The sequence below is a fragment of the Nicotiana tabacum genome, chromosome 3 (genome assembly GCF_000715075.1).
Source record: "Nicotiana tabacum cultivar K326 chromosome 3, ASM71507v2, whole genome shotgun sequence".
Lineage (NCBI taxonomy): Eukaryota > Viridiplantae > Streptophyta > Magnoliopsida > Solanales > Solanaceae > Nicotiana > Nicotiana tabacum.
In genome coordinates, this window is record NC_134082.1 from 42,122,293 (window position 1) to 42,194,381 (window position 72,089).

General features: G+C 39.2%; 3 protein-coding genes across 5 annotated transcripts; all 3 read right to left on the bottom strand.

Annotated features, from left to right (window-relative positions):
• Positions 1 to 18,690: 18,690 nt before the first annotated feature.
• On the bottom strand, positions 18,691 to 22,411 carry LOC107769408 (uncharacterized). 2 transcript variants are annotated; one of them, XM_016588615.2, is made up of 4 exons: positions 21,869 to 22,411; positions 20,386 to 21,384; positions 19,382 to 20,299; positions 18,691 to 19,298 (listed from the first exon to the last, which is right to left on the bottom strand). In XM_016588615.2, the coding sequence occupies exons 2-3, from the start codon at positions 20,683 to 20,685 to the stop codon at positions 19,571 to 19,573; spliced, it is 1,029 nt and encodes a 342-aa protein (XP_016444101.2). In that variant the 5' UTR covers positions 20,686 to 21,384; positions 21,869 to 22,411; the 3' UTR covers positions 18,691 to 19,298; positions 19,382 to 19,570. The 2 variants fall into 2 exon arrangements, with proteins under 2 accessions (XP_016444101.2, XP_016444100.2); XM_016588614.2 differs by having other exon boundaries at positions 20,386 to 22,411.
• Positions 22,412 to 24,386: 1,975 nt separating this feature from the next.
• On the bottom strand, positions 24,387 to 33,704 carry LOC107769407 (uncharacterized). The gene is made up of 5 exons (XM_016588612.2): positions 33,103 to 33,704; positions 31,094 to 31,224; positions 30,230 to 30,999; positions 27,704 to 27,816; positions 24,387 to 25,023 (listed from the first exon to the last, which is right to left on the bottom strand). Exons 1-5 carry the CDS (start codon positions 33,702 to 33,704, stop codon positions 24,717 to 24,719), a joined length of 1,923 nt encoding a protein of 640 aa, XP_016444098.2. The 3' UTR covers positions 24,387 to 24,716.
• Positions 33,705 to 33,937: 233 nt separating this feature from the next.
• On the bottom strand, positions 33,938 to 37,524 carry LOC142179421 (uncharacterized). 2 transcript variants are annotated; one of them, XM_075249363.1, is made up of 5 exons: positions 37,244 to 37,524; positions 37,016 to 37,151; positions 35,019 to 36,313; positions 34,407 to 34,587; positions 34,154 to 34,290 (listed from the first exon to the last, which is right to left on the bottom strand). In XM_075249363.1, the coding sequence occupies exons 1-5, from the start codon at positions 37,313 to 37,315 to the stop codon at positions 34,259 to 34,261; spliced, it is 1,716 nt and encodes a 571-aa protein (XP_075105464.1). In that variant the 5' UTR covers positions 37,316 to 37,524; the 3' UTR covers positions 34,154 to 34,258. The 2 variants fall into 2 exon arrangements, with proteins under 2 accessions (XP_075105463.1, XP_075105464.1); XM_075249362.1 differs by having other exon boundaries at positions 33,938 to 34,587.
• Positions 37,525 to 72,089: the final 34,565 nt, after the last annotated feature.

The following is a 72,089-nucleotide window of genomic DNA, read 5'->3' on the forward strand; positions in this document are numbered from 1 at the left end:
TGGAGGCCGATTCGAGGGGCAAAAGCATCGCGAGTTAGAGATTTGATCGGTTCGAGGTGAGTAATGATTGTAAATGATGTTCTGAGGGTTTGAAACCCCGGATTTGCGCATCGTGGTGCTATATTGAGGTGAGACACACGTTTGATGACGAGCGTGGGGTCGAGCACCATTGGGGATTGTGACTTGGTCCGTCCCGATTGATAATTTTACCGCGTATTTGACTGAAATCTATTTGCTAGCATCATTATTTGGGTTGAATGCCATATTTGGGCTTCGCGCCAACTATTTGAACCATTCGGGAATTTTTATTGATATTTCCTCATTGTTTTGACTTTATACTTGAACTCAGTCCTGTTATTTTCTACTGTTTTCATACTCAGCCAAGTTTACTCAGTTTTACTACTTAAATGATATTTTAAATGATGTTTGGGCTGAGAAACAATGTTTTACTATTGCTCGGGTGGCTTGTGAGGATTTTTGACTAAGTCAGGCCGAGGACCTATATTGTGAGGAAATATTTGATACTGATTATGAGGTCGAGGACCTCAGATATGTACGCCACGAGGTGGCTTGATTGATATGAGGCCGAGAGCCTAGTTTTGATGCCACGAGATGGCTTGTTATTGCGCTTGGGCCGTAAGGGACCCCTCCAGGAGTCTGCACACCCCCAGTGAGCGCGGGTACCCATTGTGATCTGAGATTTGAGCCCAAGGGGCTGGTACTATTCTGAGATTGAACCCGAGGGGCTGGTATTGTTCTAAGATGTTGCCCAAGGGGCGGATTTGTTGATATTGTGCCCGAGGGGCGAACCTTTATGTGTTTACTTTTCATAATTGGCTGCCAGTTACTTGTTTAATTGTTGAAAGAGGCTTTTCATGAAGTTAAATTTGAGTTAAAGGATTTTACCTATCTTTCACTGTTTTACTATTTTGAAATGGTTTTACTGCTTCATTATAGAATGTTTTGTGCCTTACATGATTTCTTGCTTTCAGTATTTATTTACATTTGTTACTCACTGAGTTGGAGTACTTACTTTACTCCCTGCACCCTGTATGCAGATTCAGGCGTAGCTGGTCCCGCTCCCGAGTGCTGATTATTTCCAGCTTCAGGCGGATCCAAGGAGTCTTTAGGTAGCTGTTGGCGTTCGCAGCCCGGAGCTCCTCCCTATCTCTTTTTCTTTATATTCTTAGTTCTGTACTAAACTCTGTAGTTACTTTGGGGTATTCTGTGTTAGATGCTCGTGACTTATGACGCCCCGGTATCGGGCTGTGTTTGGGTTGTATTCCGCATATTATGCTATCTTTTGCTTAGACTTTGGTTTATTTACTCATGCTTAGGCTGTTTATTACTAATTAATTGTTTAAAAAGTGAATTGGGTTTAATTGGCTGGCATTGTCTTCACGAGAGGCGCCATCACGGCCGGGTTCGGGTTTAGGATCGTGACAAGTTGGTATCAGAACCTAAGTTACATAGGTCTCACGAGTCATGAGCAAGTTTAGTCGAGTCTCGCGGATCGGTACGGAGACGTCTGTACTTATCCTTGAGAGGTTGCAGAACCTTTAGGAAAAACTTCATATTCTTGAAATTCTTATCGTGTGAATCTGTTGGTCCAAGTACTAAACTTCTGTTGTTCTATTCTCTCGCAGATGGTGAGGACATGCGCTACCGGTCAGGATGGACGACCACCAGTACCACCGGCTGTGGCCACTAGAGGCCGAGGACGTGGTCGTGGTCGTGGTTGTCGTGCCCCTTTTTTCTCGTGAAATCGGGTTTATGACATTTGGGAGACAACTCTTTCCCTTTCGGGAATTGGGTTTTGAAGTGAAGAGTCGCCACCTAATGATTAAAGTGCATTAAGACACTAGGAGGGGTTTGTTTTGAGTAACCAGAGATTGGGTAAGGGCTTGAAATTATCCCAAGGGGAAGGTGTTAGGTACCCCGCAGGATCCACTAGTGTGGTTCCCGGCCAAACTATTATTGTGACTTAAGTGCAAATAACACATAGGCAAATAAAAGCTTTAAATAAGAGGAGATTTTCATGTAATGGTTACAAATAAACAAAAGTAAGAAAAATGAACTAAAGGAGTTGATTTTCTTAAAAGAAATGGTTTAAAAAATGATTTAAAAGAAACAAAGAAAACAAAGGGAAGGGGGTCCTAGGTTTATTAATAATATGGATCACCCCACACAACATCCGGTAATCACTCCTCAATGAGGGGCTACACGTGATGTTATCGCGTGGTCATCATATCTATATCTACCTTTTCCCACCCCGTTAAGGTATTAAAGCGCGGAATGGTCTCGTTTACTTATTGCATGCTATCACCCGCCCCAATCCTATCAGCCCCGGAGGCACTTGGAACTACTAATCCTAAAGGGAGGATGTATCAGGATTATTTGTGGTTTCAAAAGGTAAAACACTAAGGCGACAAACAAAACACTTATAGCAAGTTTGGGGAAGCATATAAACAAATAAAAGGGCTTAAATAGACCTCCTTTAAACCAAAGAAAGCACATAATGTAGCATGACTTGCATGTACTGTTTAGGGTCTGATTAAAACTTAAAAGGTTGAGGCAGACTGATTTATTACATAGTTCAGATAAGAAGCCCGAATCAGGCCTGCCTGCTGGTTGTAGCATATAAAATCTGATTCAGTTTATAAACTCACCCTATGGTTTGCCTAAGTGTTAGACGAAGACCCTATGGGCATGATATCTATTGATTCCAGAAACAATGAAGTAAACATGAATACATACTAATTTAAGAAAAAATCGTCTGTTATTAAAGAAAGGCGAGTTTTAGCAAAATAGCATGCGTCACTGTTACTGGTTTTAGAATTATAAGCGAGTGAAGCGGTTCAGATTTGATTAAAGCTCCTATAGGCATGCTTTCTATGTGTTGTTGATTTTGGACACTTTTGTAAACATGGTAAAAAATGCAGAAATCCTATAGGCATGGCATTTAGATACTGAATTTCGTTTAAAGTCTATGAACATGATATCTAATTGCGGTTGATTATTTAAGACCTCGAAACATGTTTGCCTAATGAGGAATGCATATGCAAGATTCAGAAAGAACCTATAGGCAGGATATCAATATGATACGCAGAAAATTCAGAAATTCCTATAGGCGGGATATCTATATGATATGCAGAAATTCAGAAATAACCTATAGGCATGGTATCTATATGGGAATGCAAGATTCCTATAGACATGGTATCTATACATGAGAATGCAGAAATTCTTAGAGACATGGTATCTATATGAGAATGCAAGATTCCTATAGACATGGTGTTTATATGAGAATGCAGGAATTCATAAACTCCTATAGGCAGGTTATCTACCCCTTTTTGAATACATAGTTACCCTTCCCTTTTTACTAGCCATCCCTGAGAATCTTATTACAAAGTTATTACAGCCCAGAAAGAGTAAAGTAAAGAAAAAAATACAATCAGAAAAAGTACAACCAAGGAGAGCCTGATTCAGACTTCCTGTCTGAAGTATGAAGTAAACCAACTCCAAGAGATCTTATTTCAAAGCCTTTCTCCCATTTCGATGTGTCAGAGTTCCCTAAGAGTTTCATAAGAACTCCAGGCAGTGCTTACACCCAAATGTATCACCAGATTAAGCCATAGTGCAGTGTGGAAGTGTCAGCCCTCAAGTGTCCAAGTTCAGAGGGAACTCAAGGTCCTAGGGCAAGGCTCACAAGAGGGGGGCAGAACTTAGGAACTAAGAGGGAGTGCAAATGCGAAAGTAGCATTCTGAAAGGGGAAAGGGAAAAGGGGAATAACTTAAAATTAGTACACATAAGGGTGTAGGGGAATGGGGGAATTCGCAAGAGCAAAAGAAAAGCAGGCTGATGGGCACACCCAGCAATGAGAGATGCTGGCACACCCTCCAGCCTGTTTGCTTAGAGGTTAAGACCCCATTGGTTCAAACTTAATTCATGGGCAACAACTCACATTGCCATGCTTTAAGTCACAACTCTTAAACACATAGGGGTAATGGGGATAGGGAGCAAGGATTCACAACAGAAACAGTAAAGTAGACATGGATATAAATGTTGTAAATGAAAACATTATGATGATGCTGAAGCTTAAATTAGGACATACCAGTTTCAAAGAAACAAAATAGAGAAAATGCAGGAGTCTTGTAAAAGCCACAGTGCAGACAAGAAGAGAGAATACTATTATGTGTAAGTAAGAGTTCAGAAGGATTGTGAAAGTGTCTTATTGTTTGTGAAGAGGGTTGTGCCTTTTATATTGTAAAATCAGGTAGAAATAAGGTAAGAAAATAGTTGAGGAACTGATTGTCAATCAATTACACAAGACTCCCTTTAATTAAGGTATTCAGATTCAAAACGGGTAAAACCCATTTAAGGAAAGAAATTGAATAAACACTTTGTGCAAAGCATACAATTAGGGGCAAGTACATAAAAGGTTATTTAAGTACAAGGTTTTGAAATACACGGTTTGTGCAAATAAGGTAAACAAATAAATTAACAAGTAGTAAATCAAAAGGGTCTGAGATTTTGCATGAATGAACCGAGTCAGAAAAGATGAAGAAGGGTTTTAACTTAGGCCAAGTCACAGAGAAAACTAGCAAACAATGGAAAGAAATCAATCAAGCCATATTCAAAAGGAGGTTTGAACTAATTGCAAATTTGAAAACAATTTTAGAGGGAAACTCATCATATATAAGGAGCATATGAACATGTTAAGCATGAAAAATACTATGGTGTCATTGTAAAATCAGTAGAAGATCCAGTGCAGAAGAGTTTAGCAAGAGCTGGAATCATATGAAGAACAAATGTTTTGAAACTCATTTTAGAGATTCAAAATAGATTCAGAGGTCTCAGAAAGAACTGAAACCTCTACCATGTTCCTCTCAGCAACTGAAACTCGTGAGAAACATGATAGAAAAGTAACATATAGAGCATAACGGAAGAATTCAAAGAAAATAGAGTAGAAGAAGCTAACACGAAACATAATGGAAAAGACTGATAAGATCGGTAGCAGAAACATGCTGAGAAATTTTTTAGAAGAAACTTAAACAAAACTTAGTAGAAGGAAAATAGTAAAACACTTAAAAACACAGTAGAAAAATATAGCAGGAGAAACATATCAGAACATGGTAGAAGAAAGTACCAGAACATAGCAGAAAAGCATACGAGAACATAGTATAGGAAAACACAGTAGGAGATGCATACAATAACAGGATATAGAAAACACAGTAAAAGAAGCATACAAGAACAGGATATAGAAAACACAGTAGAAGAAGCATACAAGAACGTGGTAGAAGAAAAAATATAAGAACATAGTAGAGGCAGATGCACACAAAAGAAAAAAGAAAAAAAGTCAGAGAAACACTTTAACATTTTTTCAGAAAACCCTAGATAGGAAAAGAAATGATTCCGAAAGTAATTTTGAAAGAAAAGCTAGAGAAGTCGTTTGAAAACTTAGGGAAAGCATAGATACACAACAGATCTAAAAGAATCGGAGAAAACCTCGAAGGTTTAGGGCTTCAGAGGAACCCTAGAAATGAGAAAGGCTTTGAAAAGTCACCGATCTGAGTCGGAGAGGTCAGAATCAGGCTCAAACAACCATGGTACGCCGCAGCAAAGCCGGAGATGACCATGAAACTTCGAATCGGCAGAGGTCTAGATACGACCCTTCATGGTCAGGCCTTGAATCTTCAGAAATCAGGCGCGTGGGAGCCATAGGAGGCCGGTGTAGGGTTTCCATAGCTTTGGAAGCCATGGATTCCGGTGGCTTTCAGGGCGGAAGCGGTGGAAGGTGGCTAGGGTTTGAGAAGCTTCGAGAGAGTTTGAGAGAATGGGGGGATTCAGAGGTGGCTGGTAGGTGGAAATGATTAGGGTTGGGGGTGTTGGTGAATTAAAAAAGGTAAGGTTGAAATATGGTCGTTGATCATTTCGATCAACGGCCTAGAATTAAAGGGGGTCGGGCGGGTCATTCAAATGGGTTGTGGGTCGGGTAATTTCAGGAATTGGGCTGGGGTTTAATTGGGGTAGAATTTGGGCTACAATTGAAATAAAATCTGGCTAGATTTTAAATAGTCATTTTTCCCATTTATTTTATACAAAATAGCAAATTAAATTCTGGAAATAAATTGAAAGTACTAAAATAATTTATAACATATAATTATCAATTAAAAAATGTTGGACTTAATTTTTATAAATATAAATGCAATCAAATCATAAATGAGGCTAATATTGCAATTACATGCAGTTGAGCTTAAAAAATACTAAATAAATTTGTAAAAACATGCAAAAATTATTTGAGCTGTAGTTTAGCATAAATATGAGAATTCAACAAGTGAATCGCCAAAAATAATAATTTTGGACACTTATTGAATTTTTCTTGATAAAATAAGGCAATAAAATTGATTTTAAAAGCCTTTAAAATTAAGGAAAAATAACAAAAATATTTTTAAATACTTATATATGCATACATATGCTATTTTGAAAGTATTTTGCATATAAAAATATACAGAAAAAAATTGGGTATCAACAGTGGTAGGGCAAAACAGCTAGGGCAGCACGTGCAGATCCACCAGCCACCCCAGTTCAAGATCAGGTCCCAGTTATGGATGCTCCAGCAGCACCAGCTCAGGCACCAGCTATGCCCATTGTGATTCCGGGTCTTTAGGAGGCCTTGGCTCAGATCCTATCGGTTTTCACTGGCCTAGCTCAGGCGGTCTCAACCACTACAGTCGCAGCTACTTCTCAGGTCGGGGGAGGCAATCAGACTCCTGCTGCTTGCACACCTGAGAGGTCGTGCAAGGACTTCAGACACCAAGGGCGCATCCAACCCAGCCGGCTGTATCTGCTCACAACTATGTAGTTTCTGCCATGCCGGAGGACGAGCAGCGTAGGTTGGAGAGGTTTGGTAGACTTCAGCCTCCGTCATTCAGTGGTGCAGAGGGTGAGGATGCCCAAGATTTCTTGGATAAGTGTCAGAGGATGCTTCGTACAATAGGTATTTTGGAGACCAGCGAGGTCGCTTTCACTACTTATCAGTTTTAAGGAGCTGCTTTCACTTAGTGGGAGGATTTTGAGAGGCGTAGGCCTGTTGGTGCAGCACCCCTTACCTGGCAGCAGTTCTCTGTTCTCTTTCAAGAGAAGTATGTGCCGCAGTCTCACAGAGAGGAGTTGCGTAGGCAGTTTGAGTGGTTATGTCAGGGGGAGATGACCGTGTCGCAGTATGAGTTGAGGTTCTCCGAGTTAGCTCGCCATGCCATTTAGTTGGTTCCGACAGATAGAGAGAGGATTAGGAGGCTTGTTGATGGCCTCACTTATCAGCTCTATATTCTCATGACCAAGGAGAGGGTGACTGGTGCTACTTTCAAGGAGGTTGTGGATATCGCCCGTGAGATTGAGTCTGTTCATCGCTGGGAGAGAGAGGAGAGGGAGGCCAAGAGGCCTCGAGGATCTGGTAGCTATAGTGCTGCTCCTTCGAAAGGTCAGTTTCAGCACGGCAGAGGCCATCCATTTAAGCCTGCTCATCCAGCTCGCCCAGGTTATCATGGGGCATCATCGGGTCATGGTTCTCACAGTTCTCATCAGGGCCAGTCATCACTTAGTGCCCTTCCAGCTCAGAGTTCGTCCCGTGCTCCATCAGCTCATGGCTCTTCTATGCTGAGTGCATCTGCTAGTTACTCCGGTGCGAGGGGTTCCCTTCAGTCCCCTTCTCCAGCACCCTGAGAGTTGTTATGAGTGTGGTGAGATGGGTCATATGTAGAGGCAGTGCCCTCGTCGTCTTGCGAGTTCATCTCAGCAGAGGGGTCAGTCATTGGCCTCGGCGCCAGTCACTTCACCACCACCCGCCCATCCAGCTAGGGGTGGAGGTCAGTCAGCTAGGGGCCACCCCAGAGGGAGAGGTAGATTAGGTGGCGGTCAGGCCCGTTTCTATGCACTTCCAGGCAGACCCGATGCTATTGCTTCAGATGTTGTTATTACAGGTATTGTTTCAGTTTGCCACAGAGATGCCTCTGTATTATTTTATCCCGGTTCCACCTTTTCTTATGTGTCATCATACTTTGCTCGTTATTTGGGTATGCCCCATGAGTTTCTTACTTTACTTGTTCATGTATCTACCTCGGTGGGTGATACTGTTATTGTAGACCGTGTGTACCAGTCGTGTGTGGTGACTATTGGGGGTCTGGAGACCCGTGTGGATCTTCTATTATTGTGTACAGTGGATTTCGATGTCATTTTGGGCATGAATTGGCTATCTCCATATCATGCTATTCTGGACTGTCATGCTAAGACAGTCACATTGGCTATACCGGGTGTGCCACGAATTGAGTGGCGAGGTGTGACTGATTATGTTCTCGGTAGAGTGATATCATTCTTGAAATCCCAGCGTATGGTTGGGAAGGGTTGTCTTTCGTATCTAGCCTTTGTGAGGGATATCGGTGCTGAGACTCCTAGTATTAATTCTGTTCCAGTTGTGAGGGATTTTCCCGATGTGTTTCCTGTAGACCTATCGGACATGCCACCGGACAGGGATATTGATTTTGGTATTGACCTGGTGCCGGGCACTCAGCCCATTTCTATTTCGATGTATCGTATGGCACCAGCGGAGTTGAAAGAGTTAAAAGAGCAGCTTCATGAACTCCTCGATAAGGGGTTCATTCGGCCTAGTGTGTCACCTTGGGGTGCTCCGGTTCTATTTGTGAAGAAGAAGGATGGCACTATGAGGATGTGCATTGATTATAGGCAATTGAATAAGGTAACGATTAAGAACAAGTATCATTTGCCTTGCATTGAGGATTTATTCGACTAGCTTCAGAGAGCGAGAGTGTTCTCCAAGATTGATCTCCGTTCGGGTTATCACTAGTTGAATATCAAGGACTCGGATATTCTTATGACAGCTTTCAGGACCCGATATGGTCATTATGAGTTCTTGGTGATGTCTTTTGGGCTGACCAATGCCCCAACAGCGTTCATGCATTTGATGAACAGTGTGTTTTGGCCTTATCTTGACTCGTTTGTCATAGTCTTCATTGATGATATTCTGGTATATTCACGTAGTCATTAGGAGCATGCGGAGCATTTGAGAGTTATGTTGCAAAGATTGAGAGAGGATAAGCTTTATGCAAAATTCTTCAAGTGTGAGTTTTGGCTCAGTTCAGTGGCTTTCTTGGGGCACGTGATGTCCAGCGAGGGTATTTAGGTCGATTCGAAGAAGATAGAGGCGGTTCAGAGTTGGCCCAAACCGTCCTCAGCCACAGAGATTCGTAGCTTTCTTGGTTTGGCAGGATATTATCGTCAGTTTGTTCAGGGATTCTCATGTATCGCATCGCCCTTGACCAAGTTGACTCAGAAGGGTGCTTCATTTGTATGGTCGAACGAGTGTGAGGAGAGCTTTCAAGAAGCTTAAGACAGTTTTGACCACAGCTCCAGTGTTAGTTTTGCCATCAGCTTTGGGTTCATATATCGTGTGTTGTGATGCTTCGAGAGTTGGAATTGGTTGTGTATTGATGCAGGAGGGTAGAGTTATTGCTTATGATTATCGTCAGTTGAAGCCCCATGAGAAGAACTACCCCGTTCATGATTTGGAGTTCGCTGCCATAGTTCACGCGTTGAAGATTTGGACGCATTACTTGTATGGTGTGTCTTGTAAGGTTTTTACTAATCATCATCGCCTCCAGCACTTGTTCAAACAGAAGGATCTTAATTTGAGGAAACAGAGATGGTTGTAGTTGCTTAAGGATTATGATATCACTATATTGTACCCTCTGGGAAAGGCCAATGTGGTGACCGGTGCCTTGAGCCGAAAGGCGGTGAGTATGGGGAGTTTGGCATATATTCCAGTTGGGGAGAGATCTCTTGCAGTTGATGTTCAGTCCTTGGCCAATCGGTTCAAGAGGTTAGATATTTCGGAGCCTAGTCGGGTATTGGCTTGTGTGGTTTCTCAGTCTTCCTTATATGATCGCATCAGAGAGCGCTAGTATGATGATCCGCATTTGCTTGTCCTGAAAGACAAAGTTCAGCATGATGATGCCAGAGATGCGACCATTGGTGATGATGGGTTGTTGAGGATACAGGGCCGGATATGTGTCCCCAATGTGGATGGGCTTCGGGAGTTGATTCTGGAGGAGGCTCATAGCTCGCGGTATTCCATTTATCCGGGTACCGCAAAGATGTATCAGGATTTGAGGCAGCACTATTGGTGGAGGAGAATGAAGAAAGGCATTGTGGGATTTGTAGTTCGGTGTCTCAATTGTCAGCAGGTGAAATATGAGTATCAGAGACCGGGTGGCTTGCTACAACAGATAGATATTCCCGAGTGGAAGTGGGAGAGGATCACTATGGACTTTGTAGTTGGACTTCCACGGACTTTGAGGAAGTTTGATGCTATTTGGGTGATTGTGGATCGGCTGACCAAGTCCGCGCACTTCATTCCTGTGTGTAGTAGCTATTCTTCAGAGCGGTTGGTAGAGATCTATATTTGGGAGATTGTTCGTTTGTATGGTGTCCCAGTTTCCATCATTTTGGATAGGGGTACTCAGTTTACATCGCAGTTTTGGAGGTCTGTGCAGCGAGAGTTGGGTACTCAGGTTAAGTTGAGCACAGCTTTTTACCCTCAGATAGACGGGCAGTCCGAGCGCACTATTCAGATATTGGAGGACATGTTGCGTGCTTGTGTCATTGATTTCGGAGGGTCATGGGATCAGTTTCTACCACTTGCAGAGTTTGCTTATAACAATAGCTACCAGTCGAGTATTCAAATGGCTCCATATGAGTCTTTTTATGGGAGGCGGTGATCTCTAGTTGGTTGGTTCGAGCCCGGTGAGGCTAGGCTATTGAGGACTGATTTGGTGCAGGATGCTTTGGGGAAGGTGAAGGTGATTCAGGAGAAGCTTCATACAGTGAAGTCGAGGCAAAATAGTTATGTTGACAGGAAGGTTCGAGATGTGTCTTACATGGTTGGTGAGAAGGTTTTGTTGAAGGTTTCGCCCATGAAGGGTGTTATGAGATTTGGGAAGAAAGGGAAATTGAGTCCGCGGTTTATTGGACCTTGTGAGGTGCTTCAGAGGATTGGGGAGGTGGCTTATGAGCTTGCTTTGCCACCCAGTTTGTCAAGTGTGCATCTGATATTTCATGTTTCTATGCTCCGGAAGTATATTGGGGATCCGTCTCATGTTCTGGATTTCAGCACGGTTCAGTTGGATGATGATTTGACCTATGATGTGGAGCCAGTAGCTATTTTGGATCGTCAATTTTGGAAGTTGAGGTCGAAGGATATAGCTTCAGTGAAAGTGCAGTGGAGAGGTCGGCCCGTGGAGGAGGCTACCTGGGAGACCGAGCAGGAGATGCGGAGCAGATACCCTCACATGTTTGAGGCTTCAGGTATGTTTCTTGACTCGTTCGAGGACGAACGTTTGTTTAAGTTGGGAGGATGTGACGACCCGGCCAGTCGTCTCATGAGTCACCTCTCCATCTCCCCCATTTCTGCTTCTTTATGCTTTGTTTATTTGTGTTATGTGGTATCAGGTTAGTCGGATCGAATCCGGAATGATTTTGTAAGGCCCGTGAATTTCCTAATCAGAACCCCGAATCCCATGGTGCCAAGTTAGGAGCATGTGTTAGGGTTCACAAGCTCGCCGCAGTTCGGACCCCTTTGGATTGAACAGTGCATTAAAAAGTCAAAGAATAATATTTTCCAGAGAAGTACGATTTTGCAATCGAGAATGCGGTCGCATATCAAGTATGCGGACCGCATAGAGGGAATAATCACCGCAAAGTGAGTCAGTGTGTTAGACAAATTTAAGGATAAATATGCGGTCCATTATGCAATCGCATAACCGATATGCGAACCGCATAGTCGTCGCATAATTTCCTTGGGATTTTGTAAGGAGCAATTCTGCGGTGCATTATGCGACCGCAGAACGGGTATGCGGACAGCATTTCTGCCGCATACCCAGACAGAATATTTAGATTTTGGGAGCATTTTGGTGGTCCATTCTGCGGGCCGCATTTCCAATTTACGATCGCAGACCTGACTCGGGCTCCAATTTTCTAAATTTTTATAACCCGACCCCATTTTAATATATAGTCTTTGGGGCTTCATTTGGGGTCATTTTTCTACTGATTTTAGAGAGAGTTGAGAGCATTTTAGAGAGAGAAGGAGGAACCCAACATTCAATCATCCAATCTTGCATCAATTTTCAAGAATCAAAGAACTCAATCACAAGTTCTTTATCTAAGAGGTAAGATTCTATCCATTAGACTTTAATTTCGAGTTTGGGGTATAAGATGGGGTATTGAGGTATGATTCTTGGGTGTAATACTATTATGTATACATGCATGTACAAACTAGGTTTGTGGAAAGATTGTTGAACATAAATAAGTAAAGATTGGGTTGGGAAATGAAGAAAACCTTGTAAAAGAGATTTGAAATCAAGATGCACAACTTGTATTTGATAAAATGCTCAAATGAGCTGAAACCATGAATACCTTCCTAATTTGTATTCAATTTTGTTATGTCTCAAAGTAGATTGGGGTTGCTAGAATTTCCGGAACGTCGTAGTAACTTAAGGAAAGCTTAAACAAGGTATGTATGGCTAAAAACCCCTCCTCTTAGAAATTGATCTCCCATGGTGCCCGTGTAAGTGTTGTAAGTTCGAAACGTGACTGATGCAATGCTTGTTATGTTAAGTGAATTGATGTTGTGAAAATGTATGTGGTAAGTACTTCTTTATGTGTTTAATGTGCTATTCTTGTAAATGGAAGATGTGTGGAAAACATGATTTATGTGCTAAATGCCTAACTGTCATGCCAAGGTTACTTTGGAACTAACATGCCAAACTTGATGAATTTACTTTTATGCTTATGACTTAAATTGCTTTTGTATATGCCTATGACTTTAAGTGTCAAGGTGAATGTTGGAAATGGGAATAATGTGAAACGTGAGTTATGAAACGTGGAAATTGTGGCCCCAAGCGCGGGTAAACTAATACATGTGTAGCCGAAGATTGGTATGAGATGAATAACGGAAAATGGTAACGTCTCGGGGAGACGGCTTAGCCGATCGGGCCGTGATCGGACGCCATAATATATATATATACACACACATGGTGGTAATGTATTGATGATTGAAACTGGAAAGTGTGAATGAAATAATGATAACGTCTTGGGGAGATGGCTTAGCCGATCGGGCCGTGATCGGACTCCGCTCACAGAAGCAGTGGTAATATGGATAATGATGCAACAGTGTGAGGTGCTCCAATCTAAAATTACAAGAACCATGTAGAAATCATATGAACCTCCTTATATTGTTGGCATGGTGCTTATTTGAAACTTTGTTGCCTTTACTATTTCCTCTTTACTCTTGAATGGTTGTTCTTTCTAACAAGATGGTGTTTAGTTATACATACTAGTACTATTCCATGGTACTAACGTCCTTTTTGCCGGGGGCGCTACATTTTTAAATGAATGTAGGTGGCTCTATAGCGGATAGTGTCGATCGTGTGTAGCAGAGCATCCTTTTCTCAAATTCTTGGTAAGCCCTTCCTCCTTCAAGGGGTCATGTAGTACACCTTTTGTTATAGACATCCATTTTGAGGTATAGCCGGGGCCTTGTTGCCGGTGTTATTATCACTGTCTTTTGTATCCTTAGAGGCTCCATAGATGTTTGTGTGGGTTATGTACGGGTATTGGATAGGTCAATGAACCATGTTGTAACCTTGTACTCTTGCTTTCCTTTAAACTATAACTGTATGGAATCTTGGACACTTAACTACGATTTAATGTTGTGATATAAAATGAACTAAAATGATTGATGTACTATATTTCCTTGTCTAAATAAATGAAAGCATGGTTTCCCTATTCATATTGAGTTGGATGGGTAGTGTTTTATGAGGCTTGCTCAGTTGTGTTCACTCGATTGAGCGCCGGTCCTACCTCCCAAGGTTGGGGCGTGACAGATTTTGGTAAGGTTTGAGACACTGTCTCTTTTAAGGAAGTTTAAGTTTGAAAAGTCAACTGGATGTTGACTTATGTGTTAGAGGGCTCGGATGTGAGTTTCGATGGTTCGGTTAGCTTCGGGAGGAGATTTGGGACTTAGCAGCGTGATCGGAATGAGTTTTGGAGTTTCGGAGTAGATTTAGGCTTGAATTGGCGAAGTTGATATTTTGGCAATTTCCGGTTGGTAGGCGAGATTTTGGTATAGGGGTCGGAATGGAATTCCGAGAGTTGAAGTAGTTTCGTTGTGTCATTTGGGATGTGTGTGCAAAATTTCAGGTCATTCGGACGTGGTTTGGTCGGGTTTTTTATCAAAAGCGGAATTTGGAAGATTTTTGAAACTTAGGCTTGAATCAGATGTGTTTTGGTTTATTTGATGTTGTTTGAGGTGTTTTAAAGATTTGTACAAGTTTGAATAGGGTTTTAGGATATATTGGTTCCTTTGTTGAGGTCCCGGGGGCCTCGAGTGAGTTTCGAGTGGTCAATCGGACCACTTCATGAAGTTTAGAGTTGCAGATTTGCAGGTTTAGTTGTTGTAGAGATTTCCTCTTCGTGATCGAGTAGAGGGTCTCACGATCGCGTAGAAGCTTTTGAGGGGCAGTCCAGTTTGTTTTTGCATTCGCGAAGGTTGAGTCGCGATCGCATAAAGTGAAGAAGTTGTTGATCGCGAACGCGTGGTGAAGGTTACGTTCACATAGAGTTAAGTGGACTAGGGATTTGACTGGGAGTTTGTTCTTTGCGAACGCGGTCCCCTGTCCGCTATCGCGTAGTGTTAGGAGCTTGATCATCGTGTTCGCATAGGCTTATACGCGTTCTCATAGGGTTAATTCTGGGAGCTAAGGATTTGTGCTTCGCGATCGCGAAGGATGTCCCGCGATCGCGATGAAGGAACTTAGGCCTGGGCAGAAGGTTTAAAAGGTCGTCTTGTCTGCGAATGTAGGGTTTATTTCTTCCATTGTTGGTCATTTTTGGAGCTTTTTAAAGGGGATTGAAGAGGGATTCAAGGGGAATCATTTGGAGGTAAGATTCTTGGACTTAAAACTCGATTCTAATGTGAATTCCACCTAAATAATCATGGAAATTAAGCCAAAAATTGAAGAACTAGGGCTTGAAAATTTAGACCTTTGATTGAGGATTTGAAGGACCATTTGAGGTCAGATTTCATAACTTTTGATATGTATGAACTCGTGGGGAGATAACGAATCTATTGATGTAAAAATTATCAAATTCTGAGACGTGGGCCCGGGGTCGGGTTTTGGTAATTTCGGGATTTGTGTCGTATTTTGATTATTTTTGCTTGGGCTCCGTTCCCTTAGCCTATTTTGACATCCTCGTTCTGATTTTAGATAGATTCAACGTGCGTGGAGGCTGATTCGAGGGACAAAGGCGTCGCGAGTTAGAGATTTGACCGGTTCGAGGTGAGTAATGATTGTAAATGATGTTCTAAGGGTTTGAAACCCCGGATTTGCACATCGTGGTGCTATATTGAGGTGAGACACATGCTTGATGACGAGCGTGGGGTCGAGCACTATTGGGGATTGTGAACCCTTCGGGGATTTTTATGATATCTCCTCACTGTTTTGACTTTATACTTGAACTCAGTCCTATTATTTTCCACTGTTTTTATACTCAGCCATGTTTACTCAGTTTTAATACTTAAATGATATTTTAAATGATGTTTGGGCTGATAAACACTATTTTACTATTGCTCCGGTGGCTTGTGAGGATTTTTGACTGAGTAAGGCCGAGGACCTATATTGTGAGGAAACATTTGATACTGATTATGAGGCCGAGGGCCTGAGATATGTATGCCACGAGGTGGCTTGATTGATATGAGGCTGAGAGCCTAGTTTTGATGCCACGAGATGGCTTGTTATTGCGTTTGGGCTGTAAGGGGCCCCTCCAGGAGTCTGCACACCCCCAGTGAGCGCGGGTACCCATTGTGATCTGAGATTTGAGCCCGAGGGGCTGGTACTATTTTGAGATTGAGCCCGAGGGGCTGGTATTGTTCTAAGATGTTGCACGAGGGGCGGATTTGTTGATACTGTGCCCGATGGGCGAACCTTTATGTGTTTACTTTTCATAATTGACTGCCAATTACCTGTTTAATTGTTAAAATAGGCTTTTCATGAAGTTAAATTTGAGTTAAAGGATTTTACCTATCTTTCACTGTTTTACTGTTTTGAAATGGTTTTACTGCTTCATTATAGAATGCTTTGTGCCTTACGTGATTTCTTGCTTTCAGTATTTATTTACATTTGTTACTCACTGAGTTGGAGTACTCACTTTACTCCCTGCACCTTGTGTGCAGATTCAGGCATAGCTGGTCCCGCTCCCGAGTGTTGATCATTTCCAGCTTCACTCGGATCCAAGGAGTCTCTAGGTAGTTGTTGGCGTTAGCAGCCCATATCTCCTCCCTATCTCTTTTCATTTATGGTCTTAGTTCTGTACTAAACTTTGTAGTTACTTTGGGTATTCTGTGTTAGATGCTCGTGACTTGTGACACCCTAGTATCGGGCTGTGTTTGGGCTGTATTCTGCATATTATACTATCTTTTGCTTAGACTTTGGTTTATTTACACATATTTAGGTTGTTTATTACTGATTAACTGTTTAAAAAGTGAATTGGGTTTAATTGTTTGGCCTTGTCTTCACGAGAGGTGCCATCACGACCGGGTTCAGGTTTAGGGTCGTGACAAGTTGGTATCAGAGCCTAGGTTACATAGGTCTCACGAGTCATGAGCAGGTTAGTAGAGTCTCACGGATCAGTACGGAGATGTCTGTATTTATCCTCGAGAGGGTGCAGAACCTTTAGGAAAAACTTCATTTCTTGAAATTCTTATCGTGCGAATCTGTTGGTCCGAGTACTAAACTTCTGTTATTCTATTCTCTCACATATGGTGAGGACACGCGCTACCAGTCAGGATGGACGACCACTAATACCACCGGTTGTGTCCACTAGAGGCCGAGGATGCGGCCGTGGTCGTGGTAGGGTCAGAACAGCTAGGGCAGCACCTGCAGAACTGCTGTGAATTCTAATAATGGTGTAGGTTAGTTCTTGCGGGTATTTTGAATCAATTGACGAAGAGCTCCCTCGTCGAGCGGTGATGGTGATCAAAGATTTAAAAACTAAAGTTGATGTTGCTAAGGTTGAGAGGAACAATTTGAGGAATAAAGTTTACCTCATGGAACAAGCTACGATGGTTCAAAGAGGCTCTAAGAACTTGTTTGATGAAATGGAAGATGTTATGACGGTTGAAAGGCATACTTTGAAGATGAAACTTGACGAAATGGAGCAATTTCAACTTGTGGAAGCTGAAAAAGCTAGTAAGTTAGAGGTCAAAGTGAAGAAGATGAAAAATATCATTTTGGTTTCATGGGATTTATTATTTGCTTTGGTTGTCGTAGGGATGATGAAGTAAATGTATGTTGTTTTAATATGTTTTTGTAGTATTTTGGTTTAGTTATAGGGGTGATGAAGTTAATCTATGTATGTGTAGTATGTTGTAGTATGTTTCCAACTCTTCAAAGTGATGGTATCAATGTTTCTTCTTCAACCATTTGTGGGACAGAACTAGAATGCAGGTTATTCTTCTGTTACTTCAAGAACTTGTTCTTGCTTTATGCGCTAGTATGACTATAGTAGCATTATGGTTAGAATGCAGGAGGCTTCTTGTTGTTGTTTTATTTGGATAATGATAATTGATTTTTGTTGACTATAGTAAACCTGCTGACTAGTAATAAGCAGGCTAAAAAGGGAGCACTCTATTTCTCTGGAGTCCAATAATGTGAGTATATAAGTTAAAAGGATTGTGAGTACCACTTCTATAAGTTAAAAGGACTATGAGTATATAACATTGTAGTTCACTCTAGTTTAGGCTTTTACCTCACAAATACACTGTCAAATTTTGCAAAAAAAAAACACTGCTGTAATCATTGATTATGTCAAGGAATGTATTGCCCAGTCCTTTCCACTAAAGTTGTTTTTAATATGATAGAGTGGGATTATGATATTTCCGAGATAAATTAGCAGAATTGACATTTCAGGAAATTGTTAAATACATGTTACACGTTGACTTTAAAGCACAATCAGTTTTTATTGCAAAAGGACCACTCTTACAAGAATGATTCCTAATTGGCAACTAAACTAAGCATTTTGCAACTACATGAACTAAACCATTGCTTTATAATTATCCCCATCATCAACCATATGCAGTAGACTACCAGGGAACACTAAACAAAGGTTTAAATGATGTAGCCAAATACACATCAACCATATGCAGTAGCCAAATATGGCTAAGTCTCGACTATATGCAGTAGCCAAATATTTAAACCTTTGTCAAACATATACACATCAACCATATGCAGTAGCCAAATATTTAAATGATGTAATTAAGTCTCGACCAACTATATCCCCTTCACCCCTTTATTATATCTAGCACAACAAAGGTCATTCATAACAACAGTTTCTGTTCAACATTTCCCATCAAACTATCCTAATAGCACTGCCCAGCAAACTATCAGCACTGCTACTGCCCAACAAACTACCAGCACTGCTACCAACAAAACAAACACCGTCAAAACAGCTGCAACAAAATAGCACTGATGTGCAAACTAAACCAAAATAACATTGTCTAGCAAAATATCAAAACAAACAGCACTGATGTAATATTAATTTACTGCTGCTAACAGAAACAGCACTGCATCAAAATTTTAGTTTACTGCTGCTACAAAACAACACTGTCTATCCATCAAAACATGTTTACAAATAACTACTAAACCAAACAGCACTGCTGTAATATTATAGTACCAACCAAAACATCAAAACAAAAGGGTTCTGTGAGTTTACAGATTTGCAACTACATACAATAACCAAGATTCCTAGATTTGTGAGTTCCCATTGAGTTTCCTACACTTCAACTTTTCGACTTTCTTTTGTCTTGCCACTTCCAATTGATTTTCGTCACAGCTTCTTTGCCTTTCTAAGTGAGCTTAGTTGGTGAGTAAGGAAGATCAGTGGGATAACTGACACTAGTATGATCTCCTCTGAAAGAGATGACTCTTGTCCCTGCTGAGGCCAATTGTTGCTACGTCATCAGTAGTCGTGTTTGATCTTCAGAAATAATCTTAGGCATTAAATCAGGGTCATTTTCATGCTCACTACCATCACCAAAGGGTTCTGCTTATTGTATTGGTACTCTTGGTGTAGGCATAAACACAAATTCACTTTCACGTTCACCTTCTTGTGTTGGTTGAGTTGGTTGAGGGACTGAACAACTAACATCCTCAACATTTCCTTCACCACCAACCTATTAAAAAGAAAAACTTTCTATTAAGTTAAGAATAATTGCAATTATATAAGAAGAAAGATAACAAGTTAAGAAGCAAGTACCTTGCATGTCCTTGAATTGTGGTCCAGTTCACCACAAATGTTGCATGTCATTCTAGTTTCCCTTCTTGATGCAGCCCAATCTCCTTGTCTCTTGTTAGCCTCATCTTTCTCCCTATTTCTTTTGACTTTTGGCCTTCCAACAGTTTTGGAAAGTGGAGGAGGGTCCATAGCATGTTCTGGTAATACTTTCTAGAACTTTTCACCTCTAACAGGCATCAACTTGTCCCTATATGTCATCGGGTAAGCTTCCTTGTTGTGCCACCAACTAATTTCAGTCATTGGATCCTCTTTCTCGTATTTTAGTGCCCTGATGGTATGAGGGCATGGGATGCCAGTCAACTGCCAGGATCTACAAGTGCATTTTTTCTCCACTTGGTTCAGTGTATGTCTATCACCACCCTCAGAGACCTCATAACCAGTTTCACCATTGAAATGAACAGTACATAAGTTGGCTACCTTCAAATAAACAGCATACAACTTCAAGCAGTTAGGACTAAACTCACCTCCCCATGTTCTAGCTTCTTCTTCCTTCTCTCGTAACCTGTTCATGACCTTGATTCTAATATCCTCAAGCATCTTCAGGATAGGCTTGCCTCTTGCTTCTAAGATCCAAGAGTTGAAGGACTCTATAAAATTATTGTCCACCGTCTGATTTTTGCACAATGTATCAAAGTAGGACCTAAACCAATTATGTGGTGGATACCTAAGCAACTCATTGGCAGCATCAACAGACAATTCACCAAGATTCTTTAGTTGATCTTTAAAGTCCTCCTCATAAGTGCTCCAAGTAGACCACCATAGGTATTTCTTCATCTCTCCTGAAATTCTGATCCTCTTACTCCAGTTGGCTTCAATATGCCTCAGACAAAACCTATGATTTGAGAGAGGGTGGATAGTTCTTACTGCTTCCAACAGACCCTGCACATGTAAATTTAAACAGAATTAACTATATAATAACTTAAAAGTAACTAGAATAGTCAGTTAAACAAAATCATAGGTTTTACCTTTTGTATATCAGACGTAAAGGTAATATCAGTTCCATCTTTCAGATTCAATGAGTACTTCAGCAGCTCCAGAAACCATGTCCATGTCAAGGTGTTTTCCTTATCAACTACAGCCCAAGCCAAGGGATAGAAATGATTCTGACAATCTTGTGCAACAGCCACCAATAATTGCCCCTTGCAATGACCCTTTAAGAAAGTACCATCTAGTCCAATGAATGGTTTCAACCCTTGTTTGAACCCCAACTTCATTGCATTGAAGCATATGTACATTCTAAGAAATCTTTTTTTACCTTCAGTCATGGCATCTTTTGATAAATTGAAAACCACATCACTACGGGATTGTTCTCCCTAATCTCATTTGCATATGCTTCTAATCTGTTATAGTCATCTAAAAAGCTTCCTTGCAATTGTTGAAGTGCCATCCTCTTAGCCTTTTTCAATATGGAGTTATGTACATTCAATGAAATTTGATTTTTCAAATCTAGTTTCATATCCTTTATCTTGTACTTGGGGTTATTCTGCACCTTACTCCTTAAATATTCAGCTAAAGTTTTTGTTTTGGCTCTAGGATTCTCAAATGCATCTTCACAGTTGTGCTCTGTCTTCAATGTTTTTATCTTAAAGTCAGGACCCTTCTTATCTTCAGAGATGAGGCATACAAAAGGGCACCCTACTACACATCTATACCTTACTCTTATTTTATCACTTTTTCTAAGCTTCAAAGGTTTGGAATTTGCAATAGCATAGAAGTTCATGACTTTTTTGGCCTCTTCTAAGTCCTTAAATGTCATAGACTTATCAAGCTCTTTGTAGTGACTAATCTTATCATTAACTTCTTTACCCTTTTGCATCCTAAGTAACTCTAATTCTTCAAAATCATATTCACTAGCATCTGAGCCATAATCTGAACTTTTATCACTATCAGATTCACAATCAGTACCTAATTCACACTGATATTGACCTGAAATTGGTTCTTTGTGGTCCCTCATATTGAAATATCTATAATAAAGACACATAAGAAAACATAGAGAGACCACATGAATAATTTAACAACTTTGACAATAAAATATTGAACATACAATTAATTACTGCATATAATATAGTGGAAAGAATAAAGCACACACTTTAAGAGATAAAGCACATGTTTTGTTGATTTCAAACCACAGTGGAAAGCCAAAAAACACTGTTTTTAAGAAGAAATGCACATGATTCTGTCGATTTCAACAACCCAACCTTTACCACACTATGATAAAATATGTGAAAAGGACACTTGCAGCCAAAAACGATGTACACCTAGGGAACAAATTGACACCACATAAGGAAACAACAAAGATAACAAACAAAAAGAGTACAAGACCCACATGCAAACACTATACACTAAAAGTCAGGATCAGAAATACCAGAACATGACAAAACCCTAGAAAATTACAAAAAAAAAATTGAAGTTCGAGACAGAGACCTCATAAATAGAAGGCAAAATTACCCGAATATCTTCAGATGATCTTCAATTTGTGTTGTTAAACCTTGCTCTATCGTATCATCCCCTCACCTCTCAAATCGCCATGGAAGAACAGACATGGAAGAACTTAGGTTTTTGTTTGGGAATGGGGTTTGGACCTTCTGCCTATGCGCTTTTGTTTTGGAATCCGCTTATTTGGATTCAGCGGGTTTATGTGGAATAGCTAATGTGGATGCCATGACATGGCTTATGTTTATGCCATCTAGGATACAAAGTGCTGATAGGAAGGAGCCGTTAGGTTGAAGGCATTAGTGGCCCATTTTGCTAACGGGGAGGATATTTTTGGCCCAGTTTACTAACGGAAGACATAAGTGAGCTATATACCATAGTTTAGGGATATTTTTGGACCTTTTCCGTTATTAGAATATGCTTGTCTATAGATGTATGCAATTTTCCCCTTCAAAGTAAAGTTTGGATTGTTAAACTTCGTTTGTTTCAAGTATTATTTTCTTTAATAAAATGGTCGTGTACCTTGTCGAAGAGCTAGTGTTAATGAAAAATTAAATGACAAGGGTAAAATTGCTGGATAGTTTTAGAAATCCCCCTCACGTTTTGTTTTATTATACTGACTTCCCTCATGATTTACAATATTATGTTTACCTCCTTTCTTTTATTTTTCTTTGTAATAATTCTTTTTGTCTATTATTGTTAATATAAAATATGATAACTTGACTAATTTGTCCTTCCTAATATACTCTTCTTCTTTTTTAGTTTAATTATCATGTAAACACTTACCAAAAGTGAAACATTTCAGAAAATCTTCATCTAACAATTTAATTCAACCTCGAAAAGAACATTTCAATTCGATCTGAAAACCCTAAAAATACTGGGAAAACACGGATAAAGAGATGAAAATTGAATTTCGGGCGAAAAAAATTGATAACATACGAATCATTGAAATAAGGAACAAAAATAAGGGAATCTTACAAAAATATCTCAAATAAGTTCTAACTTACCAACCTCTAGCCATTAATTATAGATTTATCAAAACAAGTCAAGCACATGTAAAAATTGAAAACCTAAATAAATAAGGTTCTTTCTCTTCAAGAATCACATGCAAAGATCCACTTCCATATTTTTAAGCGTGATCAGTAACATTATGCAAGACGGAAAGGAAATTTCATGGATGAGGTAGCAAATAAGGTGATGGAATACAAAAAAAATGTATATACATAATATTCTAAAAATCTGAGCAAAAACAAAAACCTTTTTCGATGGGTATGGTTGAAATTCATTGAATACATATAGATAAGTCAATATACAAAATTTGAGAAAGATTTGAGGTGATTTGGACTGATTTGGTATTAAAATTCGTTGTTAAAATCATGTTCAAAAAATCCTTTACGACACATGTATTATGCATGTACCTCACACACAGGTATACATGGATATACATGTGATACACATTTGATACAAATATGATACATATATGATACACAAATGATACACAGTGTGATACACATTATTTGTTTCATGTTCATCTTACTACTTCGAATTTTCCATTCAAACCACCTCAAAATTCCACCAAATCATCCCAAAATTGAGATTCAAGCTCCTTAAAATGTATCCAATCTATTATAATAATACCCACTCAAAAAAAAAGCAAAAATTTAACTTTTTTTGGCTACAAATAGCTAATTGGCTAATATTAGAAATATTTTATGAATTGGCCAATTTTTGTAATAAGCTACTTATAAATGGACATAACTGGTAGTTTCCCAAAAAAATAATTGTGACTCGTTGCTCACTGGCTAATTCTATAAACTAAAACTAGATCTATTAACTACGTAGGTAAAGTAACAACAACAACAAACCCAATAGTTTCCCATAAGTGGGATTTGGGGAGAGATGTACGCAGTCTTAGCCTTACCCCTACCCTGGAAGGACAGAGAAGCTGTTTCCGATAGACCTTCGGCTACAAAACGATTGAAAAAGAAAAGATAATTGCAACAAGTAGAAATAACAGCAAAATGAAATAAGATCGAATCCACGTACGCAAAGTAATCAAACCATATCATTTCTTTGTTTATTTTTATATAAAATGCAGGAATCAATTATCAAATTCTTACATAAAGAACTGAGACGAAGTTTTTGGAAGTTCTCAATGTCAAAAGAATGTTCAATCATATATTTTCAGAATATTTCTTTCCTGTCGATGCCAAATTCTAAGAGAAATGATAAAGATTTCCAATGTGCAACAAACTTCCTATAAATTTACAGTTAAATGAATCACGTGATAGTGTAAAATTTTGGACCTCAAATATAGATGGAAGGTCCACAGAACTTACTGTATATTACTACAAGGTATCCTACTCTTTTCCACATCCCTCTCCCCGCCCAAAAAAGATGGAAATTATTTTCACCATTTCTCGGACACATTGTCGCTTTAATCAAATTTGACTTCATAATTCCTCTGCAGAACAGCTTGTTCAGCTTAGCAAACAAAACAAAAACCAACTCTTAGGCAAATTACAGCAGAAAGTTGTGGAGAGCAACAGTCCACTACTACACAATATATTTTACATAGCAAATGAACTTCCTCGGTTCAACCATTGTCCGAAATGTAAGCCATGTATCACTGGAACAAGGGCATTATCCAACAATCGCAGTAAAATCCAAATGCAAAAATGACACCAGATTGTTGGAAAAAGAAATGGTAAAGGTTGACCAAAAACTGCCTTTGTAAATTTCTTTACAACTCCTCGCATACCTTGCCTACTAAAAATTATCTACATCAATAAAGACACAAACTGGCAACTTTTCATTTATAGCTCTCCCAAAATTTTGTTCGGCATCCCTGAACATTTTCCGTTCAGCAACTAGTCAAACCGGCAGCATCTACAAGCCTAATGAATAACCGCTGTTCGCTGCTCAATGAAGCAAACCACTTTCTTAGGCAATCAGTTGGATCACATTGATTTGCAGGTGATGCAACTTCAATGTTACTTTCAGCAAGTTCTTCAAAGCTGAGAGGAATTAGGCCAATTAAAGAAATACCAATGGAGAACTGAAGGTGAAGACCCCTTCTTTTGGAGTCACATTGGCAAAGTAATGCACACAAAGAGCTTCTTAATCTCTGAATCCTAACATCTTCACATCCAAAAGCATTAAGACCAGACCTGCAAGAGATTTTTATATAAAATGCTCGTTAGCATGCAATGAATAAGCAAAAAAAATTCCAAGTAGAAACACCATTTTAACCATAATATAAATACAATTAAAAGATACCTACCAAAATATAAATACAATTAAGAGAAAAGGTTTGAGGTCATAGAAACTAACCCTCCATCCAAAGGTTCAATTTATTTCATCAAACTCACTGATGAATGATGATTAGCATCTACTCATTTACATACCTTAAAAGAAGGTACCGAGATCTAAAAGAATTAACCAACCAAATATTCAGGTGCCCAAACAGAAAGTGAATTGTAGTATTCCAAAAATCATTCATACCAAAATCTGGTTGCAAAATCATGCATACAAACAACAAAGGAAATTCAAATACCCAACTACTATGTGAAATTTTATCTTTTATATTGCTGATAAGAAGTTGATAATCTGTGGCAAATGCAAGACTAAATTTGCTCATTCATCTCTCTAGGCCTAGATAACTTTTCCAAACTCCCCCCTCAGAATTCTAACTCATTTTAAACGGTGATTACAAAGCAATAAAAACCTAATTTTCTCAATCCATCATATTTAACACTATCATCTAATGAAATATCTAGAGATAGATTTTTTTCTCACTTCAATGTTTCCAGTTAATATCCGTATCCACGTCCTAAAGCTTTCTCTGTAGGCAACACCTAAACATAGAAGAGCCTCTAGTTAATGCAAGATTCTTTTTACCAAATCAATGAAATAGTAAGTTTACTGTCAGTCCGAAAGAGATGAGGCCAATAGATATGTCCATTATAGCTCTTGTTTGCACAAGGGTATAGCATAGACCACCAATGGGGAAACAGTTGGGAAACAATTTTGAGGTTGTTCGGCTCCCTGAGCAGATGTAATTCGATCATCCAGAGTATAAAACTGCCAACATATACATGTATGGAGGGAATAAACTGGTCAAAAGGCTTTCTGAATGTCCAAAGGGAAACATAAAAGCATCCAATATCAGCAATGCAACTTATAATCTTGAATGTGGAGCACTGAAAAAAATTCAGGATAGAGAGAAATATAATATAGGATCAGGATATTGTCCTATACGGAATGCCAATGGTTAAGTTCATAAATATGTTACCTCATAATATGCTGCTTCAAAGATACAGAAACAACAACCGAAAAAAAAAATGTGAATTCCCACAAGTGAGATTTGGAGAGAGTGAGAACTGAGACCCCTACCCTGGAAGGGAGAGAGGCTATTTCCAAAAGACCCTCGGCTAAAAAAAAAGATAAAAAGAAGTAATGGCAACAAATATCAACAACAACAAGATAAAAAGAGGACCAAAGCCAAGGTAGCAATTAAACAGTAGTAATAGCAATCTAAGAATAAAGGGATAACAAACTAACACTAATGTTATCGAATCGATCGAACCGACGTACAAAGGGAAATGCCTGACTACCTACTAACCTTCTACCCTAATCCTCGACCTCCACACCCTCCTATCAAGAGTCATGTCCTCGGTAAGCTCCAACTGCGCCATATCCCGTCTAATCACCTCTCTTAAAGACTTTTTTGGCCTACCTCTACCCATCTTCATACCCACCAAGGTTAACCTCTCACACCTCCTAACTAACCTTTTGTGCTTCTCTTCTTAACATGACGAAATATCTCAACCTCGCCTCCCGCATCTTATCCTCCAAGGGTGCCACTCCCACCTTATCCCATATAACTTCATTCCTAATCTAATCCAATCTGGTATGCCCGCACATCCATCTCAACATCCTCATTTCAGCTACTTTCATTTTCTGGATATGTGAGTTCTTGACAGGTCAGCACTCTGCTTCATACAACATGGTCGGTTTAACCGCTACTTTGTATAACTTATCCTTAAGTTTCAGTGGCACATTCTTATCACATAAGACACCGAAAGCGATCCTCCACTTCATCCACCTTGCTTCGAAATGATGCGTGACATCCTCGTCAATCTCCCCATCACCTTGTATTATAGGCTGAAGATACTTGAAACTCTCTCTCCTAGAGATGACTTGTGTATCAAGCCTCACATCCATGTCCGCTTCCTCGGTAATGTCGCTAAATTTGCACTCCAAGTACTCTGTCTTGGTCCTGCTTAACTTGAAACTTTTAGACTCAAGAGTCTGTCTCCAAACCTCCAGCTCTTGTTAACACCACACCCCGTCTCATCAATCAAAAATTATATCATCGGCAGATAACCCACACCATGGAACCTTCCCTTGAATGTGTCACGTCAATGCGTCCATCGCCGCTAAAAACGGGATAAGGCTAATCCGTGATGCAACCCCATCACAACCGGGAAGTGTTCTGAGTATCCTCCCACTGTCCTCACTCGTGTCTTGTATGCTACAGGTACACCTTTAGCCTCCAAACACCTCCCTAGAACCTCCCTTGAGACTTTGACATATGCTCTTGAGACTTTGACGTATGCTTTCTCTAGATCAATGAACACCATATGCAAGTCCTTCTTCAAAGATACAGAAACAAAAAGATAATATTATCCCATCCCATATGATCAGAAAATAAAACAAGTATGCAGCTCAGGCCATCTCTTCAATCAAAATGCCAATAGAGCTCACTCTCACGTTTCCCCATTTAAGACTTAAGCCCTATGAGTAAAATAAATGTTGAAAATAATTTAACCATATTTCGATTATTACCTTCCAAGTTGGCCAAGAAGAGTAGTGATAGCAGCAGCATTGTGCTCCGATGTACAATAGTCCAATAAATCCAATAGTGGACAGGCAATTTTGTCAAACATCCAATCCCAGCTCTGCTTGAGAGATCAAAAAAGAAAAACAGAATTAGCCAAAAACTTCTGAGGAATGAACTAGAAGTAGGAAGCAATAACCTAGCCCAGACCCCACCTTATTTCCCAATAGGAACTAAGCAAGCAAATTATCATAGATTCTATTTAAAAGTAAAAAGATATTCCAATAACATCCTCCATTGAGAAAAAGATCCAACACAAGATTGAGTGAGCATTAAAGAAGATTCAAATACAACAATTTAGGAGTTCCAAAAGTTAAGAATTTGGTGTAGTAATAGGCATTAACTAACTTCAATTGCTCTCCAAAACGTCTACTAAACGAATAGAATCACCAGAGAGAATTTCGCAACTATGCAACCTAGCCATTCATTGCAATATAGAAGTACATCTTGCTAGCCAAAATAAACGACATACCATGCATAGAGATAAATTGCATAAGAACTAACTGAAAAGAAATATTAGTCCCCCCTTCCAATTAAAGGGTGTAATTCCTAATAAGATTCACATTAACACACTTTTAGCATTCCAAAATGAAATCCATTTGTATTTTCTTTCTCTTTTCCATCCTACTGCAAACACAAAGTCCAGGAGTCTTGGTTTTTGGCCAAAATAGGGGTCTGTTATGTAACAGCACCACATTTTTAAGTAAATGCATTTGTATCTCATTTTGGGTTAATAGGAATCGGAGTGAATTCAAACTTTGCGCCAAAGGAATCTTTGACCTAAATGAATCAAATAATCTATAATAAAATCAGAGAAAAAGAATTAAAAGCAACAAATATACTGAACAAAGACAAATGGCGGGTACAGGGACAACAGGTGGCGAAGCATGGAGGGGTTTTTGGTAGACATGCGAGAGGATCGGAGGAGGGGTTAGTGGGTTTGATTGCATGAGGGGAGGAAAGAGAAAAGTATGCATAGGAGTAAAAGCACCCCTTTTATCCCATGAGGGGATGGAGAAAATTATACCAAGAAGAGGTTCATAATCCTGGATGCTACCCATTATCCAGTCCCATCCTCTCAAACAAACACAAATAGTGGATAACTCCTGTTTCAGAACTCTTGACTAAGCAGCCCCCCTTCCCCTCCCACACTTCATTCCCGATCTATATCTTGAGGTCATACAGACCATTTCAATAACCACATTAATCATCTCCATTCCTGGATTAAATGCCATAATTTACTGAAGCTCAGAGCAGCTCTGGAAAACTACGTGTCAAAGGAAAACAAATGCAACACCAGTAGAAGAAATGTGGCCACAGCACCCTATGCACCAATGTCAAACAAGATCCAAAGTCAAAACTAAATCTAAGGAGACCCGTTCAGCAGAAGTGACTGAACTGCATGTCGAACCTCAAAAAGTTTGGAAAAAAAATGCTCATAAAGGTTTGAAGGTGATCTATGAAGCTAGGTCCCAAGTTGTTTGCTAAATGCTTTCATATTAAAATGTCCAAAAGTAGCTCTACCTTTTTTATAAATAAAAAATTAAAAAAATAACAACAACTCTCTAAAGCAATTAACAAAGGATGGTAACTAACGTTTATACGAGAGCTCTCTGATGAAAATATAACTAGGCTGTAAATTTGGACCAATTTGTGGGCAAGAATAATCAAATGTTAAAGCGCTTCTCATTTGACCTACAGACTGTTCATATTGCATATCCAGCACTAGCAAATTAAGGCATCAATGATTAATTTGATCGTTAAGCTAAAGCATTACTCCATTTCCATCTGCAACTATAAGAAATGGAGCAGCAATTACAACAAATAGATTTTGGCTCTCTCCTTGCAAGTGGAGTTTCCTAAATATGGATGCTAGAAAATGATGGAAATGATGTGCAAGATGCTGAAGCATTCTATAATAATGTACAAAATGCTGCAACGTACTACAACATCACACAACTGCCTATCATTAGGCACTGAAAGTGCAACAAATATCTAAGGTCATGCATTAGGACCTTTTATTAACTATCTTTAACACACTAGTCATTTGAACAACCTTTCTACAAGCTTCTCCGCGCAATAAAAAGAACAGTACTATTCGAAATTATGTTTTTCTAGATAGAGAAATTATTTTATTAAAGAATTGACAAACCACGGAAAAACCGATAGTATGCGAGTACTTCTCACTACCTTTTGATAAGATTTTGTTTTGGCATAAGTCACTAATTATTGATAATATTTTCAGCCAGAACTCTTTTACTTATGAAGGAAATGACACTATTTCCTGCAGTAGAACAATGCCATTCACTTAAGTAAAAAGTATGATCCACTTTATGTTCCAACATCCTATAATAGCACTCAAATATCCACACTTTTTTTGCACCTGGAACAAGAAAGAAATAAAGAGAAACAACAAATAGGACAGAAGTTCACAAGATTATAGAGTAAACGAGTAAAATAAGAAAAAATCATACCATGAAACCTGCAACAAGCTCCACAAGTGCGAGGGTATTAGTTAACTGGCATGAATTTTCAGAAATAACAAAGGCCGACTGAACTAAATCTACGTCATCTGAGGATTCACCAGTTTTCCTTCCATCACATTTGACTCTGCGTCTTGATGAGTTCAATGATTCCATCAAATCCGACCCCACAGCAGAGCAAGCATAACTGTTAATACTATCCAAGAGGGATGATGCAACAATATCCATGGTAGCTGCACCCTCTGAAAACGGGCATTTACTACCGGAACAAATCCTAGACAATGACTCAACTGAAGATCCTATACAGGAAAGAGGATCAGGAGATGATCTATTCTTGTGAATAAGCATCACCAATGACTTCACCACAGTCATAGCTAAACCATACTCTTTGAGGATAAAGTATTTAGAACCACATAGATAGGCAAATATATGAAGAATGTTTAGAGCATCAGACCTCCGCATCCTTAAGATGTTGCAGGAAGCCTCACAAACAAAACCAACATGGTCAACCGCGGAACATACTGATGCTAGCAAAATGCCTCCAATTAGCAACAACTGAGTAGGAGCTGGTTGCTTGCACAAGCTTACACTATGACCATCCAAAATAAGATTGATTCCTGAATTGGTTGCAAGCTTTGAATCAGAACTTACAGCAGGCACCAGCAATTTATCATGCAAAAGAAAATCCTCCATAAGAGAAAGTACATCATAAAAGTTGCAATATTCCACAAACATCCTTCTTGTATCTACATGTGAAAGTTCTGCAAATATGGAAAATTAAAAGTAGGCTTAGTATACACAAGGTAAGCTTTTTGAGGAAACATCGTAATGCAAATAAATAATAAGGCCAGAAACCTGTATATATGTGCTGAGCAACAGAATTCACAAAAAGGGTCAGGTCCCTCTCCCAATCATCTCCAAAGGCTCTCGTTGCAGTATCAGAAATGTAGAGCAGTAAGAGTGAAAAGAAGACACAGGTCTTCTCCCTGGAAAAGGTGGCAAGAAAGAAGATAAAATGTTAGCTCTTGTTTCAAAATCAACATGTATTCACATTTGAACCCATTTCTATGCTAATGAAGCAGCGGAATAACACTTGAGAAGGACAAAGGACAAGAATAATCCACATAAACTAAGGGCATTGTACGTGCCTAAGAATGACAATCAAATGCTGGTTCGAAGCATCTTAAACTCATGCAAACTTAAAAAATGTAGACACTCCAGATTGCAAAACAAAATAAGGCAGCTAGAAAAGAAAACAGAATAAATTATATGACCTAAAATTATCGAAGAGGTTGCAGTTCAAGTATACAGAATAAGTTTTGACATATACTCCGATATCGGAAGTTGAATAGAAAAAGTTAGTACAGTCCATCCATTATTCATATGAGAGGTAATAATATGTACGATTGATGTCAAGTACTCCGAGATGTGAGCTCACTAAGCCTTCTAATTTCTTTCTAATAGTTGGAAGTAAAATTTGACAAGAGTAACATCATTGCGTCATATTACAAGAACAAAATATATACACAGTTGCAAGGTACTTCTTTCTGGAGAAAAGCACATGATTTTGGGATATCCCACTACCATGAAGTAAACATGACTATCAAATTTGGCACGAGCATAAAACATACTGCTGTAACCATTGACACACATTTAAAATTCAGTCTGTCAAGCGACATATATTTGAAAATTTTATTCATGGCCATGTGACCTTAGGCTAGATCATTTTTTATCTTCTCTCTATAATTGTAGGCTTTGGGCTAAATCTTACCTTCTAAACTCTTAGGGTGTGAGGAAATCATTGTATAACAGCCTAATAATTAACAAGACCGGTTTGTTTGGTTGCACAAGTGTAATTACATAGTTAGACATTTTTTATATTAATAAACGTTAACAATAAAAATTAAAATAAACTTTTTAGATAAACAAGTAAATAAATTTTAGTGTGTGACACATATATGTATAAAGGAAATATTGACTATTATTTATTACTAGGTATTCAGAATACATACTTTTTGAATGTAATTAATAATTATAAACTGGTAATTAATATCATAAAGAAAAATTGATATCTTCCTACCCATGTGAATATAATATGAAATTCATGACTACTTGTATTTTCTAAATAACAAAGGACAAACATGAAGTATTTTTCTATAATTAGTATTATGTCAATGAATAGAAAACTAAGCTTAGAAGGGGAACTTTGAAGCAACGGTAAAGTTCTCCTTGTGACTTATAGGTCACAGGTTCGAGCCGTGGAAACAGTCACTAATAATTGCATTAGGTAGGTTGTTGTCTACATCACACCCCTTGGGGTGCGGCCCTTCCCCGGTCCCTGTGTCCCTTAATAGAAAAATACGCAAGTAGCACATGAAATTGTTTTTACAAGTCTTTCTCATATATTTGAAGCAAAGAGAATGAGTGCAAAAAGAGTAAAATATTTGGAAAAGAAGATAAAAGACAATTTGAAAAGCTGCCTTGTTATTATACGTGGAATTACCAACAAATTTCGCCTCTTTCGAAAATTGGAGAGTGTAATTGCTCCCTGTCAATTACACCCAATTAATTACCCGGCCATACTAACGGTCCAAAACTGTGTAATTACACCCAAATCCAATTACAAGGTGGCTAAGTGGCTTTCCAAACATGCTCTTGTAAACATATGAAAGAAAATGGAAGTACAACTTTAAGCATAGAGAACTTTGCTTATGCCATATTGATATCTGAAGAACAAAGTATAGGTGGATATCCCTGATCCAAAAAAAAAAAGTATGGGTGGACGATTTTGGTATGTCCAATGCAAAGTAAGCATGAAACCCAACTAGGAGGGCGAATATATAACAATAGAACTGCTAGCTTACTTGTTTGAGATATCTTCAAGTTTCAAAAGAGTGACCAAAATACTCCTAAGAGAAGGATCTGATGATGCAGAGCACTGAGCAAGACAACTGCTGGTAGCACGGTAAATACTGGAAATGCTATTTTCGGCGTTGTTATTTGAAAAGATGACACAATACTTGGCAAAACTATCCCATAATGAGACCACTCTCCTTTCCAATGGAATCTGCAACCCCTCACTTGCAGGAGCAGCTAAATCTGATCTGCACAATGCTGATGCATTTGCATAGGAACTGCAGAATAACTTACAAGCTGTGTCAAGGTTTAATCTCTTAGATGAATCAACATGATCTCTTTTCTTGGAAAATGATGAATTATCTGAAGGATCCAAGGTACAATGTTTTAACTGGTTAGAATTGATTTCCACATTGATGACATCAAAACTGTCTGATGAAACCAGAGTCCCCATTGCATTTGAGAATCCCTGACATAAAGGTGAGCGAATCGATTCAAGTGCCTCACTGCTATGGCACTGAATCTCAGGAAGTGTAGGCGATAAAGGCATTTCAATTGCTAGACGATAAGACTCTTCATCAGTATCACTATCCAAATTGAGAAGCTTCATATAATCACCACGGACAAGTTCATCAATATCTCCCAGATCATCATCTTTCCCATCCTTCCAATCCTGGGCAGTTTCTGGAAGGCTATAGACAGTTGGAGATGGACGTGTGCAGACATCAGATTGGACACCACAGCTGTCAAGCTTTGTCTTTTCCACACTATTCTTGTTTAAAGGATGCAGGCCTAGTTCACAGGATGTTCTTCTTTTCTTGCGAGATATAAAATGCTCGCTGCACGTATCCTCAAGGACACAAACCAACCATCATTTTCAAAACTGACAAATTTTTCTTTGTATGAAACAGGAACAAAGCGGTGCAAGAAAGCTGCCTTTGCCACTTGTTACCCCCGGAATTTAAGTTTCCATTAGATTTAGTGGCATCAACAGATCTCCTCATCCTCTTATAATGTGGACCTCTCCTCTCAGTAGAAATACAACTGATCGGACTCTTGACATTACTGTCAGCAATTGCTACAACATTCTCAATGCACTTTTTTCTTGCATCTCCAGGCAAACTGGATATGGTCAGTTCTACGTCCAATTTTTCTTCAGCTGATTTAGCTGATGTTGTGACGGAAGCACATTTGTCCTGTGAGCCCACCAATAGCCTATCAGAAAATGATGCCGAACTGGAATTCATGGCAGAACTCTGTAACACTTTTTTGCTGGAACCTCTAAGTAAAGGCTCCAATTTAGAGTTAATACCTGATAATGATACAGGGTTGTTCCCTCCAGACATCGGAAGCAAACGTACATTACATTCTATCTTTTGCTCGGACAGATCAGACCCAACAGCAGCTAACTGCACGGAATCATTTCCAAAATGACAGTGCGTGTCACAAGCTACCAAACTAGAATACTTGCTTTTCAAGTTGAAGCTGCAAACCTGCACAGCAGGAAGATCATATCATTAAGAGACCATCGAAATAGAGCTTGCATCCATTTAATTAGAGGGGGAAAAAAGGAATAAAGACAAACCAAATATAAATTAAATGGGTGTTTATCTGAAAATGGGGCAGGTAAATAGGAGTGATCTTTCTGAACATATCACATACTATTTTCAAGATTCTGCCAAACATTCTGCAAGATTGTGCATGACCTCAAAAATAGTCAATGTTAATGAAGCTCAACAAATTCTTGAAAATGTTAAACTAATTGTTCAAACAGTCACAGTTTCTGTTCTTACCAACTCCAGTTTTGGTAGAAAATTTCCAAGTAAAATACATACTTCCCCAAGGTTTCTTGAGAAAACATAATCAAAAACACCTTCCTTACTATATATGAGCGTCAACAATGCCAAGAACAAGAGAAACAAACCTTTTCTGGGGCATGCTCATCACCTTGAAAGAAGCAACCGTCCAGTATGTTTAGACGTCTCGAGAAGTGAACAAGCTCCTGCTTTAAGCTAACTAGATTCTGCTGTAGTATATAATTACGGGTTTTTTCGAACTTAGCTACTTTTTTAGCATGCTTTACCAGCATCTTTTCAAGCTTCAACTGCTTTTGCAACAGCTTAACTTTAGCAGTTTCAACATGCACACTACTATCAAGTGCACGAAGAGGACAATCAACAGAAGACCTTGCAGAACTTAGCTTTTCAATTTCTTTCTGCAGTTCTTCGACCCTCTTTCTGTAATTTTTGACCTCTTCAGAAAGCTGATCAGCACGATTTTTTTCTTCTGATGCCTTCTTTTTATATGCTTCTGCAGCCTTTCTTTGCTTTTCCACTTTTTTCATCTCTGATTTGACACGCTTTTTCTCAATCACCACCTTTTCTTCCATTTCCTGGAGCCTTTTTTGGTCTGCATCGGAATTCCCAATTACATCTACCATGGTAACATCTCTCTCCACTGCCTTTGGACCAAGCTCAGGTGAGAATTGAGCAGTTCCTATAGTTGTCCCTTTACGAGGTATGATGTTAACCGTTTTACCAGATGCCATGGGTTCACCGATCTCTTTCTTCAAATTATCAATCTTTTGTCTATCATGTTCAAGCTGACGATATAGATCAGTAGCCCGGCTCTTTTCATCCATGGCCATCTTGCGGTTGGTTTCTGCAATCTTCTTTTGATCAGCAGCTTTCGCCACTGCTGCATCTGCACGTTTTCTCTCTTTAGATGTGTTTTCTCTTTCTGCCTCCAGCTGCTTCTTAGCATCTTCAAACTCCAAAGTCACTGAAGCTAACTTTGATTTCACTTGATCAGCTTCCTTCTTCAGATTTTCCAAATTAAGACTATTTCCTTCGGCTCTTTTTCTTTCAACATCAGCAAGTCTCCTTTCTTCATCAGCCTTTGTTTTCTCAACCTTCAATTTTGTCCTCAACTCGTCCACCTTTTTCCTCACCAACTCAGCCTTCTTCTTCTCTGACTCTGCTCTCACTCTTTCTTTATCGACAAGCACCTTCAGCTCGTTTACCTTGCTTTCTCTCTCAGTGAGATGCTCCTTAAGCTCTCTAATTTCTCTACCTCCATCATTAGCCACCGATTGTTGCTTCAAGGAAAGAATCTCATTCTTCAACCCAGCAATTTCACTCTCTAAAGAAACCCTTAAAGCACATTCCTTTATGTTTTCCTCCTTTTCATTGTTCGCCCTAAGTTTCTCATCCTCAACAGCTGGAAAAAAAGAACAAAATACAGCAGCAAGTCAATGTCTGTCAATGACAAGAAACAGAGCATGTAATCAACAAGGGGAACAACCCCACTAGCAAAGATAAACAAGACCAGAGAGAGTATGCCTAAAATTAGATAAGCTTAAAGAGAACTCCTAACATACTAACCTTCAGACAGAAGATAAACTCAAAACTTGCTACTACGATTTCAAAAATCAAAAAACACTTAAGCTATTGGGAGGTCACATATTCTCACTGTGTATAGTAAGTACTACACACCAAGATACTATGATGCCAATAAAGATAAAGGTTTAAAACTCCTAGGGATTTTCTTAATGAGGTATCAGGACCACCTTATGCGCAGCTCGACAAATTCACCAAGCAGCTCGGTATAGTCAAACTAGGTAAATATTTACGTGCACCGATGTTTACACCAAACCAAACAAAGCAGTTAAAAATTAAAGGGAGCATGCATATCATTTTACCATGTTTAAGTTGTAAATCAGTGTATGAAGTACACATGTCTAGCCTTCACTAGTTTGATGTAAAGACCATGTGCGAGTAAGTTTTACCGTCAAACTATTCCTTTGCTTCCTTTTGTTTTGTAACTTATAAATTTCTCTATGCTTCTAATTTAAAATTAATACTCAAAATACTCATTTTCAGAAAGTAAAGGGTGAATCCAAAGTAAAACAAGTAAAAATACCTTTCCTGAGAGAGAGATTTTCAGATTGCATCTTCAAAACTTGTTCCTCGTAAATGGAGAGACCTTTACGAAGCGCATTTCTCCTATCTTCAAGCTTTGCGTAGCCGTCTTTCAGTTTACTGTACTTCTCTTTCCACTGCAAACACAGTGCAAAAATCAACCAAAAACTAAAGAAACAAAAGAAAATTGAATGTAAAGCAAATAGAAACCCTAACTCGAAATGCTTACAGATATACAGCAGGGATTTGTAAGCTCTTCTTTTATCATTACATCATCCGCCATTGATGTTGATTCGTACATATAAAAACCTTAAAATCTTTACTTTTGAGAAATTTACGCATTCGCACGGAGACTAGGCATTACTGCTTGCATAAATCCCTCAGTTGAACCCTAGCATTGAAAAGGTTCACTCAACCGCCAATACAGCTAACTAAGAAGTTAGAACCCCTAGGCTAAACCCTATTTTCGAATTCTTAAACAGTTGGAAAACTTCAGAACCGGACCGACTCGGGCATATCTTCGTCCCTTCGGGTTTTATCAGTCACGCAGACAGCGTATATCGAACCGGGTCTCGGTTCAACTCGGACGACAAGTATTTTAAAAAAGAAAAAAATCTAAACCAAAGTCATAAACATTTGTACAAATACTAGTGTCTATAAATGTGCATTGCAGATTAATAATGACACATAATAGTTTAAATATTTATTTATATAAAGGAATAATAAATTAAATTAATGAGAGAAATTTTATATATAATACTACAATAATCTTCTAAATGTCGAAAAATATTGTTACATTAGCATAATACGTGAATTCAAAATGAAAGGATATCATCAGAACTAACATAAATGATCAATTTTAGTCATATTAAGTAGATAATTATGTATTGTAGTTTAAAGGTATCTAATGCGATGGTATCTTATCGAATACTTCTTTATAGACGGTGTCTTTTTGTATATATTTCCTTCTAATGCTTTGGTTACTGTGTCATAACTAGAACTCTTGTTGTCGATATTGATATCTCTCTTGAAAGTGCAACATATAGTTATTCATGTAGGAAAATATATTGTGGTAAATATAGTTCAATATTTAGAATATTTGTCGTTGTGCTTTATTTATTATAACTACAAAATATAAATATACTGAAAATTATTTTCACACAAATTTAAAAGGATATTCCTTAGTTTAGGAAAACGAAAGTTGAATTCGAGGATAAACACATACTTAGAAGCATATTGACCAATATAATAAGTTCTGCATGTATGACGTTATTGTCAAAAATTTTATACACCATATGTGTACTATTACATAAGCTATTCAACGGATCTAAGTTTTCAGTAGAATGACATACATATTTCTTCAAAATCAACCTATATGCAATGGAAGATTAATTTTAATTTAGTTTATTATATATACGGCGACACTAACACACGTAAAAAATAATGAACTTGACAACAAACATGTACGGTAGAAGGCCATTTGGTATTAAAGTATTTAAGTATTCTTCTTAGTAGTTATTATTGGCATCATCTACCGTTGAGTCAAAACTGAAAATTATTTTATTTTTACCATAAAACTTAGCAACGAACCTTTTATTTAGTTGATCAACATATTCATTTCTGCTAGCTAAGATAGCTCTTTAATTTCTATCTGTAATTTGCACAAATTGCATTTTTTAATGATGAAAATATATATATTTTCCTTATTAAATGCACTACTATTACCATTGGGGTTGATAACTAAGTGTTCTAGAAGAACCAAATCATCTTTTATTAGATGCTCTTATTCGTTTCTACGCGAAGCAAGAAGTCACTGAATGTTGGATCTATTCTTACTTTTATATTTCTTGTCATTTGAATATTTTTTATTTGAGATCATAAGTATAATTGTGGCAAGCTAACTTTTACATTTCTGTTTTGGTCAATTTTTAAAATATTGTAGTCCAAGAAAAAAGTTATTATAGCTATGTCCTTTACCTATGAGTTCTTCAGTTTAATATTTTAGAGCTATTTTGGTCTATCAATATTATATCAATGCTTTTATAATCATATATAGGCTCTCCTGTTTTAAATAGATTTGGACAATATAATACGTTTTCAAATTAAATTAGTAATATGAATTTTTTAAGAAGTAATATCCTAAAAGTAATAGGATTACAAGGCTAATATCTATTCCCAAAAATTATTATACTAATAGGATTCATAAAGGTAATCATGTAGGATTCCTAAAATACATTATTATATCCTAAAACTAATAAGATTACAAGGCTAATGTCTAGAATTCCGATTATGTCCTTTTATTATGACTTATTATGCTTAATATTAAAAGGTTATTTTTATAATCCAACATTTTATTCGTATTTTTATAATAATATAGATTAGTTTTAGGGCGTGTGTTCTCATGTTAAATAGTTTTAAAAATAGTTTTGAATAATGTGTTTGAATTATAAAATAAAAATAAGATATATAACTTTGTAATACTATGAGTTGTGATCTTATTTAAAATATCACTAAGATAAGGTGACCTGATAATATAAAAAATTATTATATATTCATTATAAGTCTGCGTATACATGTTAAAACAATTTTTAGAATGACCTTTATCGTGTCAACAAATATAGTGGGACAGAACATAAGCTCACGCCTTCCGTATGGGCCAAACAATTTTTAGAATGACCTCTATCGTTTCAACAAATATAGTAGGACAGAACATAAGCTCACGCCTTCCGTATGGGCCCTTGCCACCGAACCCAGCCCGTCTAATTTTTTTCGGACCATAAAAAACGTATATCTTATAGAAATTTTTTGTTAAATATAAAAAAAAACAAGTAAATAATATTTTTATCACGATAATTTGTCAAATAATACAAATTGAAAATTTGAGTCTTTTGGTCTTATCATTAGGAATGAAGAGTATATACGGTAAAATATGTTCATATAAATTCTCACATAATAAAGCGATACTCGGGGCCGAAGGCAGATTAAAAGCAATGCAAATGGTAATCACGTCCGAAGCGGAAGCTATGCTCCCGGAACCAGAATTTTTGCTACATTTATCTTGATTTCAACGCTAAGTCTTACATTCTTGTTTAATTTATTTATCATTTTGGGATCAAATCGATTTACTTATTTATAAATCACGTATAAATTCAACTGTACCGTTTTACGGGTAAACAATGAAATTGGCGTGTAGCTCCTACAAAAAATTTGATAAATGATAATTAATATAAACTTAAAAATGACTACTGTCGAGTTAATAAATTACAATAAATAACTTAATATATAGGAAAAATATAGAAAGTTGTCATTTGCTGGAATGTTTTTAGAAAAAAAGAAAAATAATTAATGCTAATGTTAATAAAAATACATTTTAACTTTTATTGTTTCATCCGCATTGCTTCGAGTTTGCAAGAAAATAAGCATTAATTGTATGATATTTTACAATTATTAAGTAAGTTCTCATATAGAATATATTTCTATTTGTCTCGTGTATGATGTTTGCAGGTTAAAATAATTATTGAGTATAGTTGTGAAATATTATACAAAAAAATAATAAATAAAACTTTAGTTGATTTTAAAGATCAGAATATTAGGAAAATTAACATGAAAAAAAATTAGTCAAAAAATAAACTATACTTTGATGATATTATAGACAATAAATTTGCGTCAAGAAAATAATTGAGACCGAAAAATATTGCAACAACCGTAGTATTTTATTTTTTAAACAATATGAATGTTACAATCTCTATGAATCCTCTGAAATCTTGAATTTTATTTTATTTTAATTCAAGTGCTTGAAGCTTGATCTTGATCTTGATCTTGATGTATTTTATTCCAAGGACTTGCAGATTATTTTTGAATCTTCGTCTTGATCTTTTAATCCTTAGAACACTTGAATGTTTGTATCTTTTAGAGAAATCTGCAGTGTTTGATCCACGAGCTCTCTCTTGATTCTTGTTATAAATTCCGGTTCGCTTTTTGAGTTATGAAGACCCATATTTATAGTTGTGGAAGAGAAGAGTTGTGAGGAGAACAAACTCTTCCCGATCAATTGATTGAAGCACGACAATGCCACATTTGATTGGCTAGAAGCACATGTGACGCAGTTTTATTGGCCTTTTTATTTGGCTTGGCATGCCTTATCATTTGACATGTGACATGATCCTATTAGCTCTTCCGTTTGACTTGGCGTGCCACGTCATTTGACACGTAACACTAAATTGGAGCTCTAGGGGGATCACAACTTGGGCTTACTAAACTGGCATCATCACTTGTGGCCCAATAAACTTGAACTTATTTATTAAGTTCATGTATATTTTGGATTTATATAATTAATCAAATTATATTAGCCCATTAAATTTATATGGATTAATATACATCTTAAATTTAAAATATAGTCTAAATTAATTTATGAATTTAAATTCAACAATTTTATATGCCTACAGACATAAGTATATTTTTCAAGATAATAATTATATAACATAATGTATATCAATAGTTTAAATATTTAATTTGAGAGAAAAGTGTACATTGAAATGCTTTATAAAACTATGATATGCACGGTTTACCTACAAAAGATAGGAAAATTTATGGACAAATTGTTTGATTTGTATAAGGTAATTTTTAATTGGTTTTGATATCTTAAATACTAGAATTTCCTTTGTAGTAATTCAAATAAGAAGATTTTTATTAAGCATATTTTAATTAATTTTAAAGTGCTAAATATTAGAAAAATAATAAAATAACTAGTTTATCCAATTTAAACTTTATTTTGTATGTAAGCTATGATAAGAAAGATACGTTACGTTAGTACTCGGTTGGGTAAGGCATCGGGTGCCCGTCGCGGCCCCTTCTGTTTCGGTCGTGATAGAGACACTCAGATGTTACATGTTGTATCTCCTCTATCTCTCATTTACATTACTGTTCTTGTTTATGTTTTCCTGCCCTACATACTCAGTACTTTATTCGTACTGACGTCCCTTTTGCCTGGGGACGCTGTGTTTCATGCCCGCAGGTCCCGATAGACAGGTTGACGTTCCTCCTAGTAGGCTATCAGCTTAGCGGAAGGTATTGGTGCACTTCACTTGCTCCGCAGTTGCCTATTTAGTTAGTATGATTTGGACATGTATTGATTGGTATGGCGGGCCCCTATCCCGACCTTTATGATGTGTATGTACTCTTAGAGGTTTGTAGATGGATGTCATATATATGAAAGATTGTATGGTCTTGTCAGCCTATGTTCAGTGTACGAGTGTTCATTTTGGTCTTATAGGACCATATGTCACATGCATAAGTTTGTATTACATATTGAGTTGTCTTATGTCAAGTAGTCCCTTATGTTTTATTCTGGTTATATTATGACGGCCCTTCTGACCCATTTACCCATGATGGTATGATAAGAAAGATACGTCACGTTGGTATTCGGTTGGGTAAGGCATCGGGTTCCCGTCTCGGCCCCTTCTATTTGGATCGTGACAGCAACTGGATAGGCAAGGACATAGTGGTCCCGACCCTTAGGAGGCCATTACTACCTGTATTGAGGGATATCTAAGTATTTATACGTATCCCTTCACATTAGGTCTGGTGGACCCGGTGATTCTTGACTTCTGCAAGAGGTACGAAGTATGCCTCTGTCAGATCCATTTATCACCGTGGAGGATTGTGATCCTTCTTTGTTTTTTCGTGAACAAGACCGAATCCTGTCGGTTCACCATCGATCACTTACTCCACCTATGTAGTCCCCAAATCTTCCATGGAGGACTAATAAAGCTTACACACCGGGCCAGTAAGGCCTCATTCTCGAGTATCGATAAGGACTGGGACCGAAACTGGCAGGGACATTTTGTACGGGTAAAGACTGAAGGCCTGATCCCGCCCGAGTTCATGCCATTCCTAGAGAAGTGGAATGCATCTCGTAAGTACAGCTTCCCGTTAATCATTAATTGCATGTTTATCTCCTCATTCCTTACTAGTACTCGTGGTGGTGCAGCTGTTGCTCGAGTCCCAAACGTTGTCCCTCGGCTCAAGGAGTGGATCGAGGGTATTTGCTCATAGAGCGCAAACTCTCGAGGGGCCGCTAGGAAGCCCATTCTCATGGTAAGACCCTTCCTCAAATAGGTAACATATGCCTCTCTTATTCGTATCGTGCTCACCTTCTTTTCTTCACTTTTCCTTTCGCAGGTTTGCCTAAGATTGTTGAACTTAGGCCTTCAGTAAGGGACGAGGATTTGTTCGTTGATCCCTCCACTTCGGGACAGCTTGGGGCTGCAGCAAGAGAGAAGAAGAAAAGGAAGACTCCGGGCTCCCGGATCTTAGATAAGAAGAAAACAATGAGAAGGTTAACCCGTAAGCCAAAGGAGAGCTCCAGCTTTCGAGCACCCATCTTGGACTTGCTCTTTCGGCTCAGAGACGAGACTGAGGAGGATGATTTTTTCGTGGCCCACGGGCCGACGCTCCCCCGAGGAGCGGGTAGTTGTTGAACAGGAGATTCATGAGGCCGATCTCCTTCAGACTAGAAAGGTCGATAAAGATATCGGGGCCGATACTTCTCGGGATGTCGGCCATGCCTCGAAGGAGGTGCTCGATTTTATAGATATTTCAAGGTTGCCTTCCTATATCGAGTCCATACTTGAGGAGGCTCGAACAGTGAAGGAGCGATCCAACGAAGGGACTCATAGTGCTGACGATCCCCTTTCGAGGGTGTGGACTCGACCGCTTTGGAAGACTTCACCAGGTTGGGCAACCTAGAGTTGCCGAGGAAGCAACCGTCTTCAGAAATTGACGGGCTGAATTCGAGCCCAAAGTTGATCAACAAGTTTCCCGCCCTGAGCACGGATCCTAAACGTAAGAGGTCGATAATCATCACCGTGCTGGAGGATGCCCATGTTCTTTTTGCTCTCGGGGATTAGCAAGTTACCTCCGGTGCCTGGTAACCGAAGATGACCAGGCAAAAATGAATGAGGTGGGCGTGCCGTGCCTATTTAACGAAGCGTAGTTGGCGCTGAATCGGGTAAGACATCATTACACTCTTTTATCCTCCAACTTAGTTCTTGATATTTCTCATGTCTTCTTCCTTTTATCTTTTTGCAGCCCTCGGTACTCCATCATGAAAGCTTTCTTCAATATCGGGCTGAGGTTAACTAGCTCGAGGCTGAGGCCAAGGAGCTTGATGAGAAAAGATACATGTATAAACTTCTTAGCGAGCAACACGAAGGGGCCATCAAGGATCTCCGATCCGAGTTAGACGCGGCTCAGAAGGAGCATGCCGACTTGGTGGAACAGGTAAAGGTTTTCAAGGTTGGCAATGAAGACTTTGCCATGTCAACTAACGACCAAACTTTGCAGGTTCAGCAGAAGATTGACTAGATCGACCAACTTCGGGCCAATATGAACGAGGTCAAGGCCATGGTTGATGTCTGAAAGGGAAAAATAGATCGGCTGGCTTTGGAAAATGAGGCCGCCCTGGAGCAGCTGGCATCAGTAGAAGTTCATATCCAAGTGGCGAAGGAGAAGGCCAAAGAACGAGCTCGACAAAATGAGGATCTCCAAGCTCAATTAGGATCGACAATTACTGAACGGGATGCCCTTGGCAAGGAGCTCGAAATAATGAGGTCCGAGTTGAAAACAACCAGGGCTGATGCTGAAGAGATGGTAGCCCAGTATACGGCTGATGTTGAGGCATCCGACGCCCGCCTGAAAGTTACTGTTGAGTATGTGAAGCGGTTGTCTCGGAGGGAGATCCTTGAAGAAATCCATGTCTGGGGTTTCGACTTGGTAGCCGAGATCGAAGAGGTGAATAGGCTCGAGGTTGAGGCCAAGAAGATGGATGAACCCGAGGATGAAGAAGGTTTCGAGGGCTCCGACGAATCCGAAGATGGAGAAGACCCCAACGGCTCTAGTGATGAGGCGGGTTCTGGTGAAGATCAGGCATGAGTGCCTTAGGAATTTTTGTCTTTGTTTTTGCATTTTGTACACTTATTTTGTTGAGGCCGTTTTCATTGGCCTTTGTAAAGACATTTTGGAATATATATATATATATATATATATATATATATATATAAGGGGTTATGTCCCTTTTGGCAATTTTCAAGTTTATTACCTCTAGCATCCCTTTTGCAAAGATTTCAAATGCCTGTAGTAATAAGTCATTTTACGGAGGTCCGAACAAGACTTTTTTTCGATGCAAGTTTTGTTTGAAACTTCTGGGGGCTCGGGATGACCGAAAGTTCTCCTTAAAATGCTCGTTTAAATGTTTTTAGACTATAATCTAGCCGAGGGTAACCTTCGAATAGGTTTAGAATTTTGAAGTCCTTATGTTTTAATTACAGGCTTTGGACGTTTCCGAGCCATTTTTAGGGTGGTCGTAGCCTGTTAAGTTTAAGCACTACCTAATAGGCTCTTGTGCCTCCGGGTTTTGACATCCCGATCCATTCGAGTTTGTTTCAGACGGTAGACCCCGAGTGGGGGCAATATATTGGATCTGGATAGAGGCGGGCCTTGGGCTCGATATCCTTAAGGAATTTGGATATAGATAGAGGCAGACCTTGGGCTCGATATCCTTAAGGAATTTGGATCCGGATAGAGGCGGCGTTTGGGTTCGATATTCTTAAGGAATAAAATGTAATAATCTTAAAGAACAAAATATGTATCAGCAAGGTAGGAACTTTCTTTCATTCCCGTGCATAATATTAAAGATTATAAGTATGTACAAGCTTCATGTTATGGCTTAGGTGGTCTATGCGGGCATGGTGCATTCGACCATTTGGCCTTTAAAATAAATCCTATCCACCGAGCCAGACTGTTCAAGCACAAAGTTTCTTTCCTTGCTAAAAATCATTACCCGAGGGTGATGGCCCCTAGTATTCGAGGTCGATCGTCGAGAGGGCTTGGATACTATTAATGTGATCATCGACTCCGATTTAAAACCGATCTTTAATTCTAAATTAGCATGATCCATTGTTGCCTCATTAAAAATCTTGCCGGAAAACCCATTTGGGACAAAACTAGTTCAAGAAAATAAGAGTGCAATGCGTGCTTTCAGGCCTAACAACTTCATTATCCTTTAGTTGTTGCCTGAAAGTGTTAGTCCAATTTGCAATATATATATAAAGAATGAATGGGGTCGTACCTTAGCAGAAGTATCATTTTAAGTGGGTCACGCTCCAGTTGTTCGATAGCTGCTCATCGTTCCCTGCTTCGAGTTTGTACGAACCTTTACCGGTAATCTCGATAATTTAGTATTGTCCTTCCAAATACGGTCCCAACTTCCCTTCGTTGAGGTTTTCGGGTGTTTATTGTCACCTTTCTTAACACCAAGTCTCCGATATTGAAGTGTTGGAGATTGGCTCTCCGGTTGTAATACCTTTCGATCTATTGCTTTTGGGCGGCCAATCGTACGAGGGCGACCTCACACCTTTCATCCAATAGTTCCAAACTTATGCTCATAGCCTCACTGTTTGACTTTTCGGTCGCATATCGGAACTTGAGACTCGGTTCTCCTACCTCGATCGGTATTAGTGCTCCGACATCGTAGACCAACAAAAATGGGGTGGCCACGCTACTAGACTTTGAGGTTGTACAGTATGCCCACAGGACTTCGGGTAAAATTACCTTCCATTTTCCTTTGGCATTGGTCAACCTTTTCTTAAGGTTTTGGAGTATGGTTTTGTTTGTAGATGTTATACCCTGTATTTTCGTACGTAAAAGTGCATTGTAAGCAAACAAATGTAGGACCAAAAATGAGATCACCTTTGAAAGTATATAAAGTAAGTTAATCATGTAACCTCGGAGGTTACAAATAATGAGGATCATGAACAACAAGTACAAAGAGGGTTGGAAGGTTCAGAAGCTAAATGAATTGAAGAAAATAATGTTTCGTCGAAAGTCGAGATGTTGGGAATGTTATAACATGTACTTTTGGGGTGAGACTTGGATTATTAACATGATAATGAGGTTATGTTATGAGTTATGTTAGTCTTATGATATCCGTGCATTATGTTTTGAAGTCAACCAAGTTGTGGAACAAAATTTAATGAAAGTCATCACAAGTTACATTCATAAGTTTTACTAAAATTTGGGTCAAATGTAACTGCAATTTTCTCCCAATATACTTAGATTTATGGGGTGTTCCACCCATTAAATTGAATATCTATGAGTTTATTTTCTAACACATTAGCCTTATGCAATGCAGGAAATGCAGATGGAGGTAGAGCTTAACCTCGGAAGGCAGAATGGTAGCCTTATACAATGCAAGAAATGCAGATAGAGGTATAGCTTAACCTCAGAAGGCAGAATGGTAGCCTTATGCAATGCAGAAAATGCGGGTGGAGGTAGAGCTTAACCTCGGAAGGCAGAATGGTAGCCTTATGCAGGAAGTAAGAATGGCAAATGGCAATAGAGTTTTCTTAGCTGATAGCGGATTGCAGTATCGTGATTGCTGGGGATATTGTACATGCTGGGACACTGTTGTGTGCGGATAGAAGTTGTGAGCGGATAGAAGCAAGTGCGACGGTTCGGAGAGTTGTATTCCTAAACTTTGTGAGTGAGCGTATAGTATATTTGATGATTTTGCAACCCAAGTGCCTGCATCCAAAAAAATCGTGAGTTTGTAAAGGGGGAAAGGTTAGTTCGTATCCCCGCTGGCTTTGCTGGACCTGCTCGGCTTTGATCTGGTGATGTATAGATCACTGGGGTAGCATTGCTAAACAAGACAATTTTAGTAAAAAACATGCATGATTTAGTAAAAGCATAACATAAGTACATAATTAAGAATAGTTTTCTTTAGATGAACCAACGACTGCGACGTGGTTCAAACCATTGCAACTTCTCTTGCTCCAGAATTTTGAGGGTCCTTCTCAAAATTTTGCCCCAGTTTACTGGGCTGCTGCTTCTGACGGCTGTTAATGATAAATGGCTGGAATCGATTTTGGAATTTTGAGGGTCCTCTTCAAAATTCTGCCCCGGTTTCCAATAGCGGGGGAAATGAAAATTTTATTGAATTGTGACCGAACCCATAGGACTGCCTACGTATCCCCTCTTAAACGGGAATAAGGTCAGGCGTAGTTCAAATTACATCATATAAGGAAAGCATAAAGGTTACACATAGTATCGCTTCACTGCATCTGAATTGATCGACTTTGGCTAAATTTCTCCGTCCATTTCTGTAAGTATGAGGGATCCTCCTGTCAGAACCCGGTGAACCATGTACGGACCCTGCCAGTTAGGAGAGAATTTCCCTTTGGCTTCATCTTGATGCAGAAAAATTTAACACCAGCTGCCCCGGTATGAATTGTCTCGGCTTGACTCTTTTGTTGAAAGCTTTGGACATTCTATTCTGATAGAGCTGACCATGGCAAAATGTATTCATTCTCTTTCTCTCTATAAGAGCTAGCTGCTCGTAACGACTTTTTACCCATTTTGCGTCGTCGAGCTCTGCTTCCTGTATGATCCTTAAGGAAGGAATTTCCACCTCGGTGGGAATGACTGCCTCTATACCGTAAACCAGCTATAGGGGGTTTCCCCAGTTGATGTGCGGACTGTGGTGCGGTACCCCAATAAGGAAAATGATAACTTCTCGTGCCATTGTTTATGCTTCTCTATTATTTTCCTCAATATCTTCTTGATATTCTTATTGGCGGCTTCTACGGCTCCGTTCATCTGAGGTATGTAGGCTGTAGAATTCTTGTGTTTGAATTTGAAGGTTTCACATATGACTTTCATCAAGTCACTGTTGAGGCTGGAACCATTATCAGTGACAATTGACTCCGGGATCCCGAACCGGCAAACGATACAGTCGCGAACGAAATCTGCAACGACTTTCTTAGTCACTGCTCTGTAAGATGCTGCTTCAACTCATTTGGTGAAATAATAAATTTCTACTAGGATAAAACTGTGCCCGTTTGATGCGGCAGGTTCGATTGGTCCAATAACATCCATTCCCCAGGCGGCAAATGACCACGGCGAGCTTGTTGCATTAAGCTTATTTGGAGGCACCTTTATCATGTCTCCGTGTATCTGGCAGCGGTGGCACTTTCGGACATACTGGAAGCAGTCTGTTTCCATAGTTATCCAAAAGTAACCAGCTCGGAGTATTTTCTTTGCTAAGACAAAACCATTCATATGTGGACCGCAGGTCCCTGCATGAATTTCCTTTAATAGCCTGGATGCTTCCTTTGCGTCGACACACCTTAGTAATCCCATATCAGGAGTCCTCCTGTATAGGATTCCTCCGTTATGAAAGAAATTGTTGGATAACCTCCGAAGCGTGCGCTTCTGAGTAGCATTTGCGAGTTCTGGGTATTCTCCTTTTGCCAAGTATTCCTTGATATCATGAAACCAAGGCTTTCCGTTTGCTTCTTCTTCGACATGAGCATAGTAAGCTAGCTGATCATGGATCTTTACCGGAATGAGATCAATGAAATTCTTGTCTAGATGTTGTATCATGGATGATAGGGTAGCCAGTGCATCGACGAATTCATTCTGGACCCTGGGAACATGCTGGAATTCTGTCTTTGTGAACCTCTTTCTCAACTCCTGTACATGATGCAGATAAGAGAGTATCTTGGAGTTCTTGATCGCCCATTCTTCTCGGACCTGATGTATAAGCAAGTCCGAATATCCAATTACTAGCAACTCTTGAATGTTCATGTCAATGGCCATCTTGAGCCCTAAGATGCATGCTTCATACTCGGCCATATTGTTGGTGCAGGGAAACCTGAGTTTGGCAGACACTGGATAATGCTGACCGATTTTTGATACTAGGACCGCTCTTATGCCACCTATGAGCATGTGATTTTTGCCCTATATGAATTACTCCCATAATTTCAAAACAGAAAAAATTCTTTTCATTATTTGCAATTTTATGGATTTTCGTGGCATTTTATGTTAAATGTTTGCATTTGTCTGTGCATGTTTATTTTATTTAATTAATGAAAAATACAAAAAATACTACATTTGCATTTAAGATTTAATTTAACATTTTAGGATTAATTAATTAATTAAGTTGTTTTATAAAAAGGAAAATCACAAAAATAGTTTATTTTTACGCTTTTAATTTTAATTTTGAATTTTGTCGCTTTCTTTAATTTGGTATTTAATTAGTTGTGGTAATTATTATTTAGAGTTAGTTAATTTAATTTGATAGGATAATTTGATTAGGAATTAATTTAGGTTTATTTATAATTTTAATTTAAAAGAAATTAGGAAAAATGAAAAGAAATTGAAAAGAGAAGGGAATTGAATTTGATGTTGGGCCATTTTCATTTTAATTCGTTTAGGCCCAAACTCAGATCCGTAGAACCCGTCCAAACCATGCCCTAACCCGCCCCTAACCCGGTCCAAACCCAGGCACAAACCAAACGACGCCGTTTTGCTATCCCCAGATCTGAGCCGTTGATCTCTTTCAATCTAACGGACAAGAACTGAGGACCTTTTAATATATAATGGTCTGAACCCTTAACCCCCCCTCTTATCGTCTCTCTCGACTCCACCCCTCTTCAGAGACAGAAACCCTAAGCGCCGCCTCCATTTCCCCCCACCTTGAGACTGGCGGCGCCAACTCCGTTCACCACCAAAATTACACCTCATGACCACCAAGTCCCCCTCATTCCAAATCCCTAACCACTTTCCTTCGAATCATCCTGGAGCCTCTCGAATTTCAGATCGAAGCTTAACCTTAAATCCCGAAAAGAGCTGATTGGTGAGGTCATTAAAGATTTGAGGCTGAAATCGACTTTAGTCGTGTGTTTTCAGTCGAGAACACATGATTAAGGTCTATCTCGGCCAAAAATTAAGGTTTCTTTGAAGATTAGTTCAAGACTTGTGTTCGTCTGGCTTGACAGGTATTTCTAGTATTTTCTCTATTCCATTTTTCTTATTTTCTTCTATTTTTCTTCTTTTTCTTCTGTGTTCTCAAAATCATCACTGCATGTGTTTCTTTTAAGTTAGGATTAATGTTAATTGTTAGCTTCTTCAGTTTTGTTAAACAAAAATAGTTTATGGCCCTCTTGTTTTAATTTAAAAACCTTTGGGTTATTCGAGGTGTGCCGTGCCGAACAAAATCTCAATTGCATGGCCCTCGTTTTAATCAATTTTGTTTTATCCTTAGGAATCGAGGCGTGCCATTTAGTGAATTTCCATGGCCCTCGCAAAGTTGCAAACACGTAGTTGCTTTAGGCGCGTTATTTTAATAAATTATCTTCTTAAACTCGGGTGCGCATTTATGTGACCCAAATCCAATTCTCAACAATGTTAGATAAAATATGTCGAGGGCCGCGGGTGCATTTATGTGACGTGGTTCAAGACGTATTTTAAATGACGTTGCATTTCTCCTTAAAAATAATTGAATAAAAACGGCTATAAAGTTCAAAATTGTACCATAGGCTAAAACATGTACTAAAATCAAGTAAATAGGCCAAATATAACAGTTGAGCGACCGTGCTAGAACCACGGAATCCGGGAATGCCTAACACCTTCTCCCGGGTTAACAGAATTCCTTACCCGGATTTCTGTGTTCGCAGACTGTAAAACAGAGTCAATCTTTTCCTCGATTCAGGATTTAAACCGGTGACTTGTGACACCATAAATTATCCCAAGTGGCGACTCTGAATTTTAAATAAAATAATTCCGTTTTGATTGTCACTTTAAGTTGGAAAAAACTTCCTTATATACTCCCTTCTTGGGGGTGTAGAAAAAAGGAGGTGTGACACCAACTCCTTTGAAATTTGCTGCTCCATCGAAAAATATTCTCCAACCGTCATAGGACTCTGCAATTTCTTCTCCTATGAATGATACCTCTTAATCAGGAAAATTGATCAGCTTTGGCCAAACTTCTCCGTCCATGGGATTTTCAACAAGGTGATCTGCTAGTGCCTGTCCTTTGATTGCTTTCTGAGTCACGTAGACAATGTCAAATTCGCTCAACAGGATTTGCCACTTGGCCAGCTTGCCAGTGGGCATGGGATTCTGAAAGATGTACTTCAAAGGATCCATCCTTGATATGAGATATGTGGTATAGGCACAGAAATAGTGCCTCAGCTTCTGCGCCACCCAAGTCAAAGCACAACAGGTGCGCTCTAATAGAGAATACCGGGCCTCGTATGGGGTGAACTTCTTACTGAGGTAATAGATGGCCTGCTCCTTCCTCCCCGTTTCATCATGCTGCCCCAGAACACAACCGAACGCTCCATCATGTACTGTAAGGCAAAGCAATAGAGTTCTACCTGGCTCGGGCGGGATCAAAACCGGTGGTGTTGGAAGGTACTCCTTGATTTGGTCAAAGGCCTTTTGGCACTCATCGGTCCATTTAGTAGCGGTATCCTTCTTCAACATCTTAAAGATTGGCTCACAGATAACTGTAGATTGTGCTATGAACCGGCTGATATAGTTAAGTCTCCACAAGAAACTCATTATGTCCATATTGTTCTTTGGCGGTGGCAATTCTTGAATAGCTTTGACCTTTGATGGATCCAGTTCTATTCCTCAGCAACTTAAAATGAATCCAAGTAGTTTTCCGGCAGGAACCCCAAATGTGCACTTCACGGGATTCAGTTTTAGGTTGTACCTTCTCAGTCTATTGAAGAACTTCCTCAAATCTTCCATGTGATCAGTGGCTTTCTTGGACTTAATGATAATATCATCTACATATACTTCGATCTCCTTGTGTATCATATCGTGGTAAATGGTGGTCATGGCCCTCATGTAGGTGGCCCCTGCATTTTTTAACCCAAACGACATCATTTTGTAGCAGTACATTCCCCACGGCGTAATGAAAGTCGTTTTCTCAGCATCTTCATCCATCCAGATCTGATGATAACCAGCGAAACAATCTACAAATGATTGCAACTCGTGCTTGGCGCAATTGTCAATCAGGATGTGTATGTTCGGCAAGGGGAAGTCGTCTTTTGGAGTGGCCCGGTGGAGATCCCGGTAGTCGACACAGACTCTGACCTTCCCATCCTTCTTTGGTACTGGCACAATGTTGGCTAACCGTGTCAGATATTCTACTACCCTAAGAACCTTAGCTTTGACTGGCTTAGTGACTTCTTCCTTGATTTTCAGACTCATATCAGGCTTGAACTTTCTGAGCTTCTGCTTTACCGGTGGACATGTCGGATCAGTTGGCAGTTTTTGGGCCATAATAGATGTTCTCAGACCAGTCATGTCATCATATGACCAGGCGAATATGTCCTCGTATTCTCTTAGAAATTCTGTGTACTCTTCCTTTTATGACGGTGATAAGTGACGTTGATCCGAGTTTCTTTGACATTTTTGCATCTTCCAGGTTAACAATCTCGGTATCGTCTAGGTTGGATTTAGGTCTGTTCTCAAAATTCTCAACCTCTTTAACAATCTCTTCCGATATATCGTCTTCTTCTGAATCTATGTCAGTTTGTTGCGTTGTCTCGTTGCATATCACAGTCATTGGTTCATCAAGATAAGTAATAGTAATGTTGTATAAATAAAGTAATGAGAGAAAATAATAAGAGTAAGATTTATAAGGAAACCGAAATGCTTTGATAAATTTCATAACTGTTTTGAACATTGGAGATCTTATTGCGAAATTTAAAATGCGAAAGGAAAGTCGACTAGTGAAAATAAAAGATAATGCATGATGCTTTGTTCAGCCTTGCTACCCCGAAGCTTTGTGGGCTCTGGTGGTTCTGATGGTCCAGTTATTGAGGCATACTCCTCTACTCACTGCCTGTATGGAAGGGCCTTCCTCCCCCTCCTCCTCAAAAATGACACAACAATCCATGTCATCGTCTTCTAGGAACAAGTTTCTCACTACTGCCAGTACTTCCTCTTCTTCTGACCCATAGATAACATCGGTTGGCTGGAAAGTCTACTCCAAATGTGGTATTGACTGCTCTAGTGGGTAGTATGGACCGCGCCATGGTGGCAACTAGTTGTTGAATTCCTCCCAAGTATACTCGTATCCCAGACCGAAAGTGGTGCCATGTTTCTTCAGTTTGATAGGCTTGGCGATTCCTTGGAGGTTCTTGCCAAATCCCTTGTCAGGTTCATATCCGCTCCAGTTCAATATGCTTTCAATTTTGTTGTCCCACCATTTGTCTTTGTCAACGGTGTTGACTCGCTCGATGTGGTGATAGGTTTCCCCGCCTATCTTTCTTCTTCCTCCGATCGCTGGGATGGTTTGGCGACTATATATGGGATTGCTACCGTCGCTGTGAATGATCTCCTCTTGATAATTCCACTCAAACTTCACTGCCTGATGTAGTGTTGATGCTACAACCCCAGCGGCATGAATCCACAGCCGTCCCAATAGCAAGTTGTAAGATGTCGGCACATCTATTACTTGGAAATCGACATCGAACCAAGTAGGCCCCATTTGCAAGCACAAAATAATTTCCCCAATAGTGGACCTTTGGGAACCGTCGAAAGCTTTGACGTTGATGGCCCCATCCTTGATCTCATGCAGCTCATTTCCTAATGTTCTGAGTGTTACCAATGGACAAATATTGAGGCTGGACCCTCCATCAATCAGGATCCTAGTGACAAAATAATCTTCGCATTGCACGGTGATGTGTAACGCTTTGTTGTAACTCAACCCTTCTGGTGGCAGCTCATCTTCATGAAAAGTGATATTGTGACTTTCCAATACATGCCCTACCATGTTTGTCATTTCTCCTCTGGTGATGTTGCTTGGTACATATACCTCACTCAACACCTTCAACAAGGCATTCTTATGTGCATCGGAACTTTGCAGCAAAGCTAGGATAGAAATATGTGCCGGTGTTTTGTTCAATTGATCAATGACTGAGTATTTCTTGGCTTGTATCTTTCTCTAGAGATCATCAGGCCTAGTTTCAGTGATGGTCGGCCGACCAGAGTCCTGCTTACTTGACTCAGCTAAATCCTCCGGAGTATAAACCCTGTCGGTTCTTGTCATACCCTATGCTGCAACCATTTCCCCGAACTTGGCTTTCCCTCTACTTCTCGCCTCGACTGTGTAATCCCAAGGTATGGCATTTGTATGGAATGGTGTTACAGCCGACATTGCTATCGGAATCGGCACGAGCCCCTTTACTCCGAATGAAGCATGTACTTTGGAAGGTAACACAACAACTTCAAATGGTATAGGTGCATTTGCTGGAGACTCAAACTCGACCTCAATCGGTGCTGGCGTATTTGCCAAGAATGGTGCTTCAAACTCAAGTGGTATGGACATGTTTACCTCGGCATCCCCAGAAGGCTGAATTTGGACTACGATTGGATTGAGGGTGACTATTGGCTTCTTTGGTTCGTCACCTTCTGTGATCAAACCGATTGATCCCTTGGGGTCCCAATCATCCTCTATTTCAATCATGTGAACACTTCCACCCTTATAGTTTGACAGAGGGTTGTTGCAGACATTCGGAGTAGGCTCCTTTGCCACAATGATCTTGTTATCAATCAAAGTCTGGATCTTGTCTTTCAGAGAGCAGCATTTATCAATGGTATGCCCTTTCATGCCGAAATGGTATGCACAAGATTTATTTGGATTGACCCATTGAGAAGGGTTTTCAGGGGTTATAGTAGGGATAGGGGTGACATAACCAGCAATTTTGAGCCTTTCGTACAGGTGGTCATTTGGCTCAGCAATGGCGGTATACTATTTGGGGGGTCTGCGGTCAAAATTTGGTCGAGGTCTAGGAAAGTTTTGGCGTGCGGGAGGTAACTGATAGTGGGATGGTTGAGTATTGTAGGCTTGATAGACATGTGCAGGTTGAGAGTATTTAGGTGAAGTAGGTTGATATGTGGGAGGTCGGGGTGATTGGTAAGTGGGTGGTGGAGTTTGGTAAGAGGGTGAGGGTGCCCGGTAGTTCAGAGTAGGCTGATATATGAGTGGAGGCATTGGATAGGTTTGGTATTTGATAGGGGATTTGGTTCTCTGTGCTACCATTACGGTACCTACGTCCCTTTTCTTGGACGTACCACCAGACTGTAAAGCCTTATTGGTGCCTTATAAGGCTTCAAAATTTGTAACCATACCATTTTTGATGCCCTCTTCGATCCTTTCTCCCAGCTTGATGATGTCAGAAAATTTATGGTTCTCAATCAACATTAGCCTTTCATAATATTGCGGGTCCTGAGCCCGAACAAAAAACTTGTTCATTTGTTCCTCTTCTAAAGCAGGCCTGACCTTAGCAACTTTTGATCTCCAGCAAGTAGCATACTCGCGGAATGTTTCCGTGGGCTTCTTCTTTAGGTTCTGGATGTAGAACACGTCTGGTGCATTTTCTGTGCTGAACCTGAATCTGTCCATAAAGTCAGATGCCATACTCACCCAGTTTGACCATTTCTTCGGGTCTTGGCTAATGTACCAAGACAGAGCATCTCCTTTCAGACTCCTCATGAAAAGTTTCATGTGGATCCTCTCATCCTTTCCTACCCCAACCAGCTTGTCGCAGTATGTTCTCAAATGAACTCTTGGATCCACTATACTATCAAACATGTCGAACTTAGGAGGTCTATACCCCTCGGGCAGTTTGACATCGGGTTGTATGCAAAGATCTTCGTAGTTCAACCATTCAATCCCCTTACTTCCTTCGACACCCTGAATTCGGCTAGCCAATTTCTTGAGTTCTTCAGCCAGATTCCTGATGAGCAAGTCTTTATTATCAGACTCGGGTGTGCTTGAGATGGGTTGGGTGGAGTGTGGCATGATTTCCACGTAGATGGGGGTGTTATGATGGGTGTGAAAGTGGTCATTTGTGGAGTTTTGGGGTTCAGGGATGGACAGTAGAGTATTGTTGGAAGTATGGCAGGTGTTGCTGTGGCGGTGAGGAGCGGGATGGTTTAGTGACTTTGGGATATTTTGTGGAGATGTGGGGTCTTGAGCATTTGGGAAGTTGATATCTGGAGTGGTGAGGAAAAATGACAGATTCTCCAGATTCCGAACCTGATCAAGTTCTTCTTGGAATTTCAGCAACTTTTGTTCAAGATGGGATGCACTTTCCTTAGGAACCAGAGTACCATGACCATGAGTGACATCGACCCGTTCAGTTGAGTTCTCCTTTCTGGCGTTGTTCACATCTTCCATCTTTCCTTTGTTCTTGTTTTAGGGAAGGGGAATAAATAAACAAAAAGTAAAAACAAAAGGTAACAAGTTAGTGACGATTATAAGAAAATGTCGCGATATTTAAACACATAGTGCAAGAATGTAAATTGTGTCCTAATTTGGGAACCTCTTTGTGCCCGAGGTAGGCCTAGCGACAAGTTGATTTGGAGAACTTAGAATGCTAAATGCCTCAATTTATTGATAAAAAGTAGATGAATCCCAAATCGACACTAAATAACAGGAAATAAAATATCATTAGTGGTCATCGGCCTTATTACAATCATAAAACGAAAAAGATAAACTCCTATCTATTGGGTCCCAGAAGGACCTTCCTCGGGTTGAATGCTCTCGTTGATCAAATCCTCCAGTTCGCATAGGTTCACCAGTAAAAATGCCTTGGCCAGGTGTTCTCCTTCGTTTCCCTCAGCGTCCTGGCAGTCGGTGACTCTCTTCCTCACTTTTCCTTCTAATTCCAGCAGACTATATTCCAGATATTCCAACTTTTCACTAGCTTTGGCGGCCCTCTCTTTCCACTCATTGATTTGTTCATCTGATGGAAGACTCCTCCACCAGTCTAGCAAGAGTGGGGGCGTGCTAACCATTCCGAAACTGGGGACCTCGTCCTTCATTTTCTGCAAAACAAAAGGGTTAAGACCATACCCCTATCGGAATCAACTATTTAACATCAACAATTAGCATGAAGCATTTAGTTCTCCAAATAAATGCACAGAACGTAGGGATGTCCGTTTGGGTTTAGGGAAACCTAATGGACTTTGGACAAGGCTATCTTAAAGAGTCATTATGTGGACAACATAACTGACTCGTCTAGGTTTGACCATGATGCATGCACAGTTTAAACAGAGTAAGGTATCAGCAATGGGTTTTAGACTGGTACCCTTGAGCGGATAACTCAAGGGGGAAAGGCATGGAACCGTCAACTACACCGTTGATCGACTGGTTTTACCGCAAATATGCCTTTTCTGGATTTAGGGGTGATAATATAGGAAGAGCGCAACCACTCATTATAAGCGTTGCTATGGTATTTGTTTGGCACGAGTGGAATATGATGTTGAAAACATGCTTATGCAATAATTAAAACAAGTTGTCACGTATTTGTACGTTCATAAAGTAATAATTACAACAATTTAAAATAGTAATAAAGGAGTGCAGTAAAGGAAAGCGTAAAAGAAATAAGGGAAAGAAACAAGAGACAAGTCAGTTTTTGCAGTAGAAGAGGGAATTAAATGCTTAAATATATTAAACAAATAAAGGCACATAAGAAATGTAAAGTCACAGTAATAACATGAAATGGTAAAAGCCTAAAAGAATATCCCCAGCAGAGTCGTCATGCTGTCGTGCCCCCTTTTTCTCGCAAAATCGGGTTTATGACATTTGGGAGACAACTCGTTCCCTTTCGGGAATTGGGTTTTGAATTGAAGAGTCGCCACCTAATGATTAAAGTGCATTAGGACACTAGGATGAGTTTGTTTTGAGTAACCAGAGATTGGGTAAGAGCTTGAAATTATCCCAAGGGGAAGGTGTTAGGCACCCCTCAAGATCCACTAGTATGGTTCCCGGCCAAACTATTGTTGTGACTTAGGTGTAAATAACACATAGGCAAGTAAAAGCTTCAAATAAGAGGGGATTTTCACGTAATGGTTACAAATAAACAAAAGTAAGAAAAAGGAACTAAAAAGAGTTGATTTTCTTAAAAGAAATAGTTTAAAAAAGATTTAAAAGAAACAAAGAAAATAAAGGGAAGGAGGGTCCTAGGTTCATTAATAATATGGATCACCCCACACAACATCTGGTAATCACTCCTCAATGAGGGGCTACACGTGATGTTATCGCGTGGTCATCATATCCATATCTACCCTTTCCCACCCCGTTAAGGTATTAAAGCGCGAAATGGTCTTGTTTACTTATTGCATGTTATTACCCGCCCCAATCCTATCAGCCCCCGAGGCACTTGGGACTACTAATCCTAAAGGGAGGAGGTATTGGGCTTATTTGTGATTTCAAAAGGTAAAACACTAAGGCGACAAACAAAACACATATAGCAAGTTTGGGAAAGTATATAAACAAATAAAAGGGCTCAAACAGACCTCCTTTAAACCAAAGAAAGCACATAATGTAGCATGACTTGCATATACTGTTTAGGGTCTAATTAAAACTTAAAAGATTGAGGCAGATTGATTAATTACATAGTTCAGATAAGAAGCCCGAATTAGGCCTGCCTGCTGGTTGTAGCATATAAAATCTGATTCAGTTTATAAAATTTCACCCTATGGTTTGCCTAAGTGTTAGACGAAGACCCTATAGGCATGATATCTACTGATTCCAGAAATAATGAAGTAAACATGAATACATACTGATTTAAGAAAGAATCGTCTGTTATTAAAGAAATGCGAGTTTTAGCAAAAGAGCATGTGTCACTGTTACTGGTTTTAGACTTATAAGCGAGTGACGTGGTTCAGATTCGATTAAAACTCCTATAGGCATGCTTTCTATGTGTTGTAAATTTTGGACACTTTTGTAAACATGGTAAAAAAATGCAGAAATCCTATAGGCAAGACATCTAGATGTTGAATTTCGTTTAAAGCCTATGAACATGATATCTAATTGCAGTTGATTATTTAAGACCTCTAAACATGTTTGCCTAATGAGGAATGCATATGCAAGATTCAGAAAGAACCTATAGGCGAGATATCTATATGATACGTAGAAAATTCAGAAATTCCTATAGGCAGGATATCTATATGATATGCAGAAATTTAGAAATAACCTATATGCATGGTATCTATATGGGAATGCAAGATTCCTATAGACATGGTATCTATACATGAGAATGAAGAAATTCTTAGAGACATGGTATCTATATGAGAATGCAAGATTCCTATAGACATGATGTTTATATGAGAATGCAGGAACTCATAAACTCCTATAGGCAGGTTATCTGCCCCTTTTTGCATACATAGTTACCCTTCCCTTTTCACCAGCCATCCCCGAGAGTCTTATTACAAAGTTATTACAGCCCAGAAAGAATAAAGTAAAGAAAAAATACAATCAGAAAAGTACAACCAATGAGAGCCTGATTCAGACTTCCTGTTTGAAGTATGAAGTAAACCAACTCCAAGAGATCTTATTTCAAAGTCTTTCTCCTATTTTGATGTGTCAGAGTTCCCTAAGAGTTTAATAAGAACTCTGGACAGTGCTTACACCCAAATGTATCACCAGATTAAGCCATAGTGTAGTGTGAAAGTGCCAGCCCTCAGGTGTCCAAGTTCAGGGGGAACTCAAGGTCCCAAGGCAAGGCTCAAAAGAGGGGGGGGCAGAACTTAGGAACTAAGAGGGAGTGCAAGTGCGAAAGTAGCATCCTGAAAGGGGAAAGGGAAAAGGGGAATAACTTAAAATCAGTACACATAAAGGTGTAGGGGAATGGGGGAATTCGCAAGAGCAAAGAAAAGCAGGTTGATGGGCACACCCAGCAATGGGAGATGCTGGCACACCCTCCAGCCTGTTTGCTTAGAGGTTAAGACCCCATTGGTTCAAACTTAATTCATGGGCAACAACTCACATTGCCGTGCTTTAAGTCACAACTCTCAAATAAATAGGGGTAATGGGGATATGGAGCAAGGATTCACAGCAGAAACAGTAAAGTAGACATGGATATAAAAGCTGTAAATGAACACATTGTGATGGTGCTGAAGCTTAAATTAGGACATACCAGTTTCAAAGAAACAAATAGAGAAAATGCAGGAGTCTTGTAAAAGCCACAGTGCAGACAAGAAGAGAGAATATTATTATGTGTAAGTAAGAGTTCAGAAGGATTGTGAAAGTGTCTTATTGTTTGTGAAGAGGGTGGTGCCTTTTATAGTGTAAAATCAGGCAGAAATAAGGCAAGAAAATAGTTGAGGAACTGATTGTCAATCAATTACACAAGACTCCCTTTAATTAAGGGATTTAGATTAAAAACGAGTAAAAATCATTTAAGGAAAGAAATTGAATAAACACTTTGTGCAAAACATGCAATTAGGGGCAAATACATAAAAGGTTATTTAAGGACAAGGTTTTGAAATACACGGTTTGTTCAAATAAGGTAAGAAAATCAATTAACAAGCAGTAAATCAAAAGGGTCTGAGATTTTGCATGAATGAACCGAGTCAGAAAAGATGAAGAAGGGTTTTAACTTAGGCCGAGTCACAGAGAAAATCAGCAAAGAATGGAAAGAAATCAATCAAACCATATTCAGAAGGAGATTTGAACTAATTGCAAATTTGAAAACCATTTTAGAGGGAAACTCATCATATATAAGGAGCATACGAACATGTTAAGCATGAAAAAGATTGTGGTGTCATTGTAAAATCAGTAGAAGATCTAGTGCAGAAGAGTTTAGCAAGAGCTGGAATCATATGAAGAACAAATGTTTTGAAACTCATTTTAGAGATTCAAAATAGGTTCTGAGGTCTCAGAAAGAACTGAAACCTCTACCATGTTCCTCTCAGCAACTGAAACTCGTGAGAAACATGATAGAAAAGTAATGTGCAGAGCATAATGGAAGAATTCAAAGAAAATAGAGTATAAAAAGCTAACACAAAATGTAATGGAAAAGACTAATAAGATCAGTAGCAGAAACATGCTGAGAAGTTTTTTAGAAGAAACTTAAACAGAACTTAGTAGAAGGAAAATAGTAAAACACTTAAAAACACAATAAAAAAATATAGTAGGAGAAACATATCAGAACATGATGGAAGAAAGTACTAGAACACAGCAGAAAAGCATACGAGAACATAGTATACGAAAACACAGTAGGAGATGCATACAAGAACAGGATATAGAAAACACAGTAGAAGAAGCATACAAGAATGAGATATAGAAAACACAATAGAAGAAGCATACAAGAACGTGGTAGAAGAAAAAATATAAGAACATAGTAGAGGCAGATACACACAAAATAAATGATTCTGAAAGTAATTTTGAAAGAAAAGCTAGAGAAATCGTTTGAAAACTTAGGGAAAGCATAGATACACAACAGATCTAAAAGAATCAGAGAAAACCTTGAAGGGTTAAGGTTTCAGAGGAACCCTAGAAATGAGAAAGGCTTTGAAAAGTCACCGATCTGAGTCGGAGAGGTCAGAATCAGGCTCAAACAACCATGGTACGCCGGAGATGACCATGAAACTTCGAATCGAAAGAGGTCTGGATACGACCCTTCATGGTCAGGCCTTGAATCTTCAGAAATCAGGCGCGTGAGAGCCATAAGAGGCTGGTGTAGGGTTTCCATAGCCTTGGAAGCCATGTATTCCGGTGGCTTATAGGGGCGGAAACGGTGGAAGGCGGCTAGGGTTTGAGAAGCTTCGAGAGAGTTTGAGAGAATGGGGGTTTCAGAGGTGGCTGGTAGGTGGAAATGATTAGGGTTGAGGGGTGTTGGTGAATTAAAAAAGGTAAGGTTGAAATGTGGTCGTTGATCATTTCGATCAACGGCCTGGATTAAAAGGGGGTCGGGCGGGTCATTCAAACGGGTTGTGGGTCGGGTAATTTTAGGAATTGGGCTGGGGTTCAATTGGGTTAAATTGGGGTAGAATTTGGGCTACAATTGAAATAAAATCTGGCTAGATTTTAAATAGCCATTTTCCCCATTTATTTTATAAAAAATAGCAAATTAAATTCTGGAAATAAATTGAAAGTACTAAAATGATTTATAACATATAATTATCAATTAAAAAATGTTGAACTTAATTTTTATAAATATAAATGCAATCAAATCATAAATGAGGCTAATATTGCAATTACATGCAGTTGAGCTTAAAAAATACTAAATAAATTTGTAAAAATATGCAAAAATTATCTGAGCTATATTTTAGCATAAATATAAGAATTCAATAAGTGAATTACCAAAAATGATAATTTTGGGCAGTTATTGGATTTTTCTTGATAAAATAAGGCAATAAAATTGGTTTTAAAAGCCTTTAAAATTAAGGAAAAATAATAAAAATATTTGTAAATACTTATATATGCATACATATGCTATTTTAAAAGTATTTTGCATATAAAAATATACAGAAAAAATTGGGTATCAACACCTAATCGTCCCGAGAGCTTGGGTTTGTGCATTATGTTCCTCAATGGGTAAGTAGTCACGACACATATGGGATGGCACTGAAAATATGGCCTTAACTTCCTAGAGGCGCTTAGTAAAGTGAGCACCAATTTTTTCAGGTGTGGATACCTTATTTCAGCCTCGCATAGGGTCCTGCTAACATAATATATAGGAAATTGCATACCTTCTTGTTCCAGGACTAAGACTCCACTTACCGCTATCTCGGATATCGCCAAGTACAGGTACAACTGCTCATTTGCCTTCAGAGTATGAAGCAAAGGTGGACTCGAGATGTACCATTTTAGTTCTTCCAAGGCTTGCTGTTGTGAGCACATGATTTTTGCCCTAAAATATGATTATTCCCAAAATCCCAAACAAAATAATTTTTCTTTATTTTTTTACAATTTTTGTGGAATTTTGGCGTTATTTTCTGATAATTGTTGCATTCTATTTGCGCATGTTAATTCTATAAAGTACAAAAATATGCATTTTTGCGTTTAGGTTTTAGTATCAATTAAGGGTTAATTGTTTTAAAAAAACAAAGCATGAAAATCACAAAAATTAGTTACTTTCACATTTTAATGATTTTTACTTGAACTTGTCATGAAATAGCTTTTGAACAATTTTAGTAATTAATTAGTTGTTTGTTTTGAAATAGCTAGGATTTCATGTTAGTTTTACATTTCCTAAAAATTAGAAAAATTATAAAAATTGTAAAAGTGGGAAAAGAAAACAAAAAGGAAATAAGAATAGAAATTGGGTCTTAATAAAAGACCCAAATTTGGGCCAAATCAGAGGATTTGTTCAGTCCCAAACGTCTCAACCCGTTGTAAATCAGCCCCAGCCCAAGTCCCCAACCCGGTCCGTGCCCCCTTCTAATCGAAACGACATCGTTTCGTGGCCTCCAAATCAGGACCGCTGGATCTCATCAATCCAATGGTCCGGAACTAACGAGGTTCTTAATATAAAAGGGTCCGAAACTCTCCCCCTACCCCCATTTGCCTCATCGTCCTTACCCTACCCCTCCTCCACAAACCCTAATCCGCGCCGCCATCAAACCCCTCGCCGGCCAAGTGACAAGTTCATCCAAATCAGTCCAAAATCACACCACGCAACCCCCGGCCCTTCCTCAACACTAATCCATGGTTTTTTCCTTCAAATCACTGTGAAACGGCCCGAATCTTAGATCTAAGAATTTCTGGCCAAACCCTAAAACCAAATCCTTTTGATTTCGAACCGTAGTATCCTTAACCATGTGTTCTCTTGTAAGAACACATGGTTAGGGATGTTACACGTCAAAAATCTGAAAGGATTCAGACGTTTCTGACTGGCCGGAGTTCCTTGTGCCTCTGTGAGTTTTACTGCTTCCTTTTACTCGCATGTTTGAAGTGTTATTTACAGTTGTTGTTTCGTTAATTTTTTCTGTTAATTTTATGATTTATTCGTATTAGTTTAAGTTCTGCCAATGGTTGATTAGTTCTGAATTGATATTTGTTTGAATGATTATGAGTTTACGGATTAAGAATTAGCTTTAGTTCATTTAATGTTGTTCATGATAGTTTAAGTTTAGTTTGATATCATTTAGTTTGATTGAATTAATATAATTAAACATTTGGTTTTGGTTAGTTGATTAATTGTTTTCTGAGTGCTAGTTAATCATTCCCAGTTAGTTTTAGATTGGGTTAGGGTATTGGTTATGGCTGTTAAGGATGAAGGTAGGTTCAGTAACTTTGAGGGGCTTTCAGGGGTAATCTGGGTATGGAAAAGGGTAGTTCTGATAGGAATAGTAATATCAAGGTATATGGAAGGGCAGTATAGGTATTGTATGGTTAGAGGAATACCCTAGGACCTTCTAGAATGGGGTACAAGTGTAGATTTTAATAATTATAATGCATTTACTTGTTTAGCAAGTTAAGAATAGAGGGACCAAACTGAAAATAGGGAGGGGACTGATTAGAAAATCAGAATCTGATTTACTCTCTTTGGGGTTGCCTATAAAAGGGCATGAAATGCCTTGGAAAAGGGGGTTCGGCTCTTTTCTTCTGCCTTCAGCTCTGAGTTTTAATTTCAGCTTTTGATTTCAGTTGACATTTTAATTCCAAGTTTATTCAGAAAACAAAACATCAAAAACAAAATGAAGCAATCAACAACAATCTTATAGTTTCATTATTAGTTGGATTTCAACTGGGTTTTGGGTCTAGCAGCATCGCAGAGCTGCTTGGGTGCAGCTGTGAGGGTTAGGAGTATATTTGAAGTATGTGTTGAATTAATCTGTGGAGACTGCCTGTATTTCTGATTTTCAAAAGTGTTTTCTGGCCTGGCTTGTGGTATACATTGCTGAGTTTGATGCTGTTGCTGTTGCAATTAGCTGACTCCTCTCCTTCTCTCTACTTACATTTCAATTTCCAGGTACTTGTTCTGTAGCTCTCAAGTCTATGGAGTTGAAGTAAACATGCTGTCTGAAGTTGATCTTTGAATTCTTCATGTTTTTGTCTAACTTAATGTATAAAACAATTAGCTTACTCATGTCATTTGGATACTATACTAATCCTGGTTTGTATAAATTGGACTGATAAACTGTCAAGCATGAGTTGGTTCATTTCGATTAGTAAGTGGGCATTTGGGTATTTAGATTCATGTATGTAATAAAGGCTGTGGACTGTTTGGACTGTGCATTTCATGTTTATGCAATTGTAGTTTTCAATTTGTTTAAGTTCCACAGTCTGCTGAAGTTAAATCTGCAAAGTTGTAATTGATTCTGAGTTCAATACACATGGCTGCTTTCAATTTTGGTCTAATATGACTTATACATTTAACAGCTTCATACTGGGCCAGTTTTGGGCCTGGCGTATTAACAGTTGGCCCAGACTTTGGTTAGGTGATAATCGAATCAGGGCCTAGATGCATCAAGGTTTAAGAATTTAGTTAAATAAAAGGGTGCCCCAAGGGGCTCGATCCCTGGGCTGTGCAACGGCCTGTCAACAAGTTACAAGTCTGGCCTGTGTTAGGCCTGGTTCTTAGAGCTCTAAGAGCCTGCGCCTGCAGCGTATGTAATGACAATGATTTGGACCTTGTGGGCTTAAAGCCCATTTTCTTAGCATTTCTGCCTGAATGTTCAAAATTCAAATTTAACAAAATGTTGGCCTTAACCAATTAGGATCCTTAAGTAATTAATAGCATAATTATCTCGCTGTTTAGATTTGGAAAGGTTGTTTAGCGAATTTCACCACCTTCCTCAAAATAACAATACGTTAGAATATTTAGGCACGATTTTAATTAAAGTACCTTCTTAAACTCGGGTGCGCATTGATGCGACCCAAATCTAAATCTCGATGAAGTCGAAATGTGTTGGCAATTACGGGCGCATTGATTGCGACGGGGTTCGAAACGCGTTTTCACGACATCGTAATTCTTATAAAATAAATAATGATAGAAAAGAGGTTCATGAATTGAGACGAGCCTCACCGAACAAAAATAAATAAATGTGGGGCCCTCAATAAATGGTTATTAAAATGATTAGAATTTGGGATGACCATTTAGCGAACTCCACGGTCTTCCCCAGAATAATATTACGTGAGAACCTTTAGGTGCGATTTAATTAAATTACTCCCTTAAACTCGGGTGCGCATTGATGCGACCCAAATCCAAATCTCGACGAAGTCGAAATATGTTGACGACCATGGGTGCATTGATTGTGACGTGGTTTGAAACGTGTTTTCACGATGTCACAATTCTTTTAAAAATAAATAATGATAAAAAGCGGTTTACGAATAGAAGGCACATAAGCCAGCATGTATTAAAATCAGATAAAATCAAATACAACAGTTAAGAGACCGTGCTAGAACCACGGAACCCGGGAATGCCTAACACCTTCTCCCGGGTTAACAGAATTCCTTACTCGGATTTCTGGTATGCGGACTGTTAACAGAGTCATAAATTTCCTCGGTTCGGGATTCAACCGGTGACTTGGGACACCATTAATCTCTCAAGTGGCGACTCTGAATAATTAATAATTAAATCCCGTTCCGATTGTCCTTTAAATGGAAAAACTCATTTATGCCCTTACGGGTGTAGGTGGTGAAAAAGGAGGTGTGACAGCTGTCACTCCGGGATCCACAAGAAGTTATTCTTCTTCTTTAATAACGAGAAGAAATGGTGGCTCTTATTGGAGGACCTTGAAATGAACCGACCCAGTGAAGCCTTGATCTTTTGCGGGATTCATCTCAATTCTCTGGTTGGACACCATGAATCCAAGTAACTTCCCAGACCTGACTCCGAATATATATTTCTCGGGGTTCAGCTTCATATTATATTTCTAAAGTATGTTGAAGGTTTCCTGCAAATGTTCCAAATGGTCCTCTACTCATAGGGATTTAACTAGCATGTCGTAAATGTAAACCTCCATTGATTTTCCTATTTGCTCTTCGAACATCCAATTTACTAGGCGTTGGTAAGTGGTACCACTATTTTTTAGTCAGAATGACATTACGTTATAACAATAGGTTCCGTATTTAGTGATGAAGGAAGTCTTTTCTTGGTCGCCCGAATCCATCCGGATTTGGTTGTACCCGGAATAGGCATCGAGAAAGCTAAGTATCTCATGGTCGGCCGTCGCGTTGATCATGCGATCGATGTTAGGCAAAGGAAAATAGTCCTTAGGGCATGCCTTGTTCAAGTCTTTGTAATCTACACACATTCTTAATTTATTTCCCCTTTTAGGCACTACCACTACGTTTGCTAACTAATCCGGGTACTTAACTTCCCAAATGAAACCTATTTTAAGGAGTTTGGATACCTCGTCTTTGATGAATGCATGCTTGACTTCGGATTGAGGTCTCATCTTCTATTTAACTGGGTGAAACTTCGGATCCAAGCTCAGCTTGTGAGTAGTTATTTCCGGCGGGATCCCTGTCATGTCTAGATGGGACCAAGGGAAACAATTTATGTTAGATATAGGGAAATTGATGAGTTTTTCCCTGAGCTTGGGAGTTAGCCCCGTGCCCAGGTATACCTTCTGATCGGGCAGGTGCTCGATCAATCTGACTTGATCTAGCTCCTCGACCATTGACTTGGTAGCATCAGAATCGTTAGGGGATATGAAATACCCGGGGACTCCATAATCATCATCCTTGCTTGTCTCCTGCTTTTCTGATTCGGTTGGGGATGGTTTGGTGCTATTTGTTTTCTCCCCTGGTGACAGAACTCGGGTTCTTTGATGTCAAGAGTGCGGATGTCATGACCACCTCATCAACCGCGAACATTTCTTTTGCGGTCAGTTGCTCCCCGTAAACTGTTTTGATCCCTCCCGATGTGGAAAATTTCAACGCCAGATGTAGTGTCGAGGGTACCGCCCTCATGTTGTGAATCCATGGCATCCAGAATAAATCATTGTATATCATATCTCCTTCGATCATGTAGAACTTGGTTTCTTGAATGATTCCAACGGTGTTTACCGGCAGGGTTATCTCCCCTTTAGTGGTCTCGCATGCCATGTTAAATCCATTTAAAACTCGTACTGCAGGCATAATTTGGTCTTGCAGACCACGACCCTCAATTTGATGATATTAGCCCAGCTACCTATAACACATACTTAAGTAGAGATTTTTATGAGTACAGATATTACCAATGCATCATTGTGCAGTTTCATGATGCTTTCAGCGTCCTCGTCATTGAAAGATATAGTTCCCTCTGGTACATAATATCGAGTCCGTCTTTCCCTTGTGATGGACACTTTAGTGCGCATTAACATCGGCCCTTGGGGGATGTCAACTCTACCAATGATCATGCTAATGACGTGATGAAGTTCCTCTTGCTCGATCTGCTTATTAGCGTCCCTATTCCTAAAGTGATTTTTGGCTCGATCACTTAGAAATTCTCTGAGGTGTCCATTGTTGAATAATCGGGCTACTTCTTCTCTCAGTTGTCGGCGGTCTTCGATTTTGTGGCTGTGAGTTCCATGTTATTTACACATTAGGTTAGAGTCCCTTTAAGCAGAATCAGGCTACAATGGTTGAGGCCACTTGGTGTCGTTGATGCATCCGATGGCGGAGTGGCTTGCCAAAACCGTTCTTGCTTATGAGTCCCCAACTATTGTGGTCTCGATCGTTCCTTTTTTCATTCTTTGTAGGATTGCGTCCGGACCCACAGCTCCTTCGATCTCCTTTGTAAGGTTGATATCAATCTCTGTTCGATCTTAGTTCATGATCGACGGTTCTTTTGGATCTATCGCTAGCTTGGACGAGATACATGGACCTGGAAGGGGTCCCGAGCTGATCATCTTTGACTCTGATTTTTGATTGTTACATGTTATGGACGTCAGCCCAAGTTACCACCAGGTATTCTACCAAGTTTTATTTCAACTGCTGTGAAGTCAATGAGCTTTGAGGGTTGAGTCCCTGGGTGAATGCCTGAACGGCCCAATCTTTTGCGACCGAAGATAGATCCATCCGTTCCATTAGAAACCTCGACACGAATTCCCTGAGCATCTCGTTATCTCTTTGCTTTACCTTGAAAAGGTCTGACTTCCTGGTCTCGACCTTGATGACCCCGGCGTGAGCTTTTACAAAGGCATCTGCAAAGCATAGCAAAAGAGTCAATAGAATTAGGGGGTAAGTTGTGATACCATATCATAACTTCTTTTGACAAGGTCTCTCCTAACTTTTTCAGCAGAACCGATTCGGTCTCATCATCCTCCAAGTTTTTCTCCTTGATGGCGCACGAGTAGGAGGTCACATGTTCATTTGGATTAGTCATTCCATTATACTTCGGAATTTCGGGCGTACGAAACTTCCTCGGGATCGGCTTCGGAGCTGCGCTTGTAGGGAAAGGCTTTTAGACAAACTTCTTAGAACCCATGCCTTTTAGTATCGGTGGTGCTCCTGGGATTTGATCGACCCTGGAATTATAGGTCTCCACTTTTTTGTCGTTAGCTTCGATTTTCTTTTCTCCCGATTCTACCCATTTTGTCAGTTCCTCGAGTATCTTTATTATCTCGGGGTTGGTCCTGGGTTCAGCTTCACTCGGCCTTTCTGTGACTGGTTCATTTTTGCGAGTGTTTTCTCGGGATAGTTCGGGCTCAACTCTACTGGGGGTGTGGCTTTGGTTCTACAACTAGGATATCGCTACCTGTTGAGCCTGTAATATTTCGAAGATCATCCGCGAGTTGATACCGTCGCCTTCACCGCTGTGCGTATCCCTTTCTACTAACCTGGCTCCCCCTACGAATGCTATTTTCCAGGTTGGCAGGCAAGTTAGCGTCGATGGCCACATGGGAGTTGGCATCGATTGGGTCTGTAACCGGGGCCCCGTTGGGGTCAGCAGGGTGAATCTTGTTGTTGCGCACTATATTGTTGTTCTCACCGTGGTGGCCCGATTCAACATCAACATTTAAGTGAGCAGATTAAGAGTTTTACATCCTTAAGTTTTCCTGAAATTAATATCTCAAAGAACAAGAGTAAAGCAGAGTGTCTTATGAAAATTTGTATCAGATTGCCACTATTATCCATAGCCCCACGGTGGGCGCCAAACTGTTTACCCTAAAAAATGGACAACAATTAAATTTGTATGTGGTTTTAAAGATATGTGGATTAATTCAATACAAATGATAAATTGCGTTAGATTAAGCAGATAAAGGGCATGATAAATTATCAAACCAATTGTGGTGAGTAAACCCGGACTCAGTAACAACTTTAATGTAATGCCTGCCTTCGATCCCAGGCTCGTAATAATGAAGAACTGATGAATAGCAGTAACAACTTTGAATAGCAGAGAAAATAAGAGTAAATTGCCTTGGTATGCGTGTTACAATGTCCCTAATGAATAGTCAGACTCCCCTTTATAAAATAGGGAAATTTTACCCTAAGTGCAATTTTATAAAAGGTAATTTTTTTTTATTTTGCTAATCATTAATTCTCTGCCGATATGTGCCGAGATTCATGCCGTGACATCCGATTGGGCACGGATATCACGTCCCTTTGTTAGTCATGCTCGATTATATGATAATGTTCTCCGAAACTTTGGGATTCGAGTCAGACCTGGAGGACGTGGCCCCGATTTCTTCGAGGGCAGGTGTTTTAGCCGAGCCCCGACTCGAGAGACTCCTTGCTCCAATTCTGATTCCTTACGGTCAAGTCTCTTCTTTGTTTATTTTATCGAAAACCGAGGTGTCGAGGGGGCTCGGTCTCTCTCGTATACACAAGTGTACTCAAAATCTCTTCTTTATATTTTTTTTCCTTTTTCTATTTAGCCCCAAATCCAAAGCCTTCTTCTCACGTATTCTTCTATTTCTTGTTTGTTCAAGGCATTTGTACATATAAAAGTATGATATTTAAAAAAGTAGTATTTGAAGTTAAGTTGAGGAAAAATATTTTAGAATTGATTCAACGTTTGGTATAGTGGCATAAGGAAGTGAATTCTTGGCTCTAGATTCTATCAAACTCGCTATTCGCAGTCACACTCGTTAATTTTTTTCAATTACAATAAGATCACTATTCTATTTCTCATTGCTATTATCTTCACATATTTTCCAAACTTGAACCTCAATTAGCATTTACAGAGTAAACCATCAAGATTAGTCATTGGTAAATTAGAGTTACTTGCTCATAAAGAAAATCAATTGTAATTAAAGAGGCTCTCTTAGATTGGTGGAGAGAACACCTAAGTTTACACATAGTTCCCTGAAAATAATAACCTTAGATTGACGGAGAAGAGAACATAATAAAGCCATGAATTTTCTTTATTTTAAGCATTCACGCGCCACTTAAAAAAGGAACACAAGTTCTATGCCAGATGTCACTCTAGGGGATACTTTTAACATTAACTTATTATAGTTCATGAATATTATGAGCAAAATATAGCTTTAGTATGAAACTAACAAGGGAAAAGGGTCAAATTTGTCCCTCTGCGATAAGAAAAGGA

Excerpts from the sequence above, each read along its gene's own strand:
- LOC107769408 (XM_016588615.2), bottom strand. The coding sequence starts at position 20,685 with ATGACTGAAGGTAAAAAAAGATTTCTTAGAATGTACATATGCTTCAAT. Across the intron at positions 20,300-20,385 it reads TTACGTCTGATATACAAAAG|GGTCTGTTGGAAGCAGTAAG; the intron begins GTAAAACCTATG and ends TTACATGTGCAG.
- LOC107769407 (XM_016588612.2), bottom strand. The coding sequence starts at position 33,704 with ATGAAGCTTCTCAATTTGGATAGTGATACTGATGAAGAGTCTTATCGT. Across the intron at positions 31,000-31,093 it reads TGCTCAGCACATATATACAG|AACTTTCACATGTAGATACA; the intron begins GTTTCTGGCCTT and ends CCATATTTGCAG. Across the intron at positions 25,024-27,703 it reads CTTCTTGGCCAACTTGGAAG|GTCTGGTCTTAATGCTTTTG; the intron begins GTAATAATCGAA and ends AATCTCTTGCAG.
- LOC142179421 (XM_075249362.1), bottom strand. The coding sequence starts at position 37,315 with ATGTACGAATCAACATCAATGGCGGATGATGTAATGATAAAAGAAGAG. Across the intron at positions 36,314-37,015 it reads AAATCTCTCTCTCAGGAAAG|CTGTTGAGGATGAGAAACTT; the intron begins GTATTTTTACTT and ends CTTTTTTTCCAG. Across the intron at positions 34,588-35,018 it reads ATGAGCATGCCCCAGAAAAG|GTTTGCAGCTTCAACTTGAA; the intron begins GTTTGTTTCTCT and ends CCTGCTGTGCAG.